The following is a 72,089-nucleotide window of genomic DNA, read 5'->3' as shown; positions in this document are numbered from 1 at the left end:
TTTTGCCAAATTTATGGGGAGTGAGGTTGAAATGAGTATGATGGGTGAGCTTTACTTTTTCTTAGGCTTACAGATCAAATAAAGCCCAAATAGAACCATGATCCATCAACAGAAGTATGTAAAAGAGCTGATCAAAAAGTTTAAAATAGATGAATCAAAGGAAATAGACACCCCCATTGCAACTGACACTAAATTAGACATAGATGAACCTGGTTCATCAGTTGATAAGAAGTTGTATATGGGTATGATTGGTTCACTCTTGTATATTACTGCCAGCAGACCTGACATAGTTTCCAATGCAGGGCTTTGTGCTCGCTTTCATGCCAATCCAAAAGAGTCTCACTTGGCTGATGTCAAGAGGATACTAAGATATTTGAAAGGCACCACTGATCTATGTCTTTGGTATCCTAAAGGTAGTAATTTCAATCTAGTAGGATATGTTGATGCTGATTATGCAGGTTTCCTTGTGGATAGGAAAAGCTCCTCAGGTATGGCTCATTTTCTTGGCTCATGTCTTGTGGATAGGAAAAGCACCTCATAAGAATTTTTATGAATCCTAACACATGCTCCTAACTTGGCACCACGGGATTTGGGGTTCTGAGTAGGAAATTCACGGGGCCTTACATCCTCCCCCACTTAAGATCATTCGTCCTCGAATGAGGATCAAGGTTCACTTATTAACAGTCTTATTGCAATCTTCTGTTCTTTATAACCTGAAACTTGTTGTCAGTCCCCAAATTTAGCTAACTCCCTATATTTCCGAAAATTTTGCTAGAGTTTCCTTTTTATTTAGGCCTATCCACCTATCAGAGAGCCCCAGAAACATATCCTAATAGTGGGTACACATTCCATGGACATAAGCCATGACATAACTCGTACAATACTAACCATGGCCGCATTCGCAACATGTATATATATAGCCAAAACAGGACAGTTTTACATAGATCAAATCAGAAGATAAGAGTTCATAGGAGCTAAGTGCATAAAAGCTATTACATGACTATTCGAACAAATGTGGGTACTTCTTTTTCATCTCATCCTCGGCTTCCCAGGTGGCTTTCTCAACTTGCTGGTTTCGCCATAACACTTTCACGGATGCAATTTCCTTATTCCTCAATTTCCGAACTTGCCTATCAGGAATGGCAACTGGAACTTCTTCATATGACAGCTCTTCATTAACCTCAATAGTCTCATCTAGCACAATAGAGGACGGATCTCCCACTACTTTTTCTCAACATGGACACATAAAAGACTAGGTGTACCATTGACATCTCGGGTGGCAGCTCGAGCTTGTATGCCACGTGACCAATCCTCTGAATGATTCTGTATGGTCCGACATACCTTGGACTTAATTTTCCCATCTTTCCGAACTGCATGACACCTTACATGGGGTAACCATTTAGGAATACCCAATCATCTTCTTTGAACTCTAAATATCTGCGACGAACATCTGAATAAGATTTGGCGACTTTGAGCAGTTTTCAACAGCTCCTTAATGACCTTAACCTTCTCCATATCCTAATGCACAAGGTCTAGCCCTATCTCTTCAGCTTCTCCAACCTCAAACCACCTAATGGGGGATCTACATCTCCTACTATACAATGCCTCAAATTGTGCTATCTAGATACTAGCATGGAAGCTGTTGTTGTAAGCAAATTCTATGAGTGGCAAATGGTCATCCCAACTACCTTTGAAATCAAGAACACAAGCATGCAACATATCCTCAAGCGTCTGAATGGTCCGCTCTGCCTGCCCATCATGTGGATAAAAGGCTATACTAAGATTTACTTGAGTACCCAAACCTTGCTGAAATTTCTTCCAAAAGTTGGTTGTGAACTGAGCCCCTTGATTTGAGATGATTGAAACTGGAGTGCCATGTAACCTGACTATTTCTTTGATATACAACTAAGCATATCGTTCCGCTGTGTCGGTATTTGACCGGCAAGAAGTGTGCTGACTTTGTGAGTCGATCAACAATCACCCAAATTGAGTCGAACTTGCGTGGAGTGCATGGTAACCCTACTACAAAGTCCATGTTGATCATCTCCCATTTCCACATTGGAATTCTATGCTTTGAGCCAATCCACCGGGCCTTTGGTGTTCGGCCTTTACTTGCTGACAATTCGAACATTTTGCCACAAAGTTCGCCATATCTTTCTCCATGTTATTCCACCAATAAATTTCCTTGAGATCATGATACATTTTCGTGGAACCTGGGTGCACGGAATACCTGAAAGTGTGAGCTTTTGCCATGATTCTTTCCTGAAGACCGTCGATATCAGGAACACATAGGTGGTCTTGGTACCGTAGGGTACCATCATTCATGCCAAAGGAAAAAACTGTGGTTTTGTGTTTGAGAATCCCCTCTTTCAGTTGTGCTAACAACGGATCCACAAATTTCTTCTCTTTCACCTCTGCCACAAGCGATGATTCAGCCCTATTCTGCACAATTTCCCTACCTTCACTAGACTTTGCAAGACAAACTTTCAAACTAGCCACTGGTGAACCTCCATGGCCAACTACCTTTGACATATCTCCAAGTGAGCTAAACTACCCATATATTTCCGGCTAAGAGCATCCCCCACAACATTGGCCTTTCCCGGGTGATAGAGAATCTCAATATCATAGTCCTTGAGTAACCCGAGCCATCCTCTTTGTCTCAGATTCAACTCCTTTTGTTTAAAAAATATATTGAAGGCTCCTATGGTTCATAAATACATCAACGTGGACCCCATACACATAATGTCGCCAGATCTTTATACAAAACTACCGCTGCAAGTTCTAAGTCATGTGTCGAATAGTTCCTTTCATGATTCTTGGGTTGCCTTGAAGCATAAGCGATCACCTGGCCATGTTGCATCAATAGTGGACCATCTATGTCACATTTCTCTTACATATTATCTCCTAGGATTTGAGTTCTTCAATAATTTTTTTGATATGGTTACAATCTTATGTGAGTACTTACAACTTGCTCTTCCAAATTCTCAACAAAAGACATTACTGGATGAGTTTTCTTATAGAACCTTCTATTTCAAAGGAATAACATCATCTAGACTGCGCACACACCTTAATATCATCAACATGCACGACATTACATCAAATGTAATGTAACATTGTACTCAAACCTTTCCTAGTCAACCTCTTTCCTCCTTGTGTGCTTTATAGGATTTAAGAAACTACTCCACTTCCTTTGTGAACATTCTCATGATCCCTCCATACTGTTAGACACTTCCCAAAACATGTATCAACAACCTTAATACATATTCAACTCAGAAAGAGCACTGGCCCGAACAATAACTTGAAATCTTCCTAAATTCTTCAACAAAAACTTCTTGTTTTCTTTCTAAGTGTAAGAATTACTCCATTATCAATAAGTAACTCACCTTATTCCCAATATTGTAACTACCAATAGTGTTTGTTGGTATTGTGGCTTAAGAGCTATCATGTTAAACATGTTTGATTCGTAACAAGTGTTCATCCTCTCTCACTACATTTCAAACATTTCCCTTTGTCCTTTGAGTAGATTGTGTTGTTTTGCCTTTTTTGTTCTCCCTTTCGGTCTAGCCAATACATTGGTAATATCTTTTCTTTGTGATTGGGAAATTCATTCCCATTCCATTTTGCTATAATGCATAGTAGATAGCCTTATTGTGCCATGCACTTGTCTGCACCACATGGACTCGTGGTACCATTGTGTCTGGTTTGTTGAGTTTATCACGCCACTATTTCACCACCAGTAGTCTCACTTTCCATTGTAATATGTAGACACAAACGCCCTCTAAATATTTTAGTTGATATTCAGTGTCACCCAAGTCGGTAACATTACGGTTAGTCCTTTATACCTTCTATTAACACTTGTGCTCCAGGCGAGTCCACCATTCTGATACGAACTATTTTGCGATAACCATGGACATCTCAGTTTATAGATTTTCTTCCTATTTCTTCTCGCTTCATTATTCCTAGATAGTGAATAGCCACGAACTCTTCCACATGTTACGTGGTTTTTTTCCTTAATTTTTTTTTTATCCCGCTCAGCTCTTAACTCTTGTTAGGATATCCGTTGGAAAGTGTGTTCATCGTCATATCACTTAACACTTTTTTGCTTGTAAGATTCTTTAGAGGCTTTCCATCAAGCCCAAATACCCTCTTGGGTTATTATAGCATCACATTTATTTCTCCCACTAGTTTCACCTTTCTTAATGCCTTGGTACTTTTGTTAGATCACAGATCTATGATTAACCTATTCTAAAACCTCGCAACCGTCCACATTTGACCTATAGTACTTCCTTAGGTTTCCATTGTTCCTGACCCTCTAACAAGTATAAAATCCCTTTATAAATATACTCTTAGCTTGTAGGATTGTTGACCCGATCATTCACATTACTATGTATGAGGAATATACCTTCCTTAACCTCCCACCTTTTTGGGAGTACTAGCGGTCTATCATTAGCATATCCTTTCAGATAATCACGTCATCCATTATCACTTTTCTAGACTACGTATTTCTTCAACAAAATATTCAAACATCATATCTACATGGTCTTACTCTTGTTTCATTGTATTTAAGTGGCCTTACTATGGCCCTTCCTCCCGCACTTAGGGAGAATGTCCCGGATTTTGACAGAAGTCTTGAATTTAGCAACTTTAGGGACATATGTCTCATATCTCTATCCCTCATATATATGTTCGACTATTAGGGAAATTTAAGTCACCATGGTATTAACCTCATAAGTTCTCTGCTCTTATTCAGCCACACGGGCTTGGGATTCCAATTCCTCATATCAATATCCTTTAGGAGTGTAATATCACTTTGTACACTTCTGGATTTTTATAAAGTTCATAGTACATAGGTATTCTCATTATGGGTTTAATTGACTCTCATTTCATAACTTCTTGTCTCCTAGGAGAGACTTGGACTCTCATCATTAATCTCCTGGTCATTTCTCTCATATATCACGTGCTTATATAACCAATTTTCTTTCACACCTTAGGATCATTTACATACTTCTCACACTACCCACAGGTGCTATTCAAGCTTACATATCACTTATCAATTCAATGTTTCTTTGGAGGTCACAATCATTTTTTTAACACTTTCTCGAATAAAGTATGCTTCTGGTACTATGTACGTACCTCATATATTCGAACCATTCGTTCAACATGATACATATGCCATCTCCTTAATATTCAGGCCTTTGTCCATTGGTAATGCCATACGACAACATTACTTAAAATAGACGAAAGAGCGTTTGAACTTATCTTGAATCTCAATGCACGAGTTAGAAGACAATCTTATTATCAAGCTGTATCGCATGATCTGGAGTGTTGAAGAAGGGTAACATTCCTAAATGTCCATGTAGCCTCCAACTTATAGATATGGTCAACAACACACTGATAAGAAGGACTCTACTAGACACGGCTCCGAGAAATCCTAGGACACTTTAAAACCTTAGGCTCTGATACCAAGTTTGTCACGCCCCAACCTCGGGAGGCGCACCCGGTGCTCAATCGAGTGAACCCAATTGAGCAAGCCTTACCATACACTTCCTACCCACCTCGATATGAATAAAGAAACCATACTTTTGTTTATCCATTTATACGGGGAAAGACAGCACATTCTACATTGATAGTTCATTTTAAACACCACATTAAACCATAGATGAGTTAGTTTCCAAGATCCGCATAGAGTTACAATTTATAGGCAACATAAGTTTAGAATTACAACATGGTTCGTAGACTCATCCAACCCCCGTACATAACCTACACATACGTCTACGGAGCCTCTAGGATACAAAAGATGAATTTGACAACACCGGCAACAAGGCCCCGGCTATACCTCAAAAGTGAATGTCCATAACACAAAGATATACAATATATCCCCTTGAAGGAGAGAGGGGCTCACCAAGATCTTGAGAAGAGGGATGCTTCACTACACACGACCGGCACTATCTCCTATGGAGTCACCTACATTCATTTAAAAAAATGTAGCGCCCCCGGCAAAAGGGATGTTAGTGCCATCGAATAGCACTAGTATGTATAACTAAACACCATCAAATTAGAAAGAACTTTTATACACAAATAAGGAAATCACAAGTATCACTCCAAAGCTTTAAAAGATCACAACATTATCAACATGAAAGAATTACACAACCTTCACATCATGTTTCCATAGCCTTTAGTTGGGCATTTCATACTATTCCACATCATTCACATTACCACTGCTATCTCGAGCAGAGTCTGATCTTGACCCGATCGGCTAGGCCATCTCCCGGAGACGTTACCAATATTCTATTCACACTTTTCAGTTTCAATCATCAATGCATAACCGCCATGTGTATATGTCATGGCATCTGATCACGGCTCGATCGGCTAGGACACCTTACCGAGGCGTTACCATTTTCCATTATTCATCTCACTCCAATCTTTAGTTACACATGTATTAGTTTACCAGCACTTGGGGCCACAATTTTCACATTCCATAATTCATGTTTCACATTGTTCCCATTTTCAACATTAGGTTTGTAATTCAAGAGAGTATGGCATACAAGGGCAAATAAGGTTGTAGGCGTAGATGAGACTTCATGTAAATGGCATAACAACGCACGTCAATTTCAATCTAAGGTCTAAGCATTTTGATACATGATTCATAGTCCTTGCAACTTTTCAAATTATCAAGAATAGCACGTTGATCAATTTGAAACACAGTTTCCACGCATATAAGGTTGCAACACCAAGTCAAGTGAAATAGCAATTAATGCAACAATTCAATTTAATCTTACCGTACTCACACAACCAACGATGAAGCTCAATTTCTAAAAGATGGGGTTTTAGCCATACACACCTCAATAAAGATTTCCTTATTCCTTACAAAATTCCAAAATTTTTAGCACTTCGATCTATTGTGTAAGAATTACAAATTAAACCGAGAATTAGAGACGAGATTGAGATTCTAGCTTGTTTTGAGCATACTATCAAACCCTAAAGGTGCATTGTGATCTTAGGCCCTTTTGAGAGAAATTTCTATCATTTTATACCCTAATTGCTTTCTTTTTAGTTCACTACCTTCCAATATTCTATGGTGTGATATGCATGCAAGAAATTCATTCTTATACCCATGAATTACTTCACTAGTGATCCCTTATTGCTAAGTATAGGAATAATAGTTGAGGTAATGAAGTCTTACCTCTTAGGATGAAGATTTAGGTTCCCTTACTTGATTATCTTCAAAGATTTGGCAAGGTTTCATGGAGTAATTTGATGGGAAGCACTTCCCTCTCTAAGACCCCCTCTCTCTCTCTTTCTCTCTCTAAAAGCATCAGAAAATATGCTCAGAATGAGCTATAAAACCGAATATATTGATAAGGGGTCGGGTTTAAAATTTAGAAAATTGGAGCCCCGAGTCAGGTCTGCGATCGCAAAGTGGAAATGCGGCACGCAGAATGGATCGCAAAACTGCTCCCAAAATCTGAACATTATGTCTGGGCATGCGGCAGAAATGTGGTCCGCATACCCGTTCTGCGGTCACATAATGCACCGCAGAACTTCTCCTTACAAAATCTCAAGGAAATTATACGACGACTATGCAGTCCGCATATCGGTTATGCGATCGCATAATGGACCGCATATTTAACCTCAAATTTGACTAACACACTGACTCATTTTGCGGTGACTATGCCCCCTATGCGGTCCGCATACCTGATATGCGACCGCATTCTCGACCGCAAAATTGCACCTCTCTGGAAAATATTATTACTTGACTTTTTAATGCATGGTTCAATCCAAAGGGTTTCGAACCGCGGTGAGCTAGCACATGCTCCTAACTTGGAACCATGGGATTCGATGTTCTGAGTAGGAAATTTACGGGGCCTTACACTATTCTTAAGGGAAAAATGTAAGGATCTCCTTGTGGTACAAATATATGTTGATGACATAATCTTTGGGGACACCACTGATAAATTAAGTAAGGATTTTGCCAAATAAATGGGGAGTGAGTTTGAAATGAGTATGATGGGTGAGCTTAACTTTTTCTTAGGCTTACAGATCAAACAAAGCCCAAATGGAACCATGATCCATCAGCAGATGTATGCAAAAGAGCTGATCAATAAGTTTAAAATGGATGAATCAAAGGAAATAGACACCCTCATTGCAACTGACACTAAATTAGACATAGATGAACCTGGTTCATCAGTTGATAAGAAGTTGTATAGGGGTATGATTGGTTCACTCTTGTATATTACTGCCAGCAGACCTGACATAGTTTCCAGTGTAGGGCTTTGTGCTCGCTTTCAGGCTAATCCAAAAGAGTCTCACATGACTGATGTCAAGAGGATACTAAGATATTTGAAAGTCACCACTGATCTATGTCTTTGGTATCCTAAAGGTAGTAATTTCAATCTAGTAGGATATATTGATGCTGATTTTGCAGGTTTCCTTGTGGATAGGAAAATCACCTCAGGTATGGCTCACTTTCTTGGTTCATGTCTTGTATCCTGGGCCACTAAAAAGCAAAATTTAGTGGCCTTATCCACTGCTAAGGCTGAATATATTGTTGTTGCTTCTTGTTGTGCTTAATTGTTATGGATCAAACAGTAGCTGGTAGATTTAGCATTGAAGTTGGTTGCATTCCTGTATTCTGTGATAACACTAGTGCTATAAGTATGACAAAGAATCATGTTCATCATAAGAGGACTAAGCACATAGATGTTAGACACCACTTCTTAAGAGATAACTATGAGAAAGGATTGATCTCCATAGAATTTTGTGCTACTGATAAACAAATTGCTGACATCTTCACTAAAGCACTGAGTAGAGAAAACTTTGAGAGGAATAGGTTGGAATTAGGGATGATTAAGATCACCTAATAGGTCTAGCTCAGAATGCAATAAAAATTGAAAATGAAAAAAAAGGGTTTTTTTGGCTAGGAATTCTGAACTTGTGTAATTATCTAGATTAATTCTTACTCAGCTTCATACTTTAATTAGTATACTCCTGTGACATGTGTTTATATGACTCACTGATCTCTTACAAAATTTTATCTATTATGGCATTTGAGCCATGTTCAAGAGACTTCTAAATGAAGAACCTGGTTCATCAGTATGGGTTCATATGAAAGCTAAGGTATGTTTTCTATACTCTGCACAATTAGAAAGATTAATATTTCAATCATGAGAAGAAGTCCTATACTTATTAAATTCCTAGAAAGTTCTATCTGTTAGCATTGAACCAGTTCCGTCTGCCTAGAACTCTAAACCAAAAATTTTGCCTAAAATCTAGGGAAGATAAACCGGTCATTCAAAAGCTGGAATTTCAGGTTGATTAGACCTCTATTTGACCACTGCAAAAGGCCGTCGTTACCTATTAAATGTGTATTTCTATTTAAATACACATCATTTCTCCTTCCATCTTTATTATTCCAAACCGTCAAAAAATTTCTTCACTTTCACTTTCCCTCTTCTCCAAAACTCTAAATTCTCAAATTCTCTCAAGAAACCAACGATCATGACTAACCCACAAGACAATCCTCGAACTTCTCCACCACCATCTCCCTTAAATTCATCCACACCTCATCCACCCAGTACATCACCAAAACCTAGACTACGTAGGGTAAAAATGCTTGCTCGAAAGATTGTAGCGTCTGGGGCTCTGAGGAAGAAATTAAATGAAAAGTTGAAGACAAGCCAGGCCCAAAACTCCAACTCCAGCTCTGATTCTGAATCATATCAATCCGCTACTGAGGGGGAAGGACCTGGGTCTTCTAACTCTGAAAAGACTCAATAATCTCCATCTAAGGTAATTTCTTCTGTGTCTGAGAATATAGAATCAAGGTTTATTCTGGTTGGGTCTGTTAAAGATGTAGAAGTACCAGGGTCACAAAGGAGTGGAGGTAAAAAGAATTCTGAAAAAGAAAAAGAGAGAGAGGGTGCATGTGGTGATGAGAGGGGAAATGGGAAGGGAGCAGTTCTTGCTATCTATGGGGTTGTACAAGAAAGGGTAGAAGAGAGTGGCATGAAGTCAAGGGGAAGTGGTTCTGGGGAATCTGTTGAGGGGTTATTTCATCGGAGCGCATAGAGAGATGAACCTGTTTTATCTACTGAAGAGACCCTAGCAGACCTACTGAAAAAGGTTGGGGCAAGCTATGACCCAAAGAAATGCAAAACTCCCACAACAAAAGCCCCCAATGTTCCTAAGCCTTCCAAGAAAAGAAAGGCTCCATCCCCAACACCTACTATCTCTTCACAAAGCCACAAAAAGCATGGTAAAACAGAGTGAAGTTGAGCTATAAAGGGCTTTAAAAGAGAGTAAGAAAAAGAAAATGGATAAAGGAAAGGGAAAGATTGCAGAATCATCAGAGGCTATTGAGGAAGAGGATATGGAACTGGTCCATCAAGAAAGGGGTACATCAGTGGAGGTTCCCACCCCCAAGCCTAAAAAGCCCAAGACCTCCTCCAAGAAGTCTTCTTTTGTGTCTGAGGCTGTTGAACTTACACTAACCAAGAGGACAAGATCTGCAGTGAAAACCAAACAATCAAAAATTTCTGAGGATGATGGCTGGAGTGGAGAAGAAGAAGAAAATGATTCTGAGAAGGAACAGAATAATCTTGCCATGTTCGGCAAAAGAAAGATTTTAAAGGGTAGACTGCTGAAAAACCTGGTGGAGCCAGGAATGATAAGATCGGTGGATGCTTTAGTTGCTCAGGGATAGAAGGACATGGTCCTTCAGATGGATGGTAGGCTAGCCAGAAATGAGCTAATTAAATTTATGGCCAATGCTGCGATGAAGGATGGCATTGTTAGTAGCCTGGTGAAAGGAGTCCAAGTGCAGTTTGATGCAAAGAAACTGGGAGAGATCCTGGACATACCCTCTGAAGGGGTTGATGACTATACATGGAAAATGTGGCCCTTCCTGCACTCCCTCCCTACTGCTCTTGCAATCACCAGGAGGTTTTGTGATTCAGAAGAGGTGAATGAATCCAAGGCTGTGCAGAAAAGTGAAATGAGGCCTGAGCACAAGTTCTTGTTTGAATTTGTCAACAAGTATTTATTGCCTAGACAGGAGAGAAGGCACATTGCTAATTACATGGATCTAGTTCTTATGGAGTGCCTGGAGAGAGAAAAGCAAATCAACTGGCCTCCCTTCATTATCAAGCTGCTAGACAGGGTCATAAATGGCTCCAAGGCCCATGCTACTCCCTATGGCTTTATTCTAACCACAGTTTTGGACAGGCTCAATGTGCCCCTAAAGAAATGGGAAATGGCCTCGAGCAAGGATTACTTTGGCATCAATACTCTTCTCGCTTGTGACTATGTAGTCACTGCCATCCCAAATGAACCTGGTTCATCTCAGAAGGCACCCATCAACAGCAAAGTTAGGACTCTAGTTCAGGAATGTGCAGCCAAGGATGCTGAAATAGCTAGGCTCAAGGCTCGTCTGATTGAAGTGGAAACTGAGAGGGATGGTCTCAGAACTGAGCTTGCCGAAGAAAAGGAGAAGAATGATGGAATTCTTCATAACATGTTGAGTCTTCTCCAAACACAAACTCAACCCTCTAGTTCCTCCAAGCCTTAGGACTCCTGAACTTATTTAGTACCTCAGTGACCCAGATTAGGGATATTTCTATTTTTTGTTTTTTGCTCATGGTTTGAATGTTTTTCTTTCTATTTGTGGATTGTTGGTGGCAACATATCTCTGTCAATGATAACTATTGTTTTGCTCTTGTTCAATGATTAATTTGTCCTTGATAGTTTAAATATATTTGCTTGATTACTGATGATTGCACCATGATTGCACTTACAGTGGCCCCAGTGGCCATAAGTACTTATTAAAATCAGGGTGTAACACTTTGTCTGCAACTTTTCGATGATGCCAAAAGGGGGAAGAGACATTGTGCTTTACACATTCTGAAAATAAGAGATATTTATAACCTAATTAACTTGGTCCTTGATGATACGTGAATTTTCTAAGTTTAGTATTGATGGTTAAGCTGAGTTCTTACAGGTTCCAAATCAGTAAAAAGCACAGAGTTTGTCATCATCAAAAAGGGGGAATCTGTTGGCCCAAGAATAGGTGAAGTTTTGAAGAATGACAAAAAGAACTTAGTCATGGACCAGGTCCATCTTGTGAAGCATAGTCATGATCAACCTATACATGTGAAATGCACGTGAAGGAGATAAGTCCTACTGATCAAGCAGCAATATCTCCTGATCCGATAGAAAAGGTTGCATATTGGATAAGGGGAGAAAGCCTCCTTATATGAAGAGAACACAATCTAGGATGAAGATAGTATTAGAGTTTGAGATCATCATGAACTCTTCTCCGATAGGAGAGCAGCAATTGAGTTCCAATCAAACTTTAATTACTAACCTATTAAATGTCAGTGTTGTTCTCTTTTACAGGTAATGCACATACGCAGAAGTTAACTAAATTGAGAGCAAAAGAGAAAGGCGATTTTGCAAGCAATTTATGTGTGATTTGAGTGTGCACTGCTGAAGCTACTTGAACGAGATAGAAGAATCAGTTCCATTGTGTCTATATTTTATTATAGTTCAATTGTAGTATATGGTTTAAAGTTTTACCTTTCAACTTTCATAGAAGCAATTGTATTAGGTACCTAGAGTGTTCAAGTCATAGCTAACTTGAAGTTGTCGCAACAGTTGAGGTTGTGTGCCACAACGGGATTAGAGTTAATCCTTAGGTTTACAAAGAGTTTTTGTAAATTCTGTTTTGGCTCAGTGATTTTAGTGGAATTTTGGGAAAATCCTACTGAGTACTAGGTCGTGGTTTTTTCACCTTTTGAGCCAGGTGTTTTTCACGTAAAAATCTCTGCGTTCTTTATTTCTGTATTTATTATTCCGCAAACAGTAGTAGTTGGAACACCTAGAAGAACCAGGTTCTTCTATAGTTCAGTTAAGCGAAAATTGGGTACTACACAAATCACCCCTCCCCTCCTCTTGTGTAGTATTGATGCTTAAAACATCACCTAGACCATGCTCGCAAATGCGAAATTTTATTCGCAAAAGCGAGGTCTTGCAATTGAGAGGTCTTCACCAGACACTAGAAGCAACACTTCATCAGCAGCCCTCAAACTTTCCAAAGTCATCTAAAATACGTGCAAAACGCATCCGAGCCTCTCGACTCCAAACCAAACATGAACACAAGTATAATAATATCATACAAACTCGTTCGCATGATCAAATCACCAAAAAAACATCTAAATCTACAAATCGAACATCAAAACGGATGAAATTCAAAGGGAAACTCAAGAACAACTAGAATTACAACTGAGCATCTGAATCATATCAAACCAACTCTGAATTGAACCAAAAATTGCAGACAAGTTTCAAATAAAAAAACAGACCTATACCAAGTCCCAAAATTAAAATCTGAACCTGATAGTTATGAAGTCAACCTACGGTCAAACCTAAGAAATTTCCAAACTTTCAAATTACTAGATTTCGGCAAAATAAGTCAAATCAAGCTAAGGACCTCCGAATTCAATTACGGATGTACGCTCAATTTCAAAATCACTATACGGACCTATCGAAATCGTCAAAACACCGATCCGGGGTCGTTTATACAAAATATTGACCGTAGTCAATTCAAGTTATTTTTAAAGCCAAAAATTATATTATCTTCAAATTTTTAGGTAAAAAAAATTCAAAAAAATATGGACGGTGCATGCAAATCGAAAAATATTGAATGAAGCTAATAGAGGTCTCGAAATATGAAAACAAGGGATAGTACTCAAAATGACTTATCGGGTCATCACAACAATAGAGACTTGTGGTTATTGATCTTCTTGAGCATCCTGAGGTGCAACCATCTTGGATCTTTTTAGGTGTTAAGTCTTTCTTAAAAGAACTTGCTCTGATACTAATTGTTATTTTAAGATGCACCTAAACATAAGAGGAATGGTGTGAAGTGTGTCTTGCCCGATTATTACTTGGTTCTATGACCTAACTATTCTTACAAAAAACTAAAATTGAAGTGCAAAAATTAAAGTGAACAAGTAATTTTACTTGGAAAATCTCCTTACTCAAGAGAGTAAAAACCATGATCTACCCTTGTAGGATTTGCATCAATACTTGCTAATTTCAAATAGCAGTTTAAGGTTATAACTCAATGATCAAATGGAATAACTCTAGTAGCTTACCCTTACAATTAACTCAATTGCAATTACCCCTTTCGAGACTATATCTACCCTAGAAGGCAAAACAAACTCTTCAGATTTGTTTACCCATGATTACATTTATCAACAATCAATATAGGTTTAAATTAAAGAACAACTTACTCAAACATAAAATAATTAAAGAACTTGAGTAACTTTATTTTGGACTTGGTTCTTTAGTTGAGCAACTTGAATCTCTAAAAGCATCTTCTTGCTATGATTGCTATTAGCTTTAAACAAATTTTGTGATTGTGCGAATTAGACATAGCCTTCAATAGTAGCAATATGATACTTTATATAGGAGTGAGGTAGGCCAAATCCTCTTTTAATTTTAGCTCCAAGACCTTAAATAACTCGGTCACCTCTTAAGGAAAATAAATCCTAAACGGATTGTATTTTGTTACCTTAAATTCTCCTTCACGTGTTTTCCTTTCTATGCAAATATTTCCATAATTGATGACTCCTTGTTGAACACAAGTTCCTTCAGGTAGTATTTCCTTGTAGCCCACGAACAGAATCTTTTCAATTATCAACGAGAATGTTTAAACCAACTTGTACCAGAAATAATCTTCAACTTTTAATCAAAACACTTCAGGCGGCTTGATTTTTTATCAAACGTTTGATAATTATTAAAATAAATTAAGCTCATCTCAATATACTTAATAATCAATAAATTTGTCACAATAATAATTAGTGATTAAGAAATTCATAACTTTATAATTTTTTTTCTTTATGATATGTAACTAAATTTTAATTACATTTTAAGGTTAACCTACATAAGGTCCCTGTATTATTGTGTTATTACAGTTTTAGTTCTTATATTATTTGATTGTGCACGTTAAACTTTCAATGAATTAGAACATGATGGCATTCTTTTTTCTGACTAATGGAAGTTAAATATTTGATGGAATCAATACTTCTTGAATTTTCGATACGTCCAAGAAAATAGATTTTTTCCAATTATTTGCCATTTTATAGGATTTTTGTAGAATTTTATTAATTGTTTGCATTTTTGTGCACGTATAATTTTTATTAAAACCAGGAAAAATACCAAAAATACATGCATTACATTTAGGTTTTGTTTTTGCATTTTTAGGATTAATTAGTTAATTATTTATTTTATTAAAAAACGAAAAGCCCATTTTACATTTTTTATCTTTTAATCTTTAGATTATTGATTTTTCTCTTTTAATTTAGAATCAAGTAATTTTTATAATTAGGTAATTTGTTAGTTATACAATTTAGATTAATTTAGGAATTTAATTTAGGTTTTTAATTAAAGAAAAGAAAAAGAAAAAAATATAATAATTGGCTAAATGAAGAAAAGGTTTAATGTGTTTTGAATTTGGACCAAACACCCGGAATTTTCCAACCCAGGACCAGCACCATTTACCCAGTCCACCCCCTTCAATAGCCAAACAACGTCGTATCTCTTAGTTTTGATCTCAGCCGTTGATCACTTTGGATCTAATGGCTAGGAACTGACTAATCCTTTACTATATTATTATCTGAATGAGTCCCCCCCTCCCCCCCCCAAAGCCCCTCACTTCGTCTTCCTCAACCCTCTCATACCATCTCTGAACCTCTACCCTAAATCGGCGCCGGAAATCGCCTCACGACGGCGGGCCACCTCCAAACACCATTATATTTTCATCAGTCAATCCCCGTCATCTCCCCTTTCCAAATCCCCAAACCAATTCCTTCGAATCCCTACCAGAAGCTTCGAATCTTAGATCGAAATTCGGAATCCCAAAACCCTAATCCCTTCAAACCTCACCAAATTCACACCATACAATCACATTCCCGTCCCCTTTTCTAATCCCTAAACCGATTCCTTCAAACCTTTTTCAAACTGCTCAAATTTCGGATCTGAGAACTAAACACTAACTTTTCCTTTGTCAACTTTCGGTCAATTTCTGGTCTATTTGAACCTAAAACGTTCATTAGTCGATTGTTTCTTGTTGAAAACAGTCGATTAATGATCGTCCAAGTTCATTTTATCTTGTTCAAAATCTGTCCGAAGTTCTGATGGATTCCAAATTCGAAGTGAAGTTTTGATAATCTCTTTTCTTCTTTCTTTTTCTTGTTTATCTCCTTCATCTTTTTTTTCTTTCTTTAGCCGTTTGTCTAGAGTCAACACAACTCTAGGTTTTCTTTTTTTTTGACTGTTTTTGTTCGTTCTTTTGATTAATCAAAGCATGTTGAGATTTATTCATCTAAAAATTAATTTTGCATAGGTTTAGGCCTAATTAGGGTTTTGGTGAATGGATTATTCTGTCTTTGCTTTGTTTAAATGTTCCTCTCCCGCGTTCTATAATTAGATTTCACGTGTTAATTAAGTTAATTAATCTGTTCTGATTCATATACATGATTAGTTCAACTTCTAGGATTTTTTGTGGTTTTTCTGATAAATGTTAGTTTGATTACTGTAGTTAATTAGATAAAGCACCTTTTATTAGTGATTAGGTTAGTCTTAATTTGAATTGTATCATTTTTTATTCTATTGCCCTTTTAATTAGCATTCTGATTTTTTGATTAACTTTTGTTTTATTTGACTTAGTCTGTAAATTATTAGAAACTTGTATGGTCTTAATTGAATTAAAAAGACTTAGGACAATTTTTAGAAAATATCTAGGAATATAAGTTTCTAGAAAAGGCACAGTTGTCCTAGTTGTTGTAAAAGATGCTGAAATATAGGATAAAAAGGGACAGCTGCACCAGGGCTGTAAAAAAAGGATAGGACTATTGGCAGAATTAGGGTAAGGAATATTCCTAAAAAATACCCATCCTAGTTAGCCTATATATAGATACTCTCATTCTGAAAATGACACACATTCATAAGCATTTTTCTGCCCAAAAAGTTCAGAAAAGCACACAGATACTGCTTTGGAAAATCCACACTGATTCTGAAAATATCAAGATGAACACAAAAATACTCTAGAAAATTGTTTCTTTAGCTGGGATTTCTGGTTTGAAAGCTGTGTGTTTTGGGTTGATTTCCTGGTTGGTTTTTTCTGGTTTTTCTGCTCTAGTAATACTGGTGTTCTGTTTGTTGTTGCTTTTCTTTCAAGTTTCCTTCAAGAGATTTATTTTCTCTTCTCTTTTCTATTCATGTTCAAGGTATACATCTTCTTCTATGTTTAAGTATTTGTAAATGAAAGTTAAAGATAAATACAAGTTGTTCTTTCCTATCAATGATGTATGTCTGTGTTTTTTGTTATGATTTATCCACTGAAATTGCAACAATATTGAAGCTCTTCTTTGAAATGTGTGATTCTTTGTCCATTCAGTTTTATATCATGAGAATTTGTTTCCTTGTATGAGTTTAGCATTGGTCATTTGTTTACTTCAGCTGGTATACACTTCCATTTTTGTTACATTGGTCAGGTAGCATGTTAGATCCCATATTTGAAACTTTGTTTATTCATTGAGTCTAACCTCTACATGGTCAGATTCATGGATTACACTACCCCCCCCCGGTTCATTCTTGTATTGGTCTAAGGAAGCATATTATGCCTTTGGGTTTGAAGCCCTTATTGGTTTGTGAGTCTGACCTTTAATATGGTCAAACCCATGAATCAAACTTTTTTTTTGTTTTTCTTCTCATCCTTGCATTTTTTATTTGAGCTTGGTTTGATAATATAGTAGGTCTATGTATCTGAAGACATTTTCGTGCATCTAACCTTTAAACATGGTCAGATTCATGAAAGTCTAAGTTGAAACCAAGGCTAGTTTGGCAGTAAGAAGCCTTAGAGCTTGAACTAAGTATTAGCCTGCAAGGAACAACCCTATAACTGATTTTCTTGCAAGTTGAAGCTGATTCAAAGGATTTTTTTGTAACAGTTAGAAGATTTATAGTTAGGAAGAATGTTATCCTTACCTTAATTATTCCTCCTTTTCCTTCAGACACATAGCTGTATTTAGAAGTACTTTGTAAATTTATGGACTTTTGTTAGTAAATGGACTATTGGGGTGTTCCAAATTCAAGATTTGACTATTTTTGATTTTTAGATTAGGTTCATAGTATATGATTTCTTTGTAATGAGTACAGTCCAGCATCACAGAATCACTTGAGTATAATACAAATTGGGCCAGACTTGCAACAAGGCCCAAATCTGGGAACCATCTAAGTAAGTCTGGGCCCAGGCGAATGTGTCTGGGCACTAAACCCAGCAATTCGACCCTTAGTTATAAAATTCCTCTTGTAAATTCCAGTATAAATGCATGTCTTACAAATCATAGTAGTGTACATATTTTAGACTTGAATTGTATTTAGATTGTTCCGATTCTGATTGTCTTCTTTAAAAAGTGATGCGAGTTATAACTTTACAAATCGTGCATTGTGTAAGATTGGGCTGAAAATATAGAGGTAGATAGGCCCAGCCGGTAGATATTCATAACTGGGCCTGCCTGAAGCCCAATGTGGGTGAAACTTGATTAAAATTCCAATATAGGCAGAGGGTCTTAAGCTCTTCTCTGTTGGGCCAATTCGCGAGCCCAAATGCAGCTTTCAAAGCTGAACTTTTTCCTAATCTAAATAAGCAATGGGGATGCCGCTGGACCAAACATCTTAAAAGCCCAGCATGTATGGTTATACACATTAAGTCTAAATTAGTTGTAAGAAAGAATATACTTCGGCCTAATTAAGTGTAATTCTTTTAAATGGTTTGAGGTGTTCCATCTTTCATTAAATCATCTATGGCCTTCATATTGGTATTACAATTTAGATGTTAAAATAACCTTAAACACTCGTAGTTTGCTTTAGGCTCGACTTAGACTATTATTGTGATTATGTATACGTTTCGTAACATAATTGCGAATTTAATTCTAAAAAGGGTAACTTGAGGGATGCGTTCGCGCAACTTCAACCAAACTTTTCTTAATAAAATAAACAAGGCGTTATTTTTGACGCACCAAAAGAAAAGAGTATACGTACGCGTAACTCAATTCTTTAATTATGAATGAATCAAGTGATTAAAAGCGGTCAAAAGATAAATGTACATAGGTCCTAAAAATAAGTAGTTAAACAATTTAAGCCAAGTAATAATTACTAAGTGAACGTGCTAGAACCACGGAACCTAGGAATGCCTAACACCTTCTCCCAGGTTAACAGAATTCCTTATCTAGAATTTCTGGCTCGCAGACTTTTAAAATAAATTCGAAACTTCCTCGATTTGAGATTTAAAATAAACCGGTGACATGGGACACCAAATAAACTATTCCAAGTGGCGACTCTGATAAAAATAAAATAATCTCATTTCGAATAATGTCATTTTAATTGGAAAAACTCCACATATATCCTCGGGTGTGTAAAAAAGATGTGTGATAGCTCTGGCGACTATGCTGGGGATCGAACCCAGAATCTTTGGTTCAGGGTTCAAGAATTTGAGCTTGTTAAATGTGATTTTATTTGGATTTATTGATGATATTACTGTATTTTGTGGGCTTAATGTGCTAATTGTAATTTATTTACCGCTTTGATTTTTGATGAACTGTATTTAAATGTCTTCTTACGCCTCCCTCCTGAATCTTCTGGAAAATGGTGCGCACATTCGCTCAGACCACTTTTCTTTTAGAGTTATACCAAATAGAACGGGGTTGGGCAAGCAACAAGGCCAGGCAGACTTTCGTGCTCCCGGTACGTTGCCCCTCCTCGACTCGAGTTTGTCCGCTCGGGTAAGCCAGGTCTAGAACACAACCCCAGGTTTAAACTTAGAATAGCATAACCTCATGTCAGATCCCTAGTAGGAACGTTTTTTGCATCACGTGCATTCGACCTTGGGGACTCAACACAGGGGTTGGGTCCGTCTAGGACAGGTGTACCCAAAATAACAGACCATCCTGATGCATCCTACGTGCTATATGAATATTTATTTATTTCGGCTTGCATGTTGACCGGCTGGGAAAAGAAAATTGAGAGAAAAACAAAGAGTGAGGTAGGATAGAGAATTTATCCGGTTCTAAAAATCCCAGTATTTGAAAATATCTCGAAACTCTGCCAAAATTTTTGAAAAAAAAGGGAAAAACGGAAAATGTATTTTAAAAAAAAGTGAGTCAAATATCATGTTTTTTTTTGTCAAAACTGACCGAACTGCGCAGGTCTAATTCTCACCGGATGTGGGATACGTAGGCAACCCACATAAGGTTCGGCCTCATTTTTTATAAAAAATAATCAAGTAAAGTGTAGTTTAGGGTTTTGGTCAAAAGAATAAGCCGACCCAGCTTCGGTTGTATTTTAAGTCGTTCTTGTCAGGATAGCCTTAGATTATCTTTCAATTGTCGAAAGGCTATTTTTCGTGAAGAACGGGCGAATTTGTCAGTAAGGTGTCTTTTTCCATAAAATACCTTCCCCCGGCCTCAAAAATTGTTTGGAATTGTGAAGGGGCCACGTTAACAAAAACGACCATTTTGTTAAAATAGCATAGGGGGTCATTGTCCATTGATTTTCTTTTAGAAATTGAAAACTTGTTTTGCAAAAATAGTCCATCAGAGTCAGCCTAACCTTAACCCTCTACAGATACAAATGAATATTGTCCAGAACCCGTCACAATTGGTCATAGAACAGGCTCAACTGCAACTTTACATGTGGTAGAATGATTTAGATAAAGATGGCCAGGATTGGGCAAAAAAGCATTTGGGTTCCCTTATAGACATCATGAATATCGAATCCTGATAGGATCTAATCAAAGCTTTGGTAACCTTTTGGGATCTTGTCCACAACATGTTTCATTTCTCGGATTTCGAGCTCACCCCTACTTTGGAGGAAATGGCCGGATACATTGACTTTGGCCAGGACTTGAGGAAACAGCAACTTATATTCCCGAGGGCTCCCTCTATATTCCCGAGAAGGAAAATCATAAATTTTCAAAAATTGTAATTTAAAACAAAACACCTTTGTGAATACAGCCCTCCAGCACCTCAGGAAAGAAGATTTTAGGGTTGTGTTTGTTAATCAACTAAATATTTGAAAGAGGACCTTAGGTGGCTATTCTTGCAGAAACAGCTTTCCGGTGCCCTTTTGGGGCATTTTGGCTATTTTGGACAAGAACGGCATTACCTAATTTATTTATGACAAAATAGCGACACTTCATTTTTTTTTTGGGTTATTTGCAAAAATGGAGTTAGACCCGATGAGGGTTGCCTACGTATCCCACTTCCGATGAGAGTCAAATTTGTGTAGTTCGGTCAATTTTGAAGCAGCAGAAAACATAAACATTTTGAAAAAGCTTTTTTCCTTTTCTTTTTTCTTCAAAAATTTCGGCAGAGTTTCGGGATATTTGGACACCAGGGTTTTTCACAGGTGGGTAATTTCCTCTCTCTAACCTCAATTTGGGTTTTCTCATTTTTTCTTCCATATTCTAGAAGCCGGTCAACATGCAATCCAAGTCAAATAAATGTGCAAGTAGCACTTAAAAATGCATCAGGATGGTCTTTTGATTTCGGGTACACCTGTCCTAGACGGATCCAACTCATGTGTTGAGTCCCCAAAGTCAAATGCATGTGAAGCAAACAAGCATTCCTACTAGGGATCCGGCATGAGGCTATGTTATATTATATTAAAAACCTGGATTTATTTGTTCTAGACTTGTCCTACCCGAGCGGACAGCTTGAGCCGGGAGGGTGGGGGGTAGCGTACCGGGAATACAAAATCTTTACCGGCTTTGCAACTTATCCAAACCTCGTTCTAAAATTGGTATATGACTCTAAGAGAAGAGAAGCTACACGAAGTGCACCCTTCCCAGATGATTTTGAAGACCTAGAGAGAGGAGGGTTTCGTAACAAGTTATATATAGTCCAAACAATATCAAAGCGGTAAAAAGCGGTAATTAGCACATTAGGCTCAAACACGTAAAAATCAGATAATAAATAAATCCAACTATAACAGATATTCTAAGCTCGAATTCTGAACCCTGAACCAGAAGTTCTGGATTTTTATCCCCAACAGAGTCGTCAGAGCTGTCACACCTCCTTATTACTACCCCCAAAAGGGTATAAGGGAGTTTTTTTCCAGTTTAAGTGACAAAGGAAACGCGATTATTTATTTAACATTCAGAGTCGCCACTTGGGATAATTTATGGTATTCCAAGTCACTGGTTCAAATCCCGAATCGAGGAAAGATTAACTCTGTTTTACAGTCCGCGAACACAAAAATTCGGGTAAGGAATTTCGTTAACCCGAGAGAAGGTGTTAGGCATTTCTGGGTTCCGTGATTTTAGCACGGTCACTCAACTGTTATTATTGGCCTATTTATTTGATTTTAAAATATCTTTAAAACCTATGTGCATTTTTACTCCTTTTAGAGCCGCTTTTAATAATCCAATTGTTATACAACTAATTATTTGATTACACGTTGTGAATCAGGTCACGGGAGTCGTACCCACGATCCACAACATATTTATTTTATTAACAAGATTAAATTGTGACCGGTTCACATAAATGTACCCCTGGATTTTAGTAATTAAGCATCACAACTATGTCACGGGAACCGTACCTGTAGCTATGACAATTATTTAATCAACGCACCTAAAGCAAACTACGAAAGTTCAAGGCATTTTCTATACTAATTTGTATTTATGTGAGGGCCATAGGTTATGGATTTTATTTGAGTATGGCGCACCTCAAATTATTAAAGGGAAAGCGTTCAACTACATGAACTATGAATATTCATATTTAAAACTAATTTGAAATTAAGTATCACAACTACATCACGGGAACCGTACCCGAAGTTGTGATGTTTTAATTACGTGCCTAAAGCAAACTACGAATGTTCATCAATTGTTCTTAAAACTAATTTGAGATTACGCGTGAAAGGCTTATGAATATGGACATCCAATTGTGAAATGGAGTGTAAAATTTAACTAAAGAGAATTAGCACCAATCTTGTTCAAACAACATACAATAAAATATAAATCACTTGAATCGGCATCAAACAGCCAGCACAAAGAAACAGTGGAAAATAATAGTGAATGTGCAAAACAGAAAGAGGTGGATTAAAATAAGGTGAGAGTCGATGAACTAACAAACCGCTTTCCATTCTCATTTTTACTCACGCTCCCAATAAGCTAGAAGATATGTTAACTAAATTTTCATAGCCAACTCTCTCTCTCTCTTTCCTTTTAATTAATTTCCTAAGTGCCTAATTCCATCTATCTAGGCTTACATGGGAAGATCACTCCAACATTTAGCATTAAGTAACACATGGTCAGATTGAGCTTATAATGTTGTCAGACCAATCAATCACACCTAGAGCTCCACAGAAGCGCACAAGAAACATTTGATATGCAAAATTTCACCCACATGCCGAATCTCGAAAGAAAAAAAACTAAATTAGACCAAATATGAGTTGAAAAACTTGTTGTAACAATTTACTACTCGAACATCACCATCTAAGACAAAGATAAATGAATCTATTTATTTAATAACAAGATTCATTCAAGGCTTCAATCTTGCCTTAATAACAGAGGATGAATTAATTTAATATCAAAGATAAGAAAATGATGGCAAGTACCTTAGCTCCCACTGATTCTTATTACCAGACTTTCAATATACTGTGACCCAGAAATACTCAATCAAGTCAAGAAGCATTCAATCAAGTTTTCATTATCTTAAAATCCCGCAAGCAAACAGTGAAAGTCCAAAACCATTAAAAACTTCTTCCTTTGGCTTACTAATTCGAAGCCAACCCTATAAACACCAATAAAGGGTTTTTCAATCTTAATATCCGGTAATTTTCCAAAAAAATGAAATGAACATGATTCAAGTACCTATAAATCAATTTCTTCTATTACTCCATCTCTTCCACCAAAAAAAGATGGATTATCAAACAATTTGAGCAATTATCAGATTATCATTGCAATTACTGAAGAAAACATCCATTTTCAGTTTCCACAACAAGATTCCACAGACTCATATTAACACATTTGTGCCTATTTGAAAAAATTGAGTCTACATGTTCAATACTCAATTTTAAGAGCACACCTCAAAGAGTGAAACAGATTCAACGCGACATGAAATCAGGTCAAATTTACACTCATTTGAACACCACCAAACTAATAGCAGAAGTTGAAGAAGAAACGAGCAACCATAATAAAAAAAACTAAAACGATAAGAAATCAACAAACACACAAATTACATGGAAAAATAGAAAAGGGATAAGGGAAAGAACCTGTTAATTAGGAATTCTTTCATTAATAACTAAAAAATACAATGTTTTGCTCCAAAATCCCACTGAGACAGTAACAATATCGAGTAGAAATTGCAAACAAAAATTCAAATCACGAAAAAAATAACTCGGACGGAACTCAAACAGCACCGGAATTCCAATCCCAAATGCAAACTCCAACATAGACTTTAATCCAACTCCATTCTTGAGAACCAGAACTCGAAAAAATGGTGAATTATTTTATTTTATTATTTTGATTGCTTTTGAAATGAAGTAAAACTAAAACAAAATCAAACTCAGTCTATTTTTTTTGAAGAAAGAAAACTAAACTTTGAGCAATCTGAAGAAAAGAACTCAAGAACCCTAGAATTTTTACTTCCCTCAACTTCCATAAAAAAAAAAAGATCCCCCCACACAAGAAAATTCCTCACCTTATATAGACCCTCCGATCTTCTCGAAGCTTCCTTCAAAAATCCAAAAATCCCCTCTGTTTGTAAACAATTTTAGGGACAAATGGAAGGCGTGGAATGATTTCCATCCACGGCTTCCATTCATCCAACAAATCGTCCAGAATGCAAAAATATCATGCAAATTTGAGGGAATATTTTCGTTTTGTCAGAAATCTGTTAGGATTAGGGTGACGTGGAGGGATGAGACCTGTGTTGTGAGTGAACTCGCCTGAGCTTCAGGCGAGTTGAGGTCGGCTCAAAGGAGGAAGACAATGAACAGTACGAAAGGGGGCGCCGTTTTTAGGTTTTTTAGTCTTTGGGTTTGTTTAAGGGAAATATCATAAGAGGGGTTATATATGAGGGGCTATGGGGCAAGTAAGGCGGGTCGGGGTGTGGGTTTAGGCTGGGGCGGGTAAGGTTTATTGGGCTGGGGGTTAAAAATGGGTAAGGGGAGAGTTTGGGCTTAGCCTAAATTAGCCCAATATAATTTAAGACTAAGCCTTCTTTTCTTCCCCTTATTTTTTAAATCCTTTTCCTTTGTTTTTCTTTTCCTTTTTTTTAATTAATGAAATCCTAAAATTAAATTCCTAAATCACCTAAATTTTAATATTATACTAATTATATAATTAAAATAATTATAAAGATTACTTGATCCTAAATAAAAAAAGGAAAAATCACTAATATAATAATTAAAAGGTAAAATGTAAACAAGAGCCATTTTTTGGATTTTCATTTTTAATAAAATAATTAATTAACTAATTAATTCTAAAAATATAAAAACAAAGATCTAAATACAATGCATGACATTTTTGTATTTTTCATTATTTCTAATAAAAATACAAACAATTAACACAAATTCCTACAAAATATTCTATAAAATTGTAAACAATTGGGAGAAATTTATTTCTTTAATTTGTAGGAGTATATCACATAGAGCAAAAATCACGTGCTCACAGCTACCCCTCTTTGCTCGGAAACACGAAGAGTTTTCGGGCAAAGATAAAGTGAGCGGATACGAGCGATTTTTGCCCGTTTGAATACTCCGTGAGAAGCATTTTTGAAAGATCTAACCGAACTTTGCTTCTGAGGTTGCCTACATATCTTTGGCTATAAAGGAATCAGCTCGGTGTAGTTTGGGAAGTTTTGGTAGGATGAGTTGGAGAATCGAGTGAGGTGCCGTTCCGTCGAGGTTCCGGTCCACGGTCCTGTTATTACATCAAAAATGAAAAGACTAACTAAGCCTGTCAACTATGAGTTACAAGATTCCTATCTATAAGTCTTCTGAAGCTTGATCTTGAGTCTTGAATAATTCTTCATGTAGACTTTAGATTTGAACCTTGGCGATTGTTAGCTGCAGGTGCTAGCTCGTTCTTCTTTAGCTTTTCGGATCAAAACCGGACATGTAGTGCTTGTGACCTCAACCATGCCTTGAGTAGCTCACATCTTTTATCTACTTCTGTATTTGGATTCACTTCCCTTTTCTTTTTCTTTTTTTTATTCTGGATCAAGATTACTTATGTTGATCATCTCGAACTGTTGACTCGCATATTTGCCCCGAGCTTATGCTACTTCTAACTTGAATTGAATTTTGAAATGGCTTCCCTTGTTCTCCAAGTGGATACTTGATTGCCAAAACTCATACTGTATTCCCTTGTTCTCCAGGTGGGCGCTTGATTGCCAAAAACTTGAACTATATTCCCTTGTTCTCCAGGTGGGCGCCTAATTGCAAAACTAGAACTGTATTCCCTTGTTCTCCAGGTGGGTGCCTGATTGCCAAAACTTGAACTGTATTCCTTTGTTTTTCAGGTGGGCGCCTGATTACCAACACTTGAACTATATTCCCTTGTTCTCCAGGTGGGCACCTGATTGCCAAAATATGAATTGTATTTCCTTGTTCTCCAGGTGGGCGCCTGATTGCCAAAATATGAATTGTATTCCCTTGTTCTCTAGGTGGGCCCCTGACTACCAAAACTTGAACTATATTCCCTTGTTCTCCAGGTGGGCGCCGGATTGCCACAACTTGAAACTGTATTCCCTTTTTCTCCAGGTGGGCGCCTGATTGCCAAAAACTTGAACTGTATTCCCTTGTTCTCCAGGTGGGCGCCTGATTGCCAAAACTTGAACTGTATTCCCTTGTTCTCCTGGTGGGCATCTGATTGGCAAAACTTGAACTGTATTCCCTTGTTATCCGGTGGGAGCCTAATTTCCATAACTTGAAAATGTATTCCCTTGTTCTCCAGGTGGGCGCCTGATTGCCACAACTTGAATTGTATTTCCTTGTTCTCCAGGTGGGCGCCTGATTGATAAAACTTGAACTATATTCCCTTGTTCTCCAAGTGGGTTCCTAATTGCCAAAACTTGAATTGTATTCCCTTGTTCTCTAGGTGGGCTTCTGATTGCCACAACTTGAAATTCTATTCCCTTGTTCTCCAGGTGGGCGCCTGATTGCCAAAAATTAAATTGTATTCCCTTGTTTTCCAGGTGGGCGCCTGATTTCCACGACTTGAAACCATATTCCCTTGTTCTCCAAGTGGGCGCCTAATTTCCAAAACTTGAAATATATTCCCATGTTATCCACGTAGGTGCCTGACTGCCAAAACTTAAATTGTATTCCCTTGTTCTCCAGGTAGGTGCCTGATTGTCAAAACTTGAGTTGTATTCCCTTGTTCTCTAGGTGGGAGACTGATTTCCACAACTTAAAATTGTATTCCCTTGTTCTCCAGGTAGGCACCTGATTGCCACAACTTGAATTATATTCTCTTGTTCTCCAGGTGGGTGTCTGATTACCAAAACTTAAATTGTATTCCCTTGTTCTCCAGGTGGGAGGCGATTTCCACAACTTGAAACTGTATTCCCTTGTTCTCCATGTGGGCGTCTGATTGCCAAAACTTAAGTTGTATTCCCTTGTTCTCCAGGTGGGAGCCTGATTTCCACAACTTGAAGCTGTACTCCCTTGTTGTCCAGGTGGAAGCCTGATTTCCACAACTTGAAGCTGTACTCCCTTGTTCTCCAGGTGGGCGCCTGATTGCCACAACTTGAATTGTATTCCCTTGTTCTCCAGGTGGGCGCCTGATTACCAAAACTTAAACTGTATTCCCTTGTTGTCCAGGTGGGCGCCTGATTTCCAAAACTTGAACTGTATTCCCTTGTTTTCCAGGTGGGCGCCTGATTGCCACAACTTGAACTGTATTCCCTTGTTCTCTAGGTGGGCGCCTGATTACCACAACTTGAACTTTATTCCCTTATTCTCCAGGTGGGCGCCTAATTAACAAAACTTGAATTGTATTCCCTTGTTCTCCATGTGGGCGCCTGATTGCCACAACTTGAAACTGTATTCCCTTGTTCTCCAGGTGGGCGCCTGATTGCCACAAGTTGAATTGTATTCCCTTGTTCTCCAGGTGGGCGCCTGATTGCCAAAACTTAAATTGTATTCCCTTGTTCTCTAGGTGGGAGGCTGATTTCCACAACTTGAATTGTATTCCCTTGTTCTCCAGGTGGGCGTCTGATTACCAAAACTTGAGTTGTATTCCCTTATTCTCTAGGTGGGCGCCTGATTTCCAAAACTTGAACTATATTCCCTTGTTCTCCAGGTGGGCACCTGATTATCAAAGCTTGAATTGTATTCCATTGTTCTCTAGGTGGGCACCCGATTACAACAAAATAGACAAAATAAAGAAACTTTTCTACCCCGGTTTGGTATCTCGGTACATCTGTGAGTGTTAATTGAATCATGTTACCCAATATCTCTAAGAATTTAAAAGCTAGATCCCATTATCCAGGATGGTCCTGAAAACTTCAAATTAAATATCATCTTAAGAGTGACAACTTTAAAGCTAAATTATATTTCCTAAAGGTAGAACTTACGCTAAATCTTATTATCTATGAAGGTCTTAAAATTAAGTCCCATTATCTAGGAGGGTCCTGAAAATTTCAAATTGAATCTCATCCTAAGAATGAAAACTTCAAAGCCAACTTATATTTCCTCAAGGTAGAGCTTATGCTAGATCTTGTTACTCATGAATGTTTTGAATTTTAACTAAGTCCCATTGTCCAGGAGGGTCCTGAGAACTTCAAATTAAATTCCATTATCCAGGCGGATCCTGAGAATTTATGGTTGAACCTGTCTGGTACATGCTTTCCTTACGTAGGGTTCCTCCGGAACAAAAGAGATTTCCTGCCCCTATTTCAATCAAAGAAAACTTTATCAGTTTGAAAAATGTGGTGGTTAGTTTGTGGCATTCTTGCTGAAGGTGGCCTTTCCATCGCCGTGCTTTGCTTTGACTGGCTGCTTTGAACTGGCCAAAAATTGTTTGACTTTCTGACTGAATTTCAACTACAGGACCTTGAATTACCCGGGTACTCTACACCCAACCCACTATTTTACATTTCTGTCCTTCCTACCTGAACCTCTGTATCTTCCACAAAATTCCCAAATCACTCGACCAATGGAGCTTTCACTGACACATTATTTTTCACTTTGCATCATGCCATCTCTGGTATGTTTTGGCCGCACTTTGCTTTGTGCAATTTGGAAGTTGGTAGTAATCTTTGAAATCCTTTCTCACTTGCTTAAACAAGGATGACATTGAAAAAAACTTAGAGAAATAAACCCAAAAGAAATGAAATGCAATGACTTTGAGAGTTAGGAATAAAGAAGAAAATCCAAAACTGGATGACTGTTTGAGGGAGAAAAGGAAGGAGACTTATCTGAGTGAGGCAGCTAGCACCAATGATCATGACATCCATTCCAGATTAATTATCCCAACCCGTTCAGCCAATCACCTTTCAGTTGTTATACTTTATGCCTCGGGATTTCCATAACCCAATCTCTTCGCCAAGTCACTGACATTGTTCGGCTTGCAGTGCCCTAAAGAGTTTTCACCAACAAACCTATCTCATTTGTTCAACTCTCAACTCACTATCACCTTACGGTGCCCGTGAGGGTTTTCACCAATAAGACTCTCTCATTTTAATTTCTCTCATCTTTCCATCGACCTATGGTGCCCGCAAGGGTTTTCACCAATAGGCCTCTCTTATTTATTCATTTTCCTTGTATAGAATGGAGTGTTGCCCCTGATGACTCATACCTCTATATCGCCTGACTTGGCATTCCTCAAAGATTGATCGGAGAGTCTTTCTTTGGATCATAATGTGGGCTTTTGGATAGGGAGAGAAAGGATATTGTAAAGGCTCAAAAACAAACAGAAATGGGTTCAAGATTAATCATATCTCCTACGAAACTGCAACTTCTGCCCCAGTTTCTTTGCCTAGGGACTTTTGAATTTTATTTTGATGGGACCGAACCGTGAGGCTGCCTACGTATCCTTTAAAGGAATCAGATCGAACATAGTTCATGTCATAGAAATTGCTTTGTTGTTGTTACTTTTCTCTTTTCTCTTTCTTTCTCTATTTTTTTCTTTTTTTTTCTTCTTCTCTTTCTTTTATCACTCTTTTCATTCTTTTCTTTCTCGTTTTATCTTATCTTTTCCTCTTTTCCTTCTTTATTTAACTTTTGTGTCCGCGTTTCTGAACTTTGCTACTGATTCCAAAATAGGGGTATGAAAGAAAATAAATAAGGCTCAAATGGGTAACAAAGGGTAAAGTGTTTAGATAGCAGAATAAAATGCCTTCGTCATTTTAATCTTCAAAACATGCCAAGTACAAACAACACAATTTAAACCAAAGAATCATACATAAAATCTTTTGACTGCATCAGAATTGATAGCCATATCTACCTATTTGCCTTCTATATCTGTTAAATACAAAGCACCATTGGACAACACTCTCGTTACGATGAACGGCCCTTGCCAATTGGAGCGAACTTGCCTTTTGCTTCAGCCTGATGTGGAAGGATGTGTTTCAGTACTTGCTGACCCACTTAAAATTTCTGAGGATGCACCTTCTTGTTATATGATATTGCCATTCTCTTTTGATACAACTGGTCATGACACACTACTGCCAGTCTTTTCTTGTCAATCAGACTCAATTGCTCAAAACATGTTTTGACCCACTCATCATCAATAATTTCGGCTTCAGCAACAATCTGAAGGGATGGAATTTCAACTTCTGCGGGTATCACTGCTTCAGTGCCATATACCAACAAATAAGGAGTTGCACCTACTGAAGTGCAAATAGTAGTGCGATAACCCAGCAAAGCAAAGGGCAACTTTTCATGCCATTGCCTGGAACCTTGCACCATTTTCCGAAGTATCTTCTTTATGTTCTTGTTGGCCGCCTCAATAGCTACATTCGCCTTAGGGTGATACGAAGCGGAATTTCGATGCATGATCTTAAACTGTTGACATACTTCTTTCATCAAATGACTGTTAAGATTAGCACCATTATTTATGATGATCACCTTTGGGATTCCGAACCAACAAATGATGTTTGAATAAATGAAATCGACCATTGCCTTCTTGGTCACAGATTTGAAAGTTTTAGCTTCAACCCACTTGGTGAAATAATCAATGGCAACCAGAATGAACCTGTGTCCATTTGATGTTGCGGGCTCAATTGGTCCAATGACATCCATGCCCCAAGAAACAAAAGGCCACGGTGCGGACATTGTGTGCAACTTAGATGGCGGAGAATGAATCAAATCTTCGTGTACCTGGCATTGATGACACTTACGCACAAAACTGATGCAATCTCTCTCCATGGTGAGCTAGTAATACCCTGCTCTAAGAATTTTCTTTGCCAGAACATACCTACTCATATGCGGCCCGCAAACTCTAGAATGTACTTCAGTTATGATAGTCTTGGCTTGCTTAGCATCTATGCACCTCAACAGCCCAAGGTCTGGAATTCTTTTGTACAAAATTCCCTCTCTCAAGAAAACTCCACTAGAAAAACGTCGAATTGTTCTCTTTTGATCACCTGTGGCTTGTATCGGATATACCCTCATCCTGATGTACTCCCTAATATCATGGAACCACGGTTCACCATCAAGTTCTTCTTCAACTACATTACAGTAAGCATGCTTATCATAAACTTGAATATGTAGAGGGTCGACATAAGCTTTGTCCGGATGGTGCAACATTGACGCCAAGGTAGCCAAAGCATTGGCAACCTCATTATAGATCCTTGGAATGTGCCTGAATTCTGTTGATCGAAACCATTGACAAAGATCATGCAAACATTATCGATACGGTATGAGCTTTAAATACTAAGTCTCCCATTCTCCTTGAATCTGGTGCACCAAAAGATTTGAGTCTCCCAAGACCAAGACTTCCTGAACTCCCATATCTATAGATAACCTCAATCCCAAAATGCATGCCTCATACTCAGCCATGTTGTTGGTACAATAGAAACGAAGTTGGGCCGTAACAAGGTAGTGATGCCCTGTTTCAGAAATAAGCACTGCCCCTATACCGACACTTTTCATGTTAGCGGCTCTGTCAAAGAAAAGTTTCCAACCTGGTTTTTCAACCTGCTCCACCTCATCAATATGCATCACCTCTTCATCGGTAAAATAAGTTCTCAATGGTTCATACTCTTCATAGACCGGGTTCTCGGCCAAATGATCGGCCAATGCTTGGGCTTTCATCGCAGTCCGAGTCACATAGATAATGTCGAATTCTGTGAGCAAAATCTACCACTTTGCAAGTCTTCCTGTGGGCATAGGATTCTGAAAAATATACTTTAGAGGGTTCAGACAAGAAATGAGGTAAGTAGTGTAGGACGACGGATAATGTTTCAACTTTTGTGCCACCCAAGTCAGGGCGCAACATGTCCTTTCAAGGGGAGTGTACTTAACCACATAGGATGTGAACTTCTTGTAGAGATAATAGATGGCTTGCTCCTTCCGGACAGTGATGTCATATTGGCCCAACACACAGCCAAACGAATTATCCAAGACCGTCAGATAAAGAATTAAAGGCCTCCCAGGTTTCAGCGGGACCAACACATGTGGGTTAGACAAGTATCCCTTGATCTTATCAAATGTCTCCTGGAACTCATCAGTCCATTTGACCGCAATATCCTTCTTCAGCAACTTAAATATGGGCTCACAAGTTGTCGTCAGTTGAGTAATAAACCTGCTGATATAGTTCAATCGCCCGAGCAAACTCATCACCTCAGTCTTGTTCCTTTGAGGTGGCAATTCTTAGATAGCTTTGATCTTTGATGGATCCAACTCAATGCCTCGACGACTAACTATGAATCCCAACAGTTTTCCAGATGAAACACCAAATGCACACTTGGAAAGGTTGAGCTTAAGATTATACTTGCAGAGCCTTTGGAAAAACTTCCTCAAATCTCAGACATGGTCAGCCTATTGCTTTGACTTCACAATCACATAATCCACATAAACCTCAATCTCCTTGTGTATCATGTCATGGAACACAGTAGTCACTGCCCTCATGTAAGTTGCCCTAGCATTTTTCAAACCAAATGGCATTACCAGGTAGCAATAAGTCCCCCATGGTATGATGAATGCTGTCTTTTCAGCATCCTCCTTGTCCATCAAGATCTGGTGGTATCCCGCATAGCAATCTACAAAAGAACCGATCTCATGCTTGGCACATTTGTCAAACAAGATGTGGATATTTGGAAATGGAAAATTATCCTTTGGGCTTGCTTTGTTGAGATCGTGGTAATCAATGCACACCCTGGTCTTACCGTCCTTCTTTGCAACTGACACAACATTAGCTAACCAAGTGGGGTATCACGTGACTCGAATGACCTTTGCGTTCAACTGCTTTGTGATTTCCTTCTTAATCTTCACACTCATGTCAGTTTTGAACTTTCTCAACTTCTGCTTAACGGGAGGGAATGCTAGGTCAGTGGAAAATTTGTGAACCACCAAGTTGGCGCTTAGACCCGGCATGTCATCATATGACCATGCAAAATATATTTATATTCAAGCAGTGCTTTGATTATTTCCTCCCTAATTTGTGGTTCCAAGTGTACACTTATCTTGGTTTCCCTGATGTTGTCTGGATCCCCTAAATTGATTGCTTCAGTTTCACTCAATTAGGCTTGGGTTTTTCTTCAAAGTGACTTAGCTCTTTACTAATTTCCTCAAATTCTTCCTCTTCATCATATTCTATTTCATCATCACACTCTATTTCTTGGATTATTATTTCAGAATTAGATGGCTTTTAAGACACGGCTGAAGATTCCTCATGCATGTCATGTCATTGAACCAACATAAAAAGAACTGTACAAGGAATGACAAGAAAATGATATTATCAGGAGTAATGGAAAAGGGAAACTGCATTTCATTAAAATAAAGGATATAAGGGTTTGTACATCAAAATAGACGGAAAATAAAATCTGAATTACAACCCTGGAATAATCCAGATAAACTGAAAGGAAAACAAAGAAAACTACCAAAACTTCTTTCGGGTAGGGAGAGGAGTGGCATCCCAATTGTTAATCTTCACTTTTGGCCCAACAAACTGCACATCCGGCTTGCTGGAACCTTCCCCAGTTTCTACCATGTTCACTTCATCAAACAGACTCTGGAACCTTTTGACCAATTCCTCATCAAAATCAACCACCGGCCTTGGAACTGTTGTCACTGGATGCTTCAACACCCCTGCCTTGATGAAAGACCTGAAGAGACGTGGGACTGGCTTCGGGAGAGACCATGCCTTCTTTCTCAGCTTTTGAGCCTTCTTCACATCATCCCCAGTAGGCTTGAACCCCATACCAAATGTGCCCAGATTTTCACGCAAGGACACTGGCTGCAGGATGCCTTGCAGAGATGCACCTAGATCCTTGCCTGGCATAAAACCATTTTTCAACATCTCGGTCTCTACCATGACGATTGCAGACGCTAACTTTGGACCCCGGATGTATTCCCCTTTTGGAACCTTTTCAGTTAACACCGTCTCAGACACTTGATAGACCTACGGACCCTTATCCTCTTCAGCCTCAATAAATGAGACGGAGGTATCATTGAAAGAACATAAATTATCATCGCCATGCACGATGATTTCTTGTTTATCCCATTCGAACTTCACCATCTGATATAAAGAGGATGGAACCGCCTTGGCCACATGTATCCAAGGCCTACCCAACAGCAAATTGTAAGAAATAGCCACATCTAGTACCTAGAACTCCATGGTGAATTTGACTGGTCCTATTGTCAACTCGAGCATGATGTCGCCAACAGAGTCTTTTCCTCCTCCGTCAAAACCTTGGACGCATATGCCGTTCTTGTGAATCCTCTCATCATCAACTTTTAACTTGTTTAGAGTAGAGAGAGGGCAGATGTTTGCACTGGAACCATTGTCAACTAACACCCTAGTGACCACGGACTCTTTGCACTTCACTGTGAGATAGAGGGCTTGATTGTGCTCCGTACCCTCCAGAGGCAAATTATTGTAGACATGTGATTTTTGACCCTCCCCAAGATTTTTCATATTTTAGCATGTAAATATTTAATTTAGGCCTAATATAGCTATTTCAACTATTTTTGACTTCTTAACCTTATTTTCGTCATAAAAATGGAAAATTACAAAAAAAAAAATATTTTAGTCTGTATCTTTCATAAATTTAAATAAAAATATACAAAAAATAGTACCTTATTTTTATATTTACATAATCTTGAAAATACAAAAAATATATACAATAGTTTCATGTTAGCTTTTACATTATGTAGTATTTTTATCTTATTTTGAAAGGAGTCGATTAAGGTGTTGGATCATAATTTTAAGAGTTTTAGAACCCAGTTCTTGGCCCAATTCGGATTAGTCCATTAAGCCTAGGGACCCTTATAGACTCTTCTTTGGAACAAAAATAAATAAAAAAGACCCTAAGGACCTAATACACAAAAGTCCTAGGGACTAATGGGCAAAATACACAAAAATACACCTAAACCTAGACTCTACCTATAAAGTAATGCTTAAAAAATCTAAAAGAGAAGAAATAACGCTGAAGAAGGGAGACAAAAAGTTGCGCAGCTTTTATCAAGAACCCCTCCCCCAGCGTAGTTTTTCGGATCTTCTTCACAAAAAAAGAAAAACCAAAAAAAGATCTCGTCGATTCCTCTTTCTTCTTCAGCGAAACACCCAAAACCATTCCTCTTCATCTTCATAAACCAAGCACCCTTGAAACTCACCGCAACGACCAAGCGACAACCAGCCCCAAACAACCAACAAAACAGCAGCTCAACCGCTGCCAATTTCAACTGAAAATAGTCCGAAAATGGACATCAAAACCCAGCTGTAAACCTCACTTCAAAACACCGAAAATCAGTCACAAAAATAGATGCTCACGAGGTCGTTTGCAGCGACATTCCAGTCTGATCGAGTCGAGTTCGCGGTTCTGATTTCTAGTCCTTTGTGGAACAGAAGCTCGATTTGCTTTGTAATCTGAGCTCGAGATCTTTCGAATCAATTATTGTGGCTGCTTGAGGTGTAACAGGTGTGATTGTGATTCTAGGTACTCCGAATGTTGATTTGCTCTTTGTTTTCATTTGCTATATATAAAGGTCCATCTCTCTCTTCTTTGTCTCACTGATTTAATTGACTCAAATTGATCTTCCCTTTATGATTGAATATGTTCAATTTATGGTATTGTCACCTAAATCTATCAAATTTTGATGTGAATAACTGAAATTTTTCTCATGTCTAAATTCTCGGCCGCTGTAAATAATTGTTCATGTAATTAGGGTGGATCCATGTGTTTGTTGGTTTTATAATTGAAACTCCTCTTCTTTTTAATTAACCAAATCCGTGCTTGGCCATGTGAATCGTTGTTACTCTTAGTCACGTTAATTTTTTAGCAGTGAATGGGAATGCTTCGAATGTATACGGAGAAACTATTAAGCATTGAAATGGTTTGGACTACGTAATGCTATTCTTTTAGTCTTTTATTTTGTAGCAGCTTTCGTTTCAATAGTTTTACAAATATGGCATCCAGTTTTATTAATCACGTTTGTCCTCTCAATGAAAATAGTGAACAATAGCTAAATGTCAACTTCCTCTCAAATGGATACAGTTAGACATATTAGATTGAATCGTAGTCTTTTATCATTTTTTTTCATTCTTGCCGTTAGCTATGTGTAATTGATTGATTACTAAATACCCCCGATACAATAATCTCAAAGTAGTCTAGAAAAATAATTCATGAATATCCGTAGTTCGTTTTAGTTGAGTAAAGCCTTTATGGAATAAGTGGAGGCGTGCCATGCCAAACAAAATCTCAAAATGCATGGCCCTCATTTAATTGATTTTAATCCATTAGAAATCGAGGCGTGCCATTTAGTTGAATTTCCATGGCCCTCGCAAAGTTGTTAATGCGTAGTTGCTTTAGGCGCGTCATCTATTAATATTACCTTCCTAAACTCAGGTGAGCATTTCATGTGACCCAAGTCAAAATCTTAAAACGTTTACTAAAATGTGTAAAGGATTGAGGGGTGCATTTCATGCGGTGTGATCCAAAGGCACGTTTTAAATGACGTTCAATCTTCTTCGAAAATTAATTAAAAGCGATCAAAAGTTAAAAATGGCATCATAAGTTAAAATGTGTTTCTAAAATTAGATAATTAAGTCGAATATAATAGTTAAGCGACCGTTCTAGAACCACAGAACTCGGGAATGCCTAACACCTTCTCCCGGGTTAACAGAATTCCTTACTCAGATTTTTGGTTCGCGGGCTGTTAAACAGATTAAATCCTTTCCTCGATTCAGGATTTGAACCGGTGACTTGGGACACCATAAAATTATCCCAAGTGGCGACTCTGAATCTTTAAATGAAATAATCCCGTTTCGATTGTCCTTTAATTGGAAAAACTCTCTTATGCCCCTTTTCCGGGGGGTGTAGGTAAAAAGGAGGTGTGACAGCTCTAGCGACTCTGCTGGGGATCGAACCCAGAATCTCTGGTTCAGGGTTCAAGAATTCGAGCTTAGAATAATTGTTATAGTTGTCTTTATCCATTATCTGAATTTGTTACATGATTTGGGCCTAATGTGCTAATTCATTGCTTTTACCGCTTTGATATTCCTTGAACTGTATATAAACTGTTGCGAAATCCCTCTTCTCTCTAAGTCTTCTAAATCATGAAGAAGTGTGCACTTCGTGTGACTTCTTTACTGTTAGAGTCATATCCCAAATTTAGAATGAGGTTCGCACAAGTTGCATAGCTGGTGAAGCTTCTGTATTCCCGGTACACTGCCCCCCTCCCTCGGCTTGAGCTGTCCGCTCGGGTAAGCCAGGTCTAGAACAATAAACCCAGGTTTTGAACTTAGTACAACAAGACCTCATGTCGTATCCCTAGTAGGAACGTTTGCTTGCATCATGTGCATTTAACTTTGGAGACTCAACACAGGGGTTGGGTCTGTCTAGGATAGGTGTACCCAAAATAACAGACCATCTTGATGCATCCTATATGCTACATGTTGCATTTCTTCGAGGGTAAAAGGGTCATTTGGCGGAGTAATCATAGTTGAGGGCAAATGAAAAAAATGAAAAAAAAAAAGAAATAGAAAAAAAGAGAGGGTGACGTGTGAATAGAGTAGGGCCCAATTATGTTTTTTGTCACATTTTTTGTTAAGGAAAAAGAGCTTGAAAATTCAAAAAAAAATTGCGCTTTTTCATCGTTTTTCGAATATCAAAAAAAAAGGGAAAAGGAAAATCCAAAAAAAGTGTTGCATGTTTCATCATTTTCAAGGAAAGGACAAAAAATATATTTTCTCTAAATTAGTTGTTTTTGTTTTAATTCCCGCCTGTATCCGATCTGCCCGAACTACGCATACCTGATTCTCGTCTTTCGGGGCGTGATACGTAGGCAACCCACATAGGGTTTGGTCTTCCTAGTAAATCTTAGGTTCTTGTCTTTGCGGGGTCTTAGCCAAGTTTTGCATTTTTAGCCACATAGGTTAGTTTTAGAAAAATAGTCACAATCTTGTCTTGCATGTGTCCAACAGAAAGGGTTGTTATCTCACATAGTGTTCTGGGTCTTTAACTTTATTTGGTCTTAATCTGCTATGTCTTTCCTGGCATTGCTGAATTTATCAAGTCGCAAAAAAGAACTCTCTTTGGAAAACAAGTGCACAGTTTTGTTATGAAAATGGGCTTTGATTATGGAAATGTCCTCATTCAGTCGGCTTTGATTGATATGTATGGGAAAATGATGACATTGAAAAATTCAGTTTTTGTATTTCAGAGCTCCCTCGAAATAAGCCTCAAATGTTGTAATTCAATGATGTCATCTTTGCTGCATCTTGGTGTCCCCAAGATATGTTGAGTTGTTCCGTTGGATGGTTTGTGAAAATATTGCATCTGATGAAGTGAGTCTGTCCTTAACAATAAAGTCATTATCATTGTATAGCTGTGATTTGTTACATCGATGTGCAATCAAATTAGGTTTTGATTTTGATATTATGGTATTATGTTCTCTGATTGATGCATATTCAAGATCTGGACAGATTAGGTACTCTCAGAAGATTTTGAAGCATTTTCTTCACCTAATATCATCGGTTTCACTTTAATAATTAATGCATATGCTCGGAAAGGAATGGGAAGTGAATGTCTTGGATTGTTTGAAGAAATGATCCAAAAGGGAGTAAAACCAGATGAAGTAACATTCTTGTGTATGCTGTTGGGTTGCAACCATTTAGGTTTAGTTGAAGAGGGGAAAAGGATTTTTGAGTCAATGAGACTTCATGGGGTCTTGCCGGACAGGCGGCACTATTCTTGTATGGTGGGTCTTCTGGGCCGTGCAGGTTTTAGTCATTGAAGTAGAAGAGTTGCTAAACCACGCATCATCGACAGGAGATTCTGTGGTTTGGAGCTCACTTTTGCGAAGTTGTAGGATTCATCAAAATGAGCATGTTGGAAGAAGAGCAGCTACAAATTAATGGATCTTGAGCAAGGGGATCCTTCAGTTTAGTTACAGGCCTCAAATTTTTATTCTGAAAATGGAAGGTTCGAGACTGCAATATATTTGAGAGATTGCAGTTGCGAGGAAGATGAGCAGAGATATTAGCAATAGTTTAGTTCGAGACTGTATAAACTTTTTCTTGAAAAAATATATATCTATCAGAATGGACACTTCCTCTGCCTTTATAGTTTTGTGTTAAAGCTGCATGTATATTAAGTATGTATGCGGAAAGGAAAATATTATGTTCCAGTGGCAAAATAGGTCTTACAGATAGCTGTGGGTTCTTGTAATCAGTGTAATGCAAACAAATGATAATATATGTTGAAGATGTGATTTTGAGTACAGATTACCATCTTAAATTGATCCATATAATTCAGGCCATTATGATTAGATTACTCTAACTTATGTGATGTAGTATAGGTAACTAGCTAGGTAGAGAGGTTTTGAGTTTGCAAGGTTTTCAATTTCGGTATCAACTGGTGTAACTGATGCTGGGATTCGGAGTTCAATGTATATTGAAGTTTCAACAAATGATTACATGATACCTTCTAAATGCAATTCTTAAGGTATCAGCTTAATAAAGAGAAAGCAGACTGGATGATCATTGCTGCTGCAAAATTTGCAGGCTGGTTTCCCTCAACGAGATTGATTATCCCAAACTTAGTCATGTGGGATTTGGTCTAGTCTTAGGAGAAGACGGGAAACGGTTCCGTACGCGAAGTACTAGGGTGGTGAAGCTGGTTGATTTGCTTGATGAGGCCAAAACTAGTGTAAATTAGCACTTGAAGAGAGAGTTAAGGCTAAAGAATGGACAGCTGAGGAACCGGATCAATCTGCTGAAGCAGTAGGATATGGTGTTGTTAAATATGTTGACTTGAAAAACAACAGGCTGACTAATTACACCTTCAATTTTGATCAGATGCTTAGTGATAAGGGAAATGCCACTGTGTATCTGTTGTATGCGCATGCTCGCATTTGTTCGATCATCAGGAAGTCAGGCAGAGATACAGATGAGTTAAAAAGAGTGGGGCGATGGATTTGGCTCATCAAGATGAACGTGTGTTAGGACTCCATTTGCTCCCAATTTCCTGAAATTGTTGAAGAAGCTTCTATCAATCTTTTGCCAAACCTTTTGTGTATCTTCACGAATTGTCTGAAGACTGCACAAAAGTTTGCACCAATTGTCAGGTGGTTGGTTCAGCGGAAGAAACAAGCAGGCTTCTGCTGTGTGAGGCAATAGTTGTTGTGATGAGAAAGTATTTCCATCTAGTGCGTGTGGGTCTACTTACATGAAGTTGCTTAAGGAGATTTTTTTTATGTTAGAGTCTGTTTTATTTTCTAGTTTTGTATAATAATGTCAAGTCTTTTAGGTGATATTAGAGTCTCATAGACTAGTACAGTAAGGTCGAGTCTTTTGTTATGGTATTTCTTATTCTGTATTTGAAAAATGTGTAATAAATCAAAAATCCAAAAAAACCAAAAAAAAAAAGAAATTTTGCATTTTTTATATTTTCATTATAAGTTTTCTTCAGAATACTAATTCTAGAAATGAAAACAAAATTTCCTTTGAGGTTGTTTTTCTTTTAGACAATTAATATCAAAATAAAAATTGTTTTTATATTTTCTTTTAGTACATTAAAACCAAAAATTCAAAAAAAAAAAGAGAATTTTCTTTAGTACCGCTTTAAAAGTTTTCTTTTAAGATATTAATTTAAAAAATCCAAAAAAAATTTCTTTTGTGGTTTTTCTTTGGGAAATTGATGAAAAATAACTTGAAAAAAAAAGTTCTTTTATTTTTACTAGAACTTTAGGACATTGTACATATAAGAAAAAGAAAATAACAATACTTTTTCTTTGGTTTATTTTAAGAATTTCTTCCTTAGGTAATTAAAAATTCAGATCCAAAAACAGTTTTTTATAATTCTTGTTTCGAAATCCTTTTCTTCAGGATATCAAGTGAAAATTTAAAATATTTTTCTTTGGTTTAGCCTTTAGATTTCCTTCTTAAAAAAGAAAAAATATTTTTTTCTTGTAGGGTTTTTCCTCAATAATTTTCCATAGAGTATTTGTTTCAAAAGGGAAAAATATATATGCTCGTTAAGCTTGAGTTCAGAATATGTTATTGAACATTAAGTCTATAAAAAGAAATAAAGATTTGATTCTTTTATTTCTCTTTTCTCATCAGAGTAGTCATTAAGAAAAAAAAAGGAGAATGTTAGTTTGTTTCCTTTATTCTTGATTTTCCAGAACTACGCAAAGGTCTGATTCATGCGGCGCCATGATACGTAGTCAACCTACATAGGGTTCGATCGAATTATTTTTTTATTTATTAAAAGGAAAAAAACAACCAAAAAAAAGGAGATGAAATCATGGGATGTGAAAAATGAGCAGGAAGAAAAGAGCGATAATCAGAAAGAAAAAAAGGAATGAAAATGAGCGAGGTAAGAAGTGAGAGCAAAGAAAAGAAAAGATAAGATTCAAATGGACAAATTGGGATGATGTCAAGTGACCTTGTGACCCTCGAAGTCATTCTTGAACCGTTAATTGTTGCTAGGTGCATTGCACGAAATGTGATATTTTTAGTTGTTAAATGCCCTAACGCTAACATGGTGACTTCATTTTCTTCCTCTTTGTTCTCCTCATTATAGCAGAAGGGTGGTTGGTTTGTGGTTCTTAAGGTAACTCGTCCATACAACACAAGGTCAAAGGGCAAGGTAGCCATGGCTAGCAAAAACTTGGGCACAAGAGTTGTTAACCCATCAAGGGAGTTTGTGGAGTCGGAGTCTGAATTAAAAGAGGAGGTCCAAAGGATGAAACAACAGATGGCAAAAATGTATCAGTCTTGGATCAGGGGGCATCCTCCACCTTCATTCCCCACTAACTACAATGAAAACCCTGCAACTATCCCACCACTATCACAAATCCAGATTCCCACTACTGCTGATATCACCCCACAACTTTTTCACAATCTACCCGCCAAAACCACCTCGTATCCCGCTCCTTTGGCCACTCATGCTCTTGTAGATCCTCTCCCAGCTACTTTTCCTCGATCCTCTAACGAGGCTGTGTTCAAAGTCCCTAATGCCCAACACTATGCTTCAAAATAACTTTCAAAGTCTCAGATTCATACTCTCCCGCTCCTCATTTTGAACCTCCCGGTGAAACTGAAAAACTTGCTAAGACAGAGGAGCAAGATGAGATATCCAGGAAGGTGAAAATCTTAGAGCAGTCTTTAAGAAATATGCAAGGGATAGGGATCCAGATGAGCGTGGCTTACAAAAACTTGTGCTTGTTTCCTGACGTCCAACTGCCTGATGGGTTTAAGATGCCAAAGTTCGATTTATATGATGGACATGGAGATCCCATGGCCCATTTGAGAGGCTACTGCAGTAAGATGAGAGGCGTCAGTGGGAAAGACAAATTATTGGTGGCGTATTTCAGTCAAAGTCTGAGTGGGACAGCTCTAGAGTGGTACACCCGCCAAGATGCTAGCAGGTGGTACACGTGGGATGATATGGCTCAGGCCTTTGCCATGCACTTTCAGTACAATATAGAAATTGTCCCAGATCGCATGTCCCTCGCCAAGATGGAAAATAAGCCTAATGAAAGCTTTAGGGAATACGGGCTTAGATAGAGAGAGCAAGCTGCCAGAGTCCATCCTCCCATGGAAGAAAAAGAGATGGTCGAGTACTTTTTTCAAGCTCAAGAACCAACTTACTTTGGGCATTTGATCACGGCTGTGGGTAGGTCTTTTAATGATGGGGTAAAAATGGGAGAAATGGTGGAAGATGGGTTGAAGTCTAGCAAGATCATGAGTTATTCTGCTTTAAAAGCCACAACACAAGCAATTCAGAATGACACAGGAAGCTTGCTGGGTCAGAAGGAACATGATGATTTTGCCATGGTTGTTTCAGAGTCACGACGTAGACCAAAGGGTCCACATCACCAATATACTCAGCCTCAACTCCAACCCCAAACCTGTCCCCGAGCTCCACATAATCCACCTCAGTATTATCCTCCGAACAATGTCCGGTCATATGTCCAACCACCAGGTCACCCCCTATGGCGAGCGCCAGCACCGCATAATGCATTCTTGCCTTCACAACATTTTCGAGCACCTAACAACCCTAGAAAACAGGGGCAGTGAAGGTAACAAAGGCAAAGAAATAGTTTCACGCCGATTGGGGAGTCCTACACAAGCTTGTTTGAAAGGTTAAAGCATTCTGGCCTGATTGAGCCGCTCCTCGGCTATACTCCAGACCCATATGCAAAAGGCTTTGATCCTACTGTACGATGCATGTACCACTCTAATGTCCAATGGCATAGCATTGAATATTATCGTTCTTTGAAAAGGGAAATAGAAAGAATGATTCAAGAAGGGGTAATTGTGATCAATGACAGTGACAGGGAGAATGCGAACCCTCTTGGGAACTTGCTGACTGAAGTTAAATATTGAAGTTGTTAATGGTTTTGGCAATATTGATGTGGAACCCAGTGGATAAGATGTAGTGCTTGGTAATTGGAAAGACGCTCCATCTCTTGGCTAGATGGAGAGGAGTCTTGGTGGTTTATTTTGTTGTCATTTCTGTTGTCCGGGTTATTTTCAGGGTTGTAATCCGGATATTGTCTTGTGATGCAAACCCTTCTATCCTTTTATTTTGCCTAGTTTATTTTTCGTAGTAACTCGTTTAGTGTTGTCCATCAGGGTTGTAGCCCAGTTTAGTTTTCTTGTTTTGTTGTTCAAACCCTTTCACCATCTGTCTAATGCAATTTTCTGTTTTCTGTTATTTTGAGTCATTTTTGTTTAGTTCTCTTTTCCTTTTATAGTCATTTTCCTGTTGACTCTAGTGACATGACATGCACTCATAATTCTCAACCTAGTCTTAAAAAGTTAGTTTAGTCATGAAGCAATGAAACAATTATGAAGATGATAGGGATATCTGAGGGAAAAGGTAAAGGCATTTTGAGATCAATTCAAGCCCGAATTATGGAACTGGAGCAGATAGAACAAAAAGAAATACTATTGAAATGCATCATGCCGCATCAGGTTGAAGCTAAAGGCAAGTTTGCCCCAAATTGGCAGGGGTCGTTCATCGTAATGAGAGTGTTCTCCAATAGTGCTTCGTATTTAACAGATATAGAAGACAAATGTGTAGATATGGCTATCAATTCTGATGAAGTCAAAAGATATTACGTATGATTTCTTTGGTTTGTTTAATTGTGTTGTTTGTGTTTGGCATGCTTTGAATATTGAAATGACGAAGGCATTTTATTCTGCTATCTAAACACTTTATCCTTTATCACCCCTTTGAGCCTTATTTATTTTCTTTCATATTCCTCTTTTGGAATCAGAACCAGAGTTTAGAAATGTGATATAGAAAAAGGGAGGAAAAAAAAAGAGAAAAAGAAAAGGAAAAATGGAAAAATAGTAAAGAAAAGAAAAGAAAATGAAAAAAGAGAGGAAAAAGAAAAGAAAAGAAAGATCACAACAAAGCAATTTCTATGACATGAACTACGTTCGACCTGATTCCTTTTAAGGATACGTAGGCAGTCTCACGGTTCGGTCCCATCAAAATAAAAATTCAAAAGTCCCCAAGCAAAGAAACTGGGGCAAAAGTTGTGTTTGTTGTAAGAAATCAGATTCCGAAAGTTGTAATTTTGAACCCATGTGAAATGTTTTGAGCCTTTGATATCCTTTCTTTTTAACCCTATCCAAAATCCCACTTTACGGTCCAAAGAAAGACCTTCCGATCAGTCTTCGAGAGATGCCAAGTCCAGCAAGGAGAGGTAATTCATATCAGGGGCAACACTCTGGTCCAAGCAGAAAAATAATGAAAATGACAGAGTCTTATTGGTGAAAACCCTTACGGGCACCGTAAGGCGACGGGAGCTAAGAGAAATCAAAAACGAGAGAGTCTTATTGGTAAAAACCCTCATGGGGACCGTAATGCGACGGTAAGTTGAGAACAAAATGAGAGAGGTTTGATGGGGAAAACCCTTCGGGCACTACAAGTCGAATAAGGATTGTGAATCAGATTGGGTAATCGGAGAATTGAAGCCCAGTTTCACGGTTTAGGGATATAACAGGAGTTGAACATCAGACTTGCTCAACAGAATAGGCCACAGGTGCATGTCATGGTCATTAGAGTTGGTATCCATATCTGATAGGTTTCTACTTTGTAGTTTTCTTGTTAGGAATCACCTTTTTCCTTTGTCCTTTACTTTGTTCCTTTTGTCTTGTTTACTTTCTCTTCCTGAGTCTGTTTGGTCAAAACAAGTGAGAAATGACTTCAAAATTTGCTACCAACTTTCCAATTGTACAAAACGGAGTTTGGCTAGCACATCAAAGTGGCATAAGTCAGGAAAGAACAACGTGCGCACTGAGTTGTTAACAATCAACATGCTTTGGGATTATGTGAAATACAAAGGTTTGGTATATATCAGTTCATGAACAATGCAACAGATAGAGGATGTTGGGTGAATGTATCAAAGGTATTCTCTGTGATGAGGTTGACAGAGAAATTGGTTAACCAACGACAAGCAAGGTCTTCCAAGCGGAAATCAAAGTTATCATGGCAAGTGAAGGAGCAATAGACCGCAAGGCCAAGGCCAGTGGTTTAAGTCAAGAAAGAACAGCATACGCACTGAGTGGGTGGCAATTGACATGCTTTGGGATTCATGCGAGACACAAAGGTTTGGTAAATGTCAGTTCATGAGCAATGCAACAGATAAAGGGTATTGGGTATGAACGGAGAAGAGGTATTTTCTGTGATAAGGATGACAGAGAAAGTGGTTAGCAAGGTCTTCGAGTGGAAGTCAAAGTTATCATGGGAAGTGGAGGAGCAATCGCCCTCAAAGTCAGGGCCACAAACCAACCACCGCATTCTAAACTGACAAGATTTTTCTTTGATTGAAACAGGGGCAGAAAGTTTCGATTGTTTCGGAGAAACCCTCCGTAGGGGAAAAGCAAGCACCAGACAGGTTTAATCTTAAAAATTCTCAGGACCCTCCTGGACAATGGGACTTAGTTAAAATTCAAAACGTTCATGAGTAACAAGATCTAGCTAGGCTCTACCTTGAGGAAATATAAGTTTGGCTTTGAAGTTTTCATGCTTAGGATAAGATTCAATTTGAAATTTTAAGGACCCTCTTGAATAATGGGACTTAGTTTAATACCTCCCTTAGATGCTAACAGTTAGCATAAGTTTCACCATTAGGAAGTTGAATTTAGCTCTGAAATTTTCACCCTTAAGATGAGATTTGATTTTAAATTTCAGGACCCTCCTGGATAATGGGATTTAGTTTTTAAATTTTCAGGACCCTCCTGATAATGGGATTTAATTTTAAAATTTCAAGGCCCTCCTGGATAATGGGATTTAATTTTAAATTTTTAGGACCCTCCTGGATAATGGGATTTAGTTTTTAAAATTTTAGGACTCTCCTGGATAATGAGATTTAATTTTAAATTTTCAGGACCCTCCTGAATAATGGGACCTAGCTTTAAAATTTCCATTGGATAACAAAATATAGCGTAAGTTCTGGTGTAGGGTAATATAATCTAGCCGTAAAATAGTCACTCATAAGATAAAACTTGACTTTTGGATTTTTAGGACCCTCCTGGATAATGGGATGTAGCTTTAATACTTTCTTAGATAACAAGATGTAGCGGAAGTAATACCTTCAGAAGATATAACTTAGATTTAAAATTGTCGTTTAATTAAGAGTTGCCAGGACCCTCCTGGATAATGGGGTGTAGTTTAAAGATCGGCTTAGATAACAAGATGTAGCGAAAGTAATACCCTTAGGAAACGCACTTCCTAGTTTAGACCATATGAGTTTTAGTCACTGAAGTTCTCACCCCTAGGAGACGCACTTCCTAGTCTCGGTCATTTAAATTCATTCCTAGGAGACGCACTTCCTAGTTTAAGTCATTGATGTTCCACCCCTAGGAGACGCACTTCCTAGTCTTGGTATTTCAAGTTATATTACGTTGTAGGAGACGCACTTCCTAAATTGAGATTTTACCACTAGGAGACGCACTTCCTATTTGGTTCATTTAAGTTCATTCCTAGGAGACGCACTTCCTAGTTTGAGTCATTGATGTTTCACCCCTAGGAGACGCACTTCCTAGTCTGGGTCTTTCAGATTATATTTTTGCTTTAGGAGACGCACTTCCTAAATTGAGATTTTCCCCTAGGAGACGCACTTCCTAGTCTAGTTCATTTAAGTTCATTCATAGGAAATGTACTTCCTGGTTTGAGTCATTGAAGTTTCGCCCATAGGAGACGTAATTCCTAAAGTGAGAATTCACTGATAGGAGACGCAGTTCCTAGTTTGAGTCGTTAAAGTTTCACCCATGGGAGACGCACTTCCTAGTATAGGTCTTTCCGACTATATTTTGTTTTAGGAGACGCATTTACTAAATTGAGTTTCACCCCTAGGAGACGCACTACCTAGTCTGGGTCTTTCGGGTTATATTTTTTCTTTAGGAGACACACTTCCTAAATTGAGATTTTCCCTTAGGAGACGCACTTCCTAGTCTGGTTCATTTAAGTTCATTCATAGGAAACGCACTTCCTAGTTTGAGTCATTAAAGTTTTACCCCTAGAAACGCACTTCCTAGTCTGGGTCTTTCAGGATATACCTGTAGGAGACACACTTCCTAAATTGAGATTTCCCTCTAGCAGACGCACTTCCTGGTTTTGATCCATACAAGTTTTACCCGTAGGGAACGCACTTCCTAGTTTGGTTCATTCAGGTTTTATTTTTAGAAGACGCATTTGCTAGTCAAAAGTTTTGGGTTTTACTCATAGGGGACGCACATCCTGGTCTAGTCATTAGTTTACTCTCATCATTGCATCAATAGTATAAGTGGTTTACAATATTGCTAACAACTCACAAATCTTCCTAGTGCAAACTGGGGCAGAAAATTTTGTTTGTTTTGTTTGGTTTGATGAAATCAGGCGCCCACCTGGAGAACAAGGGAATACATTTCAAGTTCAGCAATCAGGCACCCACCTGGAGAACAAGGGAATATAGTTCGAGTTTTGGCAATCAGGCGCCCACCTGGAGAACAAGGGAATACATTTCTAGTTCAGCAATCAGGCACCCACCAGGAGAACAAGGGAATACATTTCAAGTTCAGCAATCAGGAGCCCACTTGAAGAACAAGGGAATATATTTCAAGGTTTAGCAATCAGGCATTTACCTGGAGAATAAGGGAATTTACTTTAGAACACATAAACTCGCGGCAAGAATGTGAGTCCACAGTCCGAGGTGATCAACAGATGTTAGTCACAATAAATAAAAAAAGAGAAAGGCAAGAAGTGAATCCAGATGCAGAAGTTGATGAAAATGTGAGCTGCTTGAGACATTGTTGAAGTCATAAGCATGGTATGTCCGGTTTTGGTCTGGAAAGCTGAAGAAGAATGAACTAGCACCTGCAACTAGCAAGCGTCAAGGTTCAAATCCAAAGTCTGCATGAAGAACCATTCAAGACTCAAGATTAAGCTTCAGAAGACTTATAGATAGGAATCTTATAACTCGTAGTTGGCAGGCTTAGCTAGTCTTTTTCATGTTTTGATTTTTGATGTAATAACAGGACCGCGGACCGGAACCTCGGCGGAACAGCACCTCGACCGGCTCTTTACCTCGGCATACTCCATCATCTCACTCACCTCTGAACTACATGTGGCCTGATTCCTCTAATAGCCAAGGATATGTAGGCAGCTTAGATACCAGAGCTCGGTCACATTCCCCTCTCTCTTAGTTTTAGTCTTTCCAAATAAGGGTCGGGTCAAAAAACCTATCTAGTCGTTCTTTGTCTGAAAATACTTCGTCTTTTCAGTCAAAGAGGGGCAGCTGTAGACATGTGATTTTTGACCCTCTCCAAGATTTTTCATATTTTAGCTCGAAAATATTTAATTTAGGCCTAATATAGCTATTTCAACTATTTTTGACTTCTTTACCTTATTTTCGTCATAAAAATGGAAAATTACAACAACAAAAAAAATTAGTCTGTATCTTTCATAAATTTAAATAAAAATATACAAAAAATAGTACCTTATTTTTTATCTTTACATAATCTTGAAAATACAAAAAATATATACAATAGTTTCATGTTAGCTTTTGCATTATGTAGTATTTTTATCTTATTTTGAAAGGAGTCGATTAAGGTGTTGGATCATAATTTTAAGAGTTTTAGAACCAAGTTCTTGGCCCAATTCGGATTAGTCCATTAATCCTAGGGACCCTTCTAAACTCTTCTTTGGAACAAAAACAAATAAAAAACACCCTAAGGACCTAATACACAAAAGACCTAGGGACTAATAGGAAAAATACACAAAAATACACCTAAACCTAGACTCTACCTATAAAGTAATGCTTAAAAAATCTAAAAGAGAAGAAATAATGCTGAAGAAGGGAGACAAGAAGCTGCGCAGCTTTCATCAAGCATCCCTCCCCCAGCGTAGTTTTTCGGTTCTTTTTCACAAAGAAAGAAAAGCCAAAAAACTATCTCGTCGATTCCTCTTTCTTCTTCAGCGAAACACCCATCGCCATTCCTCTTCATCTTCACAAACCAAGCACCCCTGAAACTCACCGCAACGACCAAGCGACAACCAGCCCCAAACAACCAACAAAACAGCAGCTCAACCGCTACCAATTTCAACTGAAAATAGTCCAAAAATGGACATCAAAACCCAGCTGTAAACCTCACTTCAAAACACCGAAAACCAGTCACAAAAATAGATGTTGACGAGGTCGTTTGCAGCGACATTCCAGTCCGATCGAGTCGAGTTCGCGGTTATGATTTTTAGTCCTTGGTGGAACAAAAGCTCGATTTGCTTTGTAATCTGAGCTCGAGATCTTTCAAATCAATTATTGCGGTTGCTTGAGGTGTAACAGGTGCGATTGTGATTCTAGGCACTCCGAATATTGATTTAGTCTCTATTTTCATTTGCTATATATAAAGGTCCATTTCTCTCTTCTTTGTCTCACTGATTTAATTGACTCAAAGTGATCTTCCCTTTATGGTTGAATATGTTCAATTTATGGTATTGTCACCTAAATCTATCAGATTTTGATGTGAATAACTGAAATTTTTCTCATGTCTAAATTCTCGACCGCTGTAAATAATTGTTCATGTAATTAGGGTGGATCCATGTGTTTGTTGGTTTTATAATTGAAACTCTTCTTCTGTTTAATTAACGAAATTCGTGCTTGGCCATGTGAATCATTGTTACTCTCAGTCACATTAATTTGTTAGCAGTGAATGGGAATGCTTCGAATGTATACGGAGAAACTATTAAGCATTGAAATGGTTTGGACTACGTAATGCTATTCTTTTAGTCTTTTATTTTGTAGCAGCTTTCGTTTCAATAGTTTTGCAAATATGGCATCCAGTTTTATTAATCACGTTTGTCCTCTCAAAGAAAATAGTGAACAATAGCTAAATGTCAACTTCCTCTCAAATGGATACAGTTAGACGTATTAGATAGAATCGTAGTCTTTTATCATTTTTTTTCATTCTTGTCATTAGCTATTTGTAATTGATTGATTACTAAATACCCCCGATGCAATAATCTCAAAGTAGTCTAGAAAAATAATTCATGAAAATCCGTAGTTCATTTTAGTTGAGTAAAGCCTTATGGAATAAGTGGAGGCGTGCCATGCCAAACAAAATCTCAAAATGCATGGCCCTCATTTAATTAATTTTAATCAATTAGAAATCGAGACGTGCTATTTAGTTGAATTTCCATGGCCCTCGCAAAGTTGTTAACGCGTAGTTGCTTTAGGCGCGTCATCTTATAATATTACCTTCCTAAACTCAGGTGCGCATTTTATGTGACCCAAGTCAAAATCTTAAAACGTTGACTAAAATGTGTTTAGGATTGCGGGTGCATTTCATGTGGCGTGATCCAAAGGCACGTTTTAAATGACGTTCAAACTTCTTCGAAAATTAATTAAAAGCGGTCAAAAGTTAAAAATGGCATCATAGGTTAAAATGTGTTTCTAAAATCAGATAATTAAGCCGAATATAACAGTTAAGCGACCGTTCTAGATCCACGAAACTCGGGAATGCCTAACACCTTCTCCCGGGTTAATAGAATTCCTTACTCAGATTTCTGGTTCGCAGGCTGTTAAACAGAGTAAATCCTTTCCTCGATTCAGGATTTGAACAGGTGACTTGGGACACCATAAAATTATCCCAAGTGGCGACCCTGAATCTTTAAATGAAATAATCATGTTTCGATTGTCCTTTAATTGGAAAAACTCTCTTATGCCCTTTCCCGGAGGGTGTAGGTAAAAAGGAGATGTGACAGCTCTGGCGACTCTGCTGGGGATTGAACCCAGAATCTCTGGTTCAAGGTTCAAGAATTCGAGCTTAGAATAATTGTTATAGTTGTCTTTATCCATTATCTGAATTTGTTACATGATTTGGGCCTAATGTGCTAATTGATTGATTTTACCGCTTTGATATTCCGTGAACTGTATATAAACTGTTGTGAAATCCCTCTTCTCTTTGAGTCTTCTAAATCATGAAGAAGTGTGCACTTCGTGTGACTTCTTTTCTGTTAGAGTCATATCCCAAATTTAGGACGAGGTTCGCACAAGTTGCATAGCCGGTGAAGCTTCTGTATTCCCGGTACGCTGCCCCCTCCCTCGGCTCGAGCTGTCCGCTCGGGTAAGCCAGGTCTAGAATAATAAACCCAGTTTTTGAACCTAGTACAACAAGACCTCATGTCGGATCCCTAGTAGGAACGTTTGCTTGCATCATGTGCATTTAACTTTGGAGACTCAACACAGGGGTTGGGTCTGTCTAGGACAGGTGTACCCAAAATAACAGACCATCTTGATGCATCCTATATGCTACATGTTGCATTTCTTCGAGGGTAAAAGGGTCATTTGGCGGAGTAATGATAGTTGAGGGCAAATAAAAAAAAGTAAAATAAAAAAAAGAGAGGGTGAAGTGTGAATAGAGTGGGGCCCAATTATGTTTTTTGTCACATTTTTTGTTAAGGAAAAAGAGCTTGAAAATTCAAAAAAAAATTGCGTTTTTTCATCGTTTTTCGAATATCAAAAAAGAAGAGGGAAAAGGAAAATCCAAAAAAAGTGTTGCACGTTTCATCATTTTCAAGGAAAGGACAAAAAATATATTTTCTCTAAATTAGTTGTTTTTGTTTTAATTCCCGCCCGTATTCGATCTGCCCGAACTACACATACCTGATTCTCGTCTTTCGGGACGTGATACGTAGGCAACTCACATAGGGTCCGGTCTTCCTAGTAAATCTTAGGTTCTTGGCTTTGCGGGGTCTTAGCCAAGTTTTGCATTTTTAGCCATATAGGTTAGTTTTAGAAAAATGGTCACAATCTTGTCTTGTATGTGTCCAACAGAAAGGGTTGTTGTCTCACATAGTGTTCTGGGTCTTTAACTTTATTTGGTCTTAATCTGCTATGTCTTTCCTGGCATTGCTGAATTTATCAAGTCGCAAAAAAGAACTCTCTTTGGAAAACAAGTGCACAGTTTTGTTATGAAATTGGGCTTTGATTATGGAAATGTCCTCATTCAGTCGGCTTTGATTGATATGTATGGGAAAATGATGACATTGAAAAATTCAGTTTTTGTATTTCAGAGCTCCCTCAAAATAAGCCTCAAATGTTGTAATTTAATGACGTCATCAAGGTATGTTTCAGCTGTTCCGTTGGATGGTTTGTGAAAATATTGCATCTAATGAAGTGAGTCTGTCCTTAACAATAAAGTCATTATCATTGTATAGCTGTGATTTGTTACATCGATGTGCAATCAAATTAGGTTTTGATTTTGATATTATGGTATTATGTTCTCTGATTGATGCATATTCAAGATCTGGACAGATTAGATTCTCTCAGAAGATTTTGATGCATTTCCTTCACCTAATATCATCGGTTTCACTTTAATAATTAATTCATATGCTCGGAAAGGAATGGGAAGTGAATGTCTTGGATTGTTTGAAGAAATGATCCAAAAGGGAGTAAAACTAGATGAAGTAACATTCTTGTGTATGTTGTTGGGTTGCAACCATTTAGGTTTAGTTGAAGAGGGGAAAAGGATTTTTGAGTCAATGAGACTTCATGGGGTCTTTCCGGACAGGCGGCACTATTCATGTATGGTGGGTCTTCTGGGCCGTGCAGGTTTAGTCATTGAGGTAGAAGAGTTGCTAAACCACGCATCATCGACAGGAGATTCTGTGGTTTGGAGCTCACTTTTGCGAAGTTGTAGGATTCATCAAAATGAGCATGTTGGAAGAAGAGCAGCTACAAATTAATGGATCTTGAGCCAGGGGATCCTTCAGTTTGGTTACAGGCCTCAAATTTTTATTCTGAAATTGGGAGGTTCGAGACTGCAATATATTCGAGAGATTGCAGTTGCGAGGAAGATGAGCAGAGATATTAGCTATAGTTTAGTTCGAGACTGTATAAACGTTTTCTTGAAAAATGTATATCTATCAGAATGGACACTTCCTCTGCCTTTATACTTTTGTGTTAAAGCTGCATGTATATTAAGTATGTATACGGGAAGGAAAATATTATGTTCCAGTGGCAAAATAGGTCTTACAGGTAGTTGTGAGTTCTTGTAATTAGTGTAATGCAAGCAAATGATAATATATGTTGAAGATGTGATTTTGAGTACAGATTACCATCTTAAATTGATCCATATAATTCAGGCCATTATGATTAGATTACTCTAACCTATGTGATGTAGTATAGGTAACTAGCTGGGTAGAGAGGTTTTGAGTTTGCAAGGTTTTCAATTTCGGTATCAACTGGTGTAACTGATGCTGGGATTCGGTGTTCAATGTATATTGAAGTTTCAACAAATGATTTCGTGATACCTTCTAAATGTAATTCTTAAGGTATCAGCTTAATAAAGAGAAAGCAAACTGGATGATCATTGCTGCTGCAAAATTTGTAGGCTGGTTTCCCTCAACGAGATTGATTATCTCAAAGTTAGTCATGTGGGATTTGGTCTAATCTTAGGAGAAAACGGGAAATGGTTCCGTACGCGAAGTACTGGGGTGGTGAAGCTGGTTGATTTGCTTGATGAGGCCAAAACTGGTGTAAATTAGCACTTGAAGATAGAGGTAAGGCTAAAGAATGGACAGCTGAGGAACCGGATCAATCTGCTGAAGCAGTAGGATACGGTGTTGTTAAATATGCTGACTTGAAGAATAACAGGCTGACTAATTACACCTTCAATTTTGCTCAGATGCTTAGTGATTAGGGAAATGCCACTATGTATCTGTTGTATGCGCATGCTCGCATTTGTTCGATCATCAGGAATTCAGGCAGAGATACAGATGAGTTAAAAAGAGTGGGGCGATGGATTTGGCTCATCAAGATGAACGCGTGTTAGGACTCCATTAGCTCCCAATTTCCTGAAATTGTTGAAGAAGCTTCTATCAATCTTTTGCCAAACCTTTTGTGTATCTTCACGAATTGTCTGAAGACTGCACAAAATTTTGCACCAATTGTCAGGTGGTTGGTTCAGCGGAGGAAACAAGCAGGCTTCTGCTGTGTGAGGCAACAGTTGTTGTGATGAGAAAGTGTTTCCATCTATTGGGTGTGGGTCTACTTACATGAAGTTGCTTAAGGAGATTTTTTTTATGTTAGAGTTTGTTTTATTTTCTAGTTTTGTATAATAATGCCAAGTCTTTTAGGTGATATTAGAGTCTCATAGGCTAGTACAGTAATGTCGAGTCTTTTGTTATGGTATTTCTTATTCTGTATTTGAAAAATGTGTATTAAATCAAAAATCCAAAAAAAAAACAAAAAAAAAGAAATTTTGCATTTTTTATATTTTCGTTATAAGTTTTCTTTAGAATACTAATTCTAGAAATGAAAAAAAAAAATCCTTTGAGGTTGTTTTTCTTTTAGGCAATTAATATCAAAATAAAAATTGTTTTTATATTTTCTTTTAGTACATTAAGACCAAAAATTCAAAAAAAAAAAAAGAGAATTTTTTTTAGTACCGCTTTAAAAGTTTTTTTTAAAGATATTAATTCCAAAAATCCAAAAAAAAATTCTTTTGAGGTTTTTCTTTGGGAAATTGATGAAAAATGACTTGAAAAACAAAGTTCTTTTATTTTTACTAGAACTTTAGGACATTGTACATGTAAGAAAAAGAAAATAACAATACTTTTTCTTTGGTTTATTTTCAGAATTTCTTCCTTAGGTAATCAAAAATTCAGATCCAAAAACAGTTTTTTATAGTTCTTGTTTCAAAATCTTTTTCTTCAGGATATCAAGTGAAAATTCAAAATATTTTTCTTTGGTTTAGCCTTTAGATTTCCTTCTTAAAAGAGAAAAAAAATATTTTTCTCATGTTGGGTTTTTCCTTAATAATTTCCCATAGAGTATTTGTTTCAAAAGGGAAAAATATATATGCTCGCTAAGCTTGAGTTCAGAATATGTTATTGAACATTAAGTCTATGAAAAGAAAAAAAAGATTTGCTTCTTTTATTTCTCTTTTCTCATCAGAGTAGTCATTAAGAAAAAAAAGGAAAATGTTAGTTTGTTTCCATTATTCTTGATTTTCCAGAACTACGCAAAGGTCTGATTCATGCGGCGCCATGATACATAGGCAACCTACATAGGGTTCGATCGAATTATTTTTTTATTTATTAAAAGGAAAAAAAACAACCAAAAAAAAGGAGATGAAATCATGGGATGTGAAAAATGAGATGGAAGAAAAGAGCGATAATCAGAAAGAAAAAAAAAGGAAGGAAAATGAGCGAGCTAAGAAGTGCGAGCAAAGAAAAGAAAAGAGAAGATTCAAATGGATAAATTGGGATGATGTCAAGTGACCTTGTGACTCTCGAAGTCATTCTTGAACCGTTAATTGTTGCTAGGTGCATTGCACGAAATGTGATATTTTTAGCTGTTAAATGCCCTAACGCTAACATGATGACTTCATTTTGTTCCTCTTTGTTCTCCTCATAATAGCAGAAGGGTGGTTGGTTTGTGGTTCTTAAGGTAACTCGTCCATACATCACAAGGTCAAAGGGCAGGGTAGCCATGGCTAGCAAAAACTTGGGCACAAGAGTTGTTAACCCATCAAGGGAGTTTGTGGAGTCGGAGTCTGAATTAAAAGAGGAGGTCCAAAGGCTGAAACAACAGATGGTAGAAATGTATCAGTCTTGGATTAGGGGCATCCTCCACCTTCATTCCCCACTAACTACACTGAAAACCCTACAACTGCCCCACCACTATCACAAATTCAGATTCCCACTACTGCTGATATCACCCCATAACCTTTTCACACTCTACCCGCCAAAACCACCTCGTATCCCGCTCCTTTGGCCATTCATGCTATTATAGCTCATCTCCCAGCTACTTTTCCTCGGTCCTCTAATGAGACTGTGTTCAAAGTCCCTAATGCCCAACACTATGCTCCAAAACCAACTTTCAAAGTCTCAGATTCATACTCTCCCGCTCCTCATTTTGAACCTCCCGGTGAAACTGAAAAGCCTGCTAAGACAGAGGAGCAAGATAAGATATCCAGGAAGGTGAAAATCTTAGAGCAGTCTTTAAGAAATATGCAAGGGATAGGGATCCAGATGAGCGTGGCTTACAAAGACTTGTGCTTGTTTTCTGACGTCCAACTGCCTGATGGGTTTAAGATGCCAAAGTTCGATTTATATGACGGACATGGAGATCCCGTGGCCCATTTGAGAGGCTATTGTACTAAGATGAGAGGCGTCAGTGGGAAAGACAAATTATTGATGGTGTATTTCAGTCAAAGTCTGAGTGGGGCAGCATTGGAATGGTACACCCACCAAGATGCTAGCAAGTGGTACACGTGGGATGATATGGCTCAGGCCTTTTCCAGGCACTTTCAGTACAATATAGAAATTGTCCCAGATCGCATGTCCCTTTCCAAGATGGAAAAGAAGCCTAATGAAAGCTTTAGGGAATACGGGTTCAGATAGAGAGAGCAAGCTGCTAGAGTCCATCCTCCCATGGAAGAAAAGGAGATGGTCGAGTACTTTTTTCAAGTTCAAGAACCAACTTACTTTGGGCATTTGATCACGGCTGTGGGTAGGTCTTTTAATGATATGGTAAAAATGGGAGAAATGGTGGAAGATGGGTTGAAGTCTAGCAAGATCATGAGTTATTCTGCTTTAAAACCCACAACACAAGCAATTCAGAACGACACAGGAAGCTTGATGGGTCAGAAGGAACATGATGATTTTGCCATAGTTGTTTCAGAGTCACGACGTAGACCAAAGGGTCCACCTCACCAATATACTCAGCCTCAACTCCAACCCCAAACCTATCCCCGAGCTCCACATAATCCACCTTAGTATTATCCTCCGAACAATGTCCGGTCATATGTCCAACCACCAGGTCACCCCCTATGGCGAGCGCCAGCACCGCATAATGCATTCTTGCCTTCACAACATTTTCGAGCACCCAACAACCCTAGAAAACAGGGGTAGGGAAGGGAACTAAGGCAGAGAAATAGTTTCACACCGATTGGGGAGTCCTACACAAGCTTGTTTGAAAGGTTAAAGCATTCTGGCCTGATTGAGCCGCTCCTCGGCTATACTCCAGACCCATATGCAAAAGGCTTTGATCCTACTGTACGATGCATGAACCACTCTAATGTCCAAGGGCATAGCATTGAAGATTATCGTTCTTTGAAAAGGGAAATAGAAAGAATGATTCAAGAAGGGGTAATTATGATCAATGACAGTGACAGGGAGCATGCGAACTCTCTTGGGAACTTGCTGACTGAAGTTAAATATTGAAGTTGTTAATGGTTTTGGCAATATTGATGTGAAACCCAGTGGCTAAGATGTTGTACTTGGTAATTGGAAAGACGCTCCATCTCTTGGCTAGCTGGAGAGAAGTCTTGGTGGTTTATTTTGTTGTCATTTCTGTTGTCCGGGTTATTTTCAGGGTTGTAATCCGGATATTGTCTTGTGATGCAAACCCTTCTATCCTTTTATTTTGCCTAGTTTATTTTTCGTAGTAACTCGTTTAGTGTTGTCCATCAGGGTTATAGCCCAGTTTAGTTTGCTTGTTTTGTTGTTCAAACCCTTTCACCATCTGTCTAATGCAATTTTCTATTTTCTGTTATTTTTAGTCATTTTTGTTTAGTTCTCTTTTCCTTTTATAGTCCTTTTCATGTTGACTCTAGTGACATGACATGCACTCGTAATTCTCAGCCTGGTCTTAAAAAGTTAGTTTTGTCATGAAGCAATGAAACAATTCTGAAGATGATAGGGACATTTGAGGGAAAAGGTAAAGGCATTTTGAGATCACTTCAAGCCCAAATTATGGAACTGGGGCAATAGAACAAAAAGAAATACTATTGAAACGCATCATGCCGCATCCGGTTGAAGCTAAAGGCAAGTTTGCCCCAAATTGGCAGGGGTCGTTCATCGTAATGAGAGTGTTCTCCAATGGTGCTTCGTATTTAACAGATATAGAAGACAAATGTGTAGATATGGCTATCAATTCTGATGAAGTCAAAAGATATTACGTATGATTTCTTTGGTTTGTTTAATTGTGTTGTTTCTGTTTGGCATGCTTTGAATATTGGAATGACGAAGGCATTTTATTCTGCTATCTAAACACTTTATCATTTGTCACCCCTTTGAGCCTTATTTATTTTCTTTCATATTCCTCTTTTGGAATCAGAAGCAGAGTTTAGAAATGTGATATAGAAAAAGGGAGAAAAAAAGAGAAAAAGAGAAGGAAAAATGGAAAAATAGTAAAGAAAAGAAAAGAAAATGAAAAAAAAAGAGGAAAAATAAAAGAAAAAGAAAAGAAAAGAAAGATCACAACAAAGCAATTTTTATGACATGAACTACGTTCGACTTGATTCCTTTTAAGGATACGTAGGCAGCCTCACGGTTCGGTCCCATCAAAATAAAAAATCAAAAGTCCCCAAGCAAAGAAACTGGGGCAGAAGTTGTGTTTGTTGTAAGAAATCTGATTCGGAAAGTTGTAATTTTGAACCCATGTGAATTGTTTTGAGCCTTTGATATCTTTTCTTTTTAATCCTATCCAAAAGCCCACGTTACGGTCCAAAGAAAGACCTTCTGATCAGTCTTCGAGAGATGCCAAGTCCAACAAGGAGAGGTAATTCATATTAGGGGCAACACTCTGGTCCAAGCAGAAAAATAATGAAAATGACAGAGTCTTATTGGTGAAAACCCTTACGGGCACCGTAAGGCGATGGGAGTTGAGAGAAATCAAAAATGAGAGAGTCTTATTGGTAAAAACCCTCGCGGGGACCGTAATGCGACTGTAAGTTGAGAACAAAATGAGAGAGGTTTGATGGTGAAAACCCTTCGGGCACTACAAGTCGAATAAGGATTGTGAATCAGATTGGGTAATCGGAGAATTGAAGCCCAGTTTCACGGTTTAGGGATATAACAGGAGTTGAACATCAGACTTGCTCAACAGAATAGGCCACAGGTGCATGTCATGGTCATTAGAGTTGGTATCCACATCTGATAGGTTTCTACTTTGTAGTTTTCTTGTTAGGAATCACCTCTTTCCTTTGTCCTTTACCTTGTTCCTTTTGTCTTGTTTACTTTCTCTTTCTGAGTCTGTTTGGTCAAAATAAGTGAGAAATGACTTCAAAATTTGCTACCGACTTTCCAATTGTACAAAACGGAATTTGGCTAGCACATCAAAGTGGCATAAGTCAGGAAAGAACAACGTGCGCACTGAGTTTTTAACAATCAACATGATTTAGGATTATGTGAAATACAAAGGTTTGGTATATATCAATTCATGAACAATGCAACAGATAGAGGATGTTGGGTGAATGTATCAAAGGTATTCTCTGTGATGATATTGACAGAGAAATTGGTTAACCAACGACCAGCAAGGTCTTCCAAGCGGAAATCAAAGTTATCATGGCAAGTGAAGGAGCAATAGACCTCAAGGCCAAGGCCAGTGGTTTAAGTCAAGAAAAAACAGCATACGCACTAAGTGGGTGGCAATTGACATGCTTTGGGATTCATGCGAGACACAAAGGTTTGGTAAATGTCAGTTCATGAGCAATGCAACAAATAGAGGGTATTGGGTCTGAACGGAGAAGAGGTATTTTCTGTGATAAGGATGACAGAGAAAGTGGTTAGCAAGGTCTTCGAGTGGAAGTCAAAGTTATCATGGGAAGTGGAGGTGCAATCGCCCTCAAAGTCAAGGCCACAAACCATCCACCTCATTCTAAACTGACAAGATTTTTCTTTGATTGAAACAGGGGCAGAAAGTTTCAATTGTTTCGGAGAAACCCTCCGTAGGGGAAAAGCAAGCACCAGACAGGTTTAATCTTAAAAATTCTCAGGACCCTCCTGGACAATGGGACTTAGTTAAAATTCAAAACGTTCATGACTAACAAGATCTAGCTAGGCTCTACCTTGAGGAAATATAAGTTTGGCTTTGAAGTTTTCACGCTTAGGATAAGATTCAATTTGAAATTTTAAGGACTCTCTTGAATAATGAGACTTAGTTTAATACCTCGCTTAGATGCTAAAAGTTAGCATAAGTTTCACCATTAGGAAGTTGAATTTAGCTTTAAAATTTTCACCCTTAAGATGAGATTTGATTTTAAATTTCAGGACCCTCCTGGATAATGGGATTTAGTTTTTAAATTTTCAGGACCCTCCTGGATAATGCGATTTAATTTTAAAATTTCAGGGCCCTCCTGGATAATGGGATTTAATTTTAAATTTTCAGGACCCTCCTGGATAAGTGGATTTAGTTTTTAAATTTTCAGGACCCTCCTGGATAATGAGATTTAATTTTAAATTTTCAGGACCCTCCTGAATAATAGGACCTAGCTTTAAAATTTCCATTGGATAACAAAATGTAGCGTAAGTTCTGGTGTAGGGTAATATAATTTAGCCGTAAAATAGTCACTTTTAATATAAAACTTGACTTTTGGATTTTTTAGGACCCTCCTGGATAATGGGATGTAGCTTTAATACTTTCTTAGATAACAAGATGTAGCGGAAGTAATACCTTCAGAAGATATAACTTAGATTTAAAATTGTCGTTTAATTAAGAGTTGTCAGGACCCTCCTGGATAATGGGGTGTAGTTTAAAGATCGGCTTAGATAACAAGATGTAGCGAAAGTAATACCCTTAGGAGACGCACTTCCTAGTTTAGACCATATGAGTTTTAGTCATTGAAGTTCTCACCCCTAGGAGACGCACTTCCTAGTCTCGGTCATTTAAATTCATTCCTAGGAGACGCACTTCCTAGTTTAAGAAATTGATGTTCCACCCCTAGGAGACGCACTTCCTAGTCTTGGTATTTCAAGTTATATTTCGTTGTAGGAGATGCACTTCCTAAATTGAGATTTTACCACTAGGAGACGCACTTCCTATTTGGTTCATTTAAGTTCATTCCTAGGAGACGCACTTCCTAGTTTGAGTCATTGATGTTTCACCCCTAGGAGACGCACTTCCTAGTCTGGGTCTTTCGGGTTATATTTTTGCTTTAGGAGACGCACTTCCTAAATTGAGATTTTCCCCTAGGAGACGCACTTCCTAGTCTGGTTCATTTAAGTTCATTCACAGGAAACACACTTCCTAGTTTGAGTCATTGAAGTTTCTCCCATAGGAGACGCAATTCCTAAAGTGAGAATTCATTCATAGGAGACGCAGTTCCTAGTTTGAGTCATTGAAGTTTCACCCATGGGAGACGCACTTCCTAGTATAGGTCTTTCCGACTATATTTTGTTTTAGGAGACGCATTTTCTAAATTGAGTTTCACCCCTAGGAGATGCACTTCCTAGTCTGGGTCTTTCGGGTTATATTTTTTCTTTAGGAGACACACTTCCTAAATTGAGATTTTCCCCTAGGAGACGCACTTCCTAGTCTGGTTCATTTAAGTTCATTCATAGGAAACGCGCTTCCTAGTTTGAGTCATTAAAGTTTTACCACTAGAAATGCACTTCCTAGTCTGGGTCTTTCAGGATACACCTGTAGGAGACGCACTTCCTAAATTGAGATTACCCTCTAGGAGACGCACTTCCTGGTTTTGGTCCATACAAGTTTTACCCGTAGGGAACGCACTTCCTAGTTTGGTTCATTCAGGTTTTATTTTTAGCAGACGCATTTGCTAGTCAAAAGTTTTGGGTTTTACTCATGGGGGACGCACATCCTGGTCTAGTCATTAGTTTACTCTCATCATTGCATCAATAGTATAAGTGGTTTACAATATTGCTAACAACTTACAAATCTTCCTTGTGCAAACTAGGGCAGAAAATTTTGTTTTTTTTGTTTGGTTTGATGAAATCAGGCGCCCACCTGGAGAACAAGGGAATACATTTCAAGTTCAGCAATCAGGCACCCACCTAGAGAACAAGGGAATATAGTTCAAGTTTTGGCAATCAGGCGCCCACCTGGAGAACAAGGGAATATAGTTCGAGTTTTGGCAATCAGGCGCCCACCTGGAGAACAAGGGAATACATTTCCAGTTCAGCAATCAGGCACCCACCTGGAGAACAAGGGAATACATTTCAAGTTCAGCAATCAGGCGCCCACTTGAAGAACAAGGGAATATATTTCAAAGTTTAGCAATCAGGCGTTTACCTGGAGAATAAGGGAATTTACTTTAGAACACATAAGCTCGCGGCAAGAATGCGAGTCCATAGTCCGAGGTGATCAACAGATGTTAGTCACAATAAAGAAAAAAAGAGAAAGGTAAGAAGTGAATCCAGATGCATAAGTTGATGAAAATGTTAGCTGCTTGAGACATGGTTGAAGACATAAGCATGGTATGTCCGGTTTTGGTCTGAAAAGCTGAAGAAGAATGAACTAGCACCTACAACTAGCAAGCGTCAAGGTTCAAATCCAAAGTCTGCATGAAGAACCATTCAAGACTCAAGATCAAGCTTCAGAAGACTTATAGATAAGAATCTTGTAACTCGTAGTTGGCAGGCTTAGCTAGTCTTTTTCATGTTTTGATTTTTGATGTAATAACAGGATCGCGGACCGGAACCTCGGTGGAACGGCACCTCGACCGTCTCTTCACCTCGGCATACTCCATCATCTCACTCACCTCTGAACTACATGTGGCCTGATTCCTCTAATAGCCAAGGATATGTAGGCAGCTCAGATACCAGAGCTCGATCACATTCCCCCCTCTCTTAGTTTTAGTCTTTCCAAATAAGGGTCGGGTCAAAAAACCTGTCTAGTCGTTCTTTGTCTGAAAATACTTCGTCTTTTCAGTCAAAGAGGGACAGCTGTAGACATGTGATTTTGACCCTCCCCAAGAGTTTTCATATTTTAGCACGTAAATATTTAATTTAGGCCTAATATACCTATTTCAACTATTTTTGACTTCTTTACCTTATTTTCTTCATAAAAATGGAAAATTACAAAAAAAAATTTAGTATGTATCTTTCATAAATTTAAATAAAAATATACAAAATATAGTACCTTATTTTTATCTTTACATAATCTTGAAAATAGAAAAAATATATACAATAGTTTCATGTTAGCTTTTGCATTATGTAGTATTTTTATCTTATTTTGAAAGGAGTCGATTAAGGTGTTGGATCATAATTTAAGAGTTTTAGAACCCAGTTCTTGGCCCGATTCGGATTAGTCCATTAAGCCTAGGGACCCTTCTAGACTCTTCTTTGGAACAAAAACAAATAAAAAAGACCCTAAGGACCTAATACACAAAAGTCCTAGAGACTAATGGGCAAAATACGTAAAAATACACCTAAACCTAGACTCTACCTATAAAGTAATGCTTAAAAATCTAAAAGAGAAGAAATAACGCTGAAGAAAGGAGACAAAAAGCTGCACAGCTTTTATCAAGCACCCCTCCCCCAGCGTAGTTTTTCGGATCTTCTTCACAAAGAAAGAAAAACCAAAAAAATATCCCGTCGATTCCTCTTTCTTCTTCAGCGAAACACCCATCGCCATTCCTCTTCATCTTCATAAACCAAGCACCCTTGAAACTCACCGCAACGACCAAGCGACAACCAGCCCCAAACAACCAACAAAACAACAGCTCAACCGCTACCAATTTCAACTAAAAATAGTCCGAAAATGGACATCAAAACCCAGCTGTAAACATCACTTCAAAACACCGAAAATCAGTCACAAAAATAGATGCTCACGAGGTCGTTTGCAGTGACATTCCAGTCTGATCGAGTCGAGTTCGCGGTTCTGATTTCTAGTCCTTGGTGGAACAGAAGCTCGATTTGCTTTGTAATCTAATCTCGAGATCTTTCGAATCAATTATTGCGGCTGCTTGAGGTGTAACAGGTGTGATTGTGATTCTAGGTACTCCGAATGTTGATTTGCTCTCTGTTTTCATTTGCTATATATAAAGGTCCATCTCTCTCTTCTTTGTCTCACTGATTTAACAGGTGTGATTTATTGCTCTCTATTTTCCTTGTCTCGCTGATTTTTCTCATGTCTAAATTCTCGGCCGTTGTAAATAATTGTTCATGTAATTAGGGTGGATCCATGTGTTTGTTTTTTTTATAATTGAAACTCCTCTTCTGTTTAATTAACCAAATCTGTGCTTGGCCATGTGAATCGTTGTTACTCTCAGTCACGTTAATTTGTTAGCAGTGAATGGGAATGCTTCGAATGTATACGGAGAAACTATTAAGCATTGAAATGGTTTGGACTACGTAATGCTATTCTTTTAGTCTTTTATTTTGTAGCAGCTTTAGTTTCAATAGTTTTGCAAATATGGCATCCAGTTTTATTAATCATGTTTGTCCTCTCAAAGAAAATAGTGAACAATAGCTAAATGTCAACTTCCTCTCAAATGGATACAGTTAGATGTATTAGATTGAATCGTAGTCTTTTATCATTTTTTTTTCATTCTTGCTGTTAGCTATTTGTAATTGATTGATTACTAAATACCCCCGATGCAATAATCTCAAAGTAGTCTAGAAAAATAATTCATGAATATCTGTAGTTCGTTTTAGTTGAGTAAAGCCTTATGGAATAAGTGGAGGCGTGCCATGCCAAACAAAATCTCAAAATGCATGGCCCTCATATAATTGAAATTAATCCATTAGAAATCGAGGCGTGTCATTTAGTTGAATTTCCATGGCCCTCGCAAAGTTGTTAACGCATAGTTGCTTTAGGCGCGTCATCTAATAATATTACCTTCCTAAACTCGGGTGCGCATTTCATGTGACCCAAGTCAAAATCTTAAAACGTTGACTAAAATGTGTTTAGGATTGCGGGTGCATTACATTTGGCGCGATTCAAAAGCACGTTTTAAATGACGTTCAATCTTCTTCGAAAATTAATTAAAAGCGGTCAAAAGTTAAAAATTGCATCATAGGTTTAAAACGTGTTTCTAAAATCAGATAATTAAGCCGAATATAATAGTTAAGCGACCTTGCTAGAACCACGGAACTCGGGAATGCCTAACACCTTCTCCCGGGTTAACAGAATTCCTTACTCGGATTTCTGGTTCGCGGGCTGTTAAACAGAGTCAATCCTTTCCTCGATTCAGGATTTGAACCGGTGACTTGGGACACCATAAAATTATCCCAAGTGTTGACTCTGAATCTTTAAATGAAATAATCCCGTTTCAATTGTCCTTTAATTGGAAAAACTCCCTTATGCCCCTTTCTGGAGGGTGTAGGTAAAAAGGAGGTGTGACAATCATCATCAGAGAATGTAATCTGGTTAGACTCAAATATCTTATTGGAAATCTTCTCTAGATGGTTCACAGTGATTTTGTCAAGGACATGAGCTTCGTTCAGAATCTTCATCAAGGCACGTCGGTGCTCATCTGAATGGATCAACAATGATAACAGGGAAATCTGAGCATGAGTCTTTCTCAACTGTTATATGATGGAGTAATCTTGCACCTTCAATTTTCTCAAAAACTCCTCCCCTCTTATTCAGTGACCGGTTTCTTTACTAGAACTGGATTGTCTCTGAGTGTTTTAGCTTTCCTTAACTCTTCCGGGGCAAAACATCTCCCCGAACGAGTTAATCCCTGGGCCTCGTTAACTTCCTCTTTCACTTCCTTCCCCTTATAGGTCATTGTCACTCGCTCATAGTTCCGTGGGACAGTTTTGGTGTCAGCTACCGACAACTGGGTCATAGGTTTGATAATGATAGGGTCAATGCGAGCACCCTCCACAATTATGACTGGTTTACTTGCGACCCCCATCACGATCACCTTTGGCTTTTCTTGCTTTGCTACAACATCACTTGGTGACCTCTTCTTGACTACTACAACTGGCTTATCATTTGCCATATTCAACTTGTCCGTCGATCCTTCAGCTATCAAAGAGGTTGCTTTTGTGACAACCGGATCCTTGACCGACTTACTTTCACTAGACCGGATCATCATGACAGATTGTGAAGGCTTCTTGGGCTTCCCATCTTTATGCACTATCTCAATTATATGCATTTCAGCATGGGCCGGCAATGGGTTCTTATTGATGTTGGGTGCTTCTGGGCTCTGGACCACAATCTAGTTTGTATCAATGAGCTCTTGGATGGTGTTTTTCAGATGCCAACAATTTTCTGTGTTGTGCCCCGGAGTATCAGAACAATACGCACACCTGAGAGAATAATCTAGGTTTTTTGGAGGGGGTTTGGTAGATTTGACTCAATTGGCCTCAGAACATCCAACTGCCTCAATCTTTGAAATAAGTTGGTATACGATTCCCCAAGCGAGGTAAATTTCTTCTGCTGCAACCTTTCATTCCTGAACTCTGGCTTGGCTCAAAAGTTGGGACCAGTGGGGTTTTGGTATGTTTTTGGTGGTGGGTAAGGGTTTCGTGGGGCTGGTGCACGCCATTGCGGGTGAGGAGGGGGTTGAGCATATGACTGTGCATGATGGATATGATATTGGGGTGGCCTGACTGAGTATTGAGGCTCTGGTGGTAGAAAGTAGTGTTGGGGTAGACTATATGGATTTAGAGTATAGGCTTGAAGCTGAGGTCGATGTTGGGTGTAGTGGGTGGGATAATCCCCTGGTCCATGCCATGATCTTGAAATGACCATAGCGACATCTTCTTTCTTCTTTTTTTCGAGCATGCCTCCGGTGCCATTCTGGATTGCCTGCGTAGTTGCTTTAATGGTAGAGTAGCTCATGATCTTGCTTGACTTGAGCCCTTCCTCCATCATCTCTCCCATTTTTACTACTTCATTTAAAGACTTACCTATGGCCGAGATTAGATGACCAAAGTAAGTAGGCTCCAAGGCCTGAAGAAAGTATTCCACCATTTCGTTCTCCTCCATTGGAAGGTTAACCCTTGCTGCCTGTTCTCTCCAGTGAAAACTGTACTCCCTGAAACTTTCACTAGGATTCTTCTCAATCTTAGTCAAAGACAAATGATCTCGAACAATCTCAATGTTGTATTGGAAATGATGAGCGAATGCTTGGGCCAAGTCATCCCAGGTATACCATCTGTTGTGATCCTGACGAGTGTACCACTCTAGTGCCACACCACTCAGACTCTGGCTAAAGTACGCCATTAACAGCTCATCTTTCCCACCGGTTCCTCTCATTTTACTACAGAATCCCCTTAAGTGGGTCACGGGATCTCCGTGGCCGTCATACAAATCAAATTTGGGCATTTTGAACCCAATAGGTAGTTGTATGTCCGGGAACAAACACAAATCTTTGTAGGCTACACTTACTTGACCTCCCAACCCTTGCATGTTTCTGAGCGATTGTTCCAGGCTTCTCACCTTCCTAAACATCTCCTCTTATTTCGGGTTTTTAGGTGGTTTCTCAGTCTCAACAGGGAGGTCGAAACGAGGAGTGTATGAGTAAAGATCTAGGGCCTTGAAAGTAGCTCTGGGGGATAGTACTGATTATCTTGGGTCTGGAATAATGGCTCACTCGGAGATCGATGGAGTATAGCTGGTGGAGGTGCTACAAAAACAGGGGTAGCTGGTGGAGGAGGGTATGGGGTTATTTTTGGCTGGTGGAGCTTGTATGGTCTGGGAGGTGGTGCGATGGTAGTGGTAGTATGGGGTGAAGTTTGGTGCATGTTGTGGGGATGAATCTATAGTGGGAGGTTCTAGGGACTGAGCTAGCGGTGGGATGAAAGCAGGGTTGGCGGGGTATGATAGTGGGGGATGCCCTTTCATCCACGCTTGGTACATCTCTGCCATTTGGTCTTTCAACTTATGCAACTCCTCTTTCAGACCGGATTCGGTTTCCTCCACCTCCCTCGGTGTATCAATAATGCTTGCATCCAATTCTTGGCCAGTCATGATTAACTTGTCTTTGGACCTACTATTGTACGGGTGAGTTTCCAGAATGCCACACAAACTAACCACCTTCCTGAACTCAATGCCAACAGCGAACTTGTCAGTGTTAAAGGTTTAACAAATAGGCAACCGCACATTTGGGATGCAACGCACCTAGACATTTAAAGCTTCTATCGTGCATTTGAACGGCTGCATGCTTTATCCCGGCTTTTAACTAACTCTTCGCATTTCCGCTCTGTCTTTTCTTTTTTCACTTCATACCCTCTTTGATCACTATTGCCCTTTTCCACTTGTTTTGTTGCCTCCCTATTATTCTGCATTCGTTTTCTCCCTTGTTTTACCATTATTTTTTTCCCTCTTTTCCCTTTTCTTTTTATGGTTATGATCGAATCATATGGGGATTGCCTACGTATCATGACGTCGCATAAATTAGATCATTACATAGTTCAGGCTACAAGTGCAAAATAAAAGTAAGATACATTTTTGGGGTTTTCAATTTTTCATAAAATAAAATAAAAGAAAAACATCCAGATTACAACGACTTTTCCTATAGAACTAATCATAAAAACTAACAAACTCGAAAGGTGGACTAACAGACTCCAAAAGAAAAATGAAAATACAGACTCAAAAAAGAACTAACAAATTCTGGAAGAAAGATGAAAATACAGACTCGGATAAAAATCATGAATACATAAGTGCCTCAATTACTGCTCCTGGGGCCCGCGGGACATCAGTCGGTCTCGCCGCGGGCCTATGCGCCATATCTTCTTGAAGGAGAAATAGGTTATCCATGATTTGTCGGACAAAAATCATAACGGAAGCGAAGAACATGGACCTGGTCATGTCTTTACATTCGTTGCACTTCATCACAATGTAGTCTGCAATCCTCTTAACCTTTCTCTGACAATACCCTTCTCTTGTAGCAACCGTCCGATCTGCTGAGATCTGACCCCCAAAACTTGTTCGGCTGTATGATTTTGCTCTTGAAGCTGTTACATGTCTTTTTCTAGCTGCGACATCAGGGATTAGCAGTGTTTTCTTTCTGTTTTGAAGCTCTTTGTTTGTTTGGACATCTCGTTCTCGAGGGTAGTTAGTTTTTTCTTTAAGTTGGTGGCTTCTCCCTCATATTTCCTTTTTAATTGTCGGACAAACTCTACTCGTCCCTCTGCGTTCTTCGCTAATTGTGCCCGGGCTCTCGCCAGATTACCCTTGGATTTTTCCAAATCATCCTCGTACTCAACTATTTTCCTCCTAAGACCATTTATGAGCCTTTCATCCTTTCGGCTCCTTTCCTGATTCTCAGCAGCTATCTTCATTTTTTGGATCTGGGCTCGAAGGGCCTTATTTTCTTCGGCCAATTTCTTCTTCTCCCCTTCATCAGCAGTGGCCTGTACACTTTTATCAAATTTAAGATCTCGGATTTGCCCCTCCAGTTTGCTTATTGTGGCTTTGTAGCTTGTCTCTTTGCCAACCAATCTCATTGCTCTTGTGCCCCATCAGTGAATTGTTGGACATGGGGCCTTTTGGCGGCCGTTCAGGATCTTGATAGACTTGAGACCTTTTACCGTACCAAGTTGTGTAACTAGGCTCCAACTCGCCTTTGGACAGATCCCGTGCCTGAGTCTTTGGCTCTAGGAACCTACATTGATGCCAAATTCGGTGCACCTTTTTCTTCATAGAAAGCAGATTTTGGTCCTAGTTTGATGACGTGCCGACTCAAATTCTCATCATGCGGGATAGTCTGGTACCTGACTAGCTGGCGTAGAACCCTGTGTGGGGCATAAGGCTGAATGCTCCGGAGACCAATTAATAGAAGAAAATATACTTCGGCCGACATGTAAATGACTTCACTGACCAGGAGCCACCCAAATGTCCACTCAATTTTGCTTGCAGTTAGGGAGCTCAAATGTGCAAACCATGCTTCCGTACCTTCCGGAAACTCATGGCCCTCAATTATATCCGTCCTCGGCTTAATCTTCAGAGGACCAACAAGACCGCCCAAAGCTTTTATCACAGTATCTCTGCTGACTTTCCCTAAATCATTCCACCACATATGGAGTTCTAATGGGATTTCCTCGAGGACTATGAAAGGTTCATTTTCAATAGTGCTCATCCTGTACATTTATTTAAAGTGATCGGTTAAAAGACCATGATTTACTTTGACTCAAGAGAAAACCATCAATTTTCGAAAATTGCAATTTAAAACAAAACACCTTTGCGAATACAGCTCTCCAGCACCTCAGGAAAGAAGATTTTAGGATTGTGTTTGTTAATCAACCAAAAATTTGAAAGAGGACCTTAGGTGGCTATTCTTGCAGAAGCGGTCTTCCGGTGCCCTTTTGGGGCATTTTGGCTATTTTGGACAAGAACGACATTACCTAATTTAATTATGACAAAATAGAGACACTTCTTATTTTTTGGGTTATTTTTGCAAAAATGGAGTTGGGCCCGATAAGGGTTGCCTACGTATCCCACATCCGGTGAGAATCAAACTTGCGTAGTTCGGTCAATTTTGACACAACAGAAAACATAAACATTTTGAAAGAGCTTTTTCCCTTTTCTTTTTTCTTCAAAAATTTTGGCAGAGTTTCGGGATATTTGGACACCAGGTTTTTTCACGGACCGGTAGTTTCCTCTCTCTTACCTCAATTTGGTTTTTCTCAATTTTTCTTCCCTATTCTAGAAGCCGGTCAACATGCAATACGAGTCAAATAAATGTGCAAGTAGCACGTAAAAATGCATCAGGATGGTCTTTTGATTTCGGGTACACCTGTCCTAGACGAACCCAACCCCTGTGTTGAGTCCCCAAAGTCAAATGCATGTTACGCAAACAAGCGTTCCAACTAGGGATCCGCCATGAGGCTATGTTATACTATGTTTAAAACCTGGGTTTATTTGTTCTAGACCTGGCTTACCCGAGCGGACAGCTCGAGCCGGGGAGGGCAGCGCACCGGGAATACAGAAGCTTCACCAGCTTTGCAACTTGTCCGAACCTCATTCTAAAATTGGGATATGACTCTAATAGAAGAGAAGCTACATGAAGTACACCCTTCCCATATGATTTAGAAGACTCAGAGAGAGGAGGGTTTCGTAACAATTTATATACAATCCAAACAATATGAAAGCGGTAAAAAGCGGCAATTAGCACATTAGTCTCAAACATGTAAAAATCAGATAATAAATAAAGCCAACTATAACAGATATTCTAAGATCGAATTCTGAATCCTGAACCAGAAGTTCTAGGT

At 38.4% G+C, this 72,089-nt stretch overlaps 2 protein-coding genes and 2 pseudogenes across 2 annotated transcripts; 3 read left to right on the top strand and 1 right to left on the bottom strand.

Moving 5' to 3' along the window:
- The first annotated feature begins 7,980 nt into the window (after positions 1-7,980).
- On the top strand, positions 7,981-8,571 carry LOC138868944 (secreted RxLR effector protein 161-like). Its single transcript, XM_070146524.1, has 2 exons — positions 7,981-8,201; positions 8,247-8,571. The coding sequence occupies exons 1-2, from the start codon at positions 7,981-7,983 to the stop codon at positions 8,569-8,571; spliced, it is 546 nt and encodes a 181-aa protein (XP_070002625.1).
- Positions 8,572-31,440: 22,869 nt separating this feature from the next.
- On the bottom strand, positions 31,441-32,322 carry LOC138868943 (uncharacterized). Its single transcript, XM_070146523.1, has 2 exons — positions 32,148-32,322; positions 31,441-31,877 (listed from the first exon to the last, which is right to left on the bottom strand). Exons 1-2 carry the CDS (start codon positions 32,320-32,322, stop codon positions 31,441-31,443), a joined length of 612 nt encoding a protein of 203 aa, XP_070002624.1.
- A 6,474-nt stretch (positions 32,323-38,796) lies between these two features.
- Positions 38,797-40,902, top strand: LOC138868942 (arginine--tRNA ligase, chloroplastic/mitochondrial-like; annotated as a pseudogene).
- A 2,386-nt stretch (positions 40,903-43,288) lies between these two features.
- Positions 43,289-55,230, top strand: LOC138868941 (arginine--tRNA ligase, chloroplastic/mitochondrial-like; annotated as a pseudogene).
- The last annotated feature ends 16,859 nt before the right edge of the window (positions 55,231-72,089 follow it).

Source organism: Nicotiana sylvestris, chromosome 5 (assembly GCF_000393655.2).
Source record: "Nicotiana sylvestris chromosome 5, ASM39365v2, whole genome shotgun sequence".
Lineage (NCBI taxonomy): Eukaryota > Viridiplantae > Streptophyta > Magnoliopsida > Solanales > Solanaceae > Nicotiana > Nicotiana sylvestris.
Note: the sequence above shows the minus strand (reverse complement) of the source record. Positions and strands in the feature narration are given on the sequence as shown.

Coding starts and splice junctions, on each gene's coding strand:
- LOC138868944 (XM_070146524.1), top strand. CDS start 7,981: ATGGGGAGTGAGTTTGAAATGAGTATGATGGGTGAGCTTAACTTTTTC. Junction 8,202..8,246: donor TCATCAGTTGATAAGAAGTT/GTATAGGGGTAT, acceptor TACTGCCAGCAG/ACCTGACATAGTTTCCAGTG.
- LOC138868943 (XM_070146523.1), bottom strand. CDS start 32,322: ATGAAAGCCCAAGCATTGGCCGATCATTTGGCCGAGAACCCGGTCTAT. Junction 31,878..32,147: donor CGCTAACATGAAAAGTGTCG/GTATAGGGGCAG, acceptor TTCGATCAACAG/AATTCAGGCACATTCCAAGG.